The following is a 72,089-nucleotide window of genomic DNA, read 5'->3' on the forward strand; positions in this document are numbered from 1 at the left end:
TATATGAGCATAAAAGTACACTTTCTTCACAGTCACTTGGAGAGATTCACAGTTAATGTAGGCGACTATAGTGAGGAGCGACTATATATATATATATATATATATATATATATATATATATATATATATATATATATATGCAATAAGATCGCACTCCATACAAAAAATATTCAACCGCTGGGGTGACGTCCAGAACTTTCCTTACAAGAAACAAAGTCCATGTATATAAAGACCAAAAAGACACACTCTCCAGACTGTTTGATGCAAAATAAAAAGCTGTGTATTTGTATTCACATAAACATCAAATGTAAAAAGAAGGGTACTCAACGTTAGCGTTTCAGTCCATAAAGGACCTTCCTCAGGAGTTAGACAACAAGGGCATCCATTTGGGGTGAAGCACAGCGTGGACCACACAGCAGGTTCCTACAGCGTAGGAACCTGCTGTGTGGTCCACGCTGTGCTTCACCCCAAATGGATGCCCTTGTTGTCTAACTCCTGAGGAAGGTCCTTTATGGACTGAAACGCTAACGTTGAGTACCCTTCTTTTTACATTTGATGTTTATGTGAATACAAATACACAGCTTTTTATTTTGCATCAAACAGTCTGGAGAGTGTGTCTTTTTGGTCTTTATATATATATATATATATATAAATACAAGAGGTGAGAAGAGCGCCTCCTAGTGCAGTATCTCGAGTGTAGTGATGTCCCTTCACCACAAGTTGACAAACGGCACCCCACAGGTATATTAGTACCGTTTGCAGTGGTATCCCACCACTGTTAACTGAGCTTGATATGTTTATACAATGGCCACCAAGGTATAGTTTTTCATTCACAACGATTCTCCCCGAAAACTCTTCCTCAGGACCCCGCACCGGGGTAGTAGGATAGATGGGAAGAACAGAGAGCACAATAGTGTAATATTGCAAACACAGTTTATTGTCAATGCAAATAATGACAAATATAATGCGTACAATGTAATAAAATAAATGACGCTTATCTGATGCTGTTTCCACGGCAACTCAGGTGGGCGTCCAAGGCAGTTAGAGTGGTCCCTCAACGCGTTTCGTCCGTGCTTTTTGACAGCTTGGACTTCTTCAGGAGTGTAGCTATAATGGGCCTCTAATCCCCCTTATATACCACTGTCTATTAACTAAGCTTCCAGCTTTTTCCCGGAGTCACTTCCGGTTTCCGGACTATTGGAATGCAAAGTGACGTCACTTCCTGGAGTCCGTGACACGAACGAGACTCCCGGTATTGTATACCCTTATTTTCAAGAGTTAGAGGAGCGGGAGTCTTCCTTTGAAGATTCCCGTGCTAGTTACTTGCGGATCTAGCTTTGCCACTTGTAATCTAGCTGCGTTGTCCCTCTCGGGTGTCTGGTCTAATAACCGGCTGCCCGTGACATGCACAGGGCTTCCGCATCGCTCTGAGACCGGAATTTAAGATGACTACTTCCGGTCTCTGGCTCCATGTTTATCCGTATCACCATGGTAACCACTCACACTGGCTACCATTGTAGGATATCGTACAACAACGCACTGGGACTATATACACAGAATAAATAAAAGATAGAGATATGGAACAGAGTGGCCTTAAGGCACCGGGCGGGCATGCGGGATCCCAAGCTGCAGACTTTATTGGTCACAGTGCCAGTCCGCAGTTGGTATGCTCCACTGTCCCCCTATACCTATTGGCCTGTAGTAAAAAATATATATAAATACACATCATATGTTGTATCTAAAAACCGTATAAAACATTTAAAATTCATTTCTACAAGGAACATATTGTTATAATTGTGCAAGTTGGTTCTAAAATGGTACATCAATTTTAAAGTGCAACACATGCTTATTAAAGGTAAAGTGCTCAGTGAACGGTAGCAGCAGAAAGTATGAAAAAAAGGTTATAAAGGAATTTTAGCAGCCAGTCACATTTCTCATAGAAAAGGGGCCAACTCATAGTTGTCATTTAACCCTTTGGGTGTTATGGTACTTAATTCATATATCCAGAACATTTCACGTCTTGATAGAAGATTCTCCCTATCTCCTCCTCTCGGACCAAGTACCACATGTTCTAAAACTTTAAATTTCAGACCCTCCACATTACTGTCATGACAGTGCTTAAAATGTCTGGGAACTGTGTGGCTTTCAACTTTGTTTTTAATCCCTCTGACGTGCTCTTGTATCCTTAGCTTTAGATGCCGTTTGGTCTTCCCTATATATTTTAGGTTGCATGGGCATTCTAACATATAGATGACCCAACTTGTATTACAATTGACCAAACTCTTGAGCTTATAGTTCTTTGATCCGTCAGAATTACAAAAAATTTTAAAATCAGAATGTGCAAATCTACAAATATTGCACTTATTGCATTTAAAAAAGCCCTTAGCTTGGTCCCAGAAATTATTTGGTTTTGATGTCACTGTCTGTGGTAGCATACTTGGTGCTAGAGTGTCTTTGAGATTCCTGGCTTTCTTGAAGACTAGATCTGGCTTGTTTGGGAGTATCCTTTTCAAAACTGGATCGGTCTGTAGGATTCCCCAATGTTTTGTTAGAATTTGTTTTATATTGGGTTCCTGTGAGTTGTATGTTGTTATAAAGTTGACCCGGTCTTTCTTCACATTTCTATTTTTATATTGCAGGAGTTCTTTTCTCTATTTCTCTCTTGTTTTCTCCACTGCTGTTTTAAGGACTTCTTCTGGATATTCCCTTTCTAGAAATCTCTTTTTATAGATCTCCATTTATTTCTCGCATTCGGCTGGCTTGGTGCAATTTCTTTTGATCCTAAAAAATTGAGAGGCTGGGGTATTTGTTTTCCACTGTTGTTTGTGGTTGCTTCTAAAGTGGACATAGGAACTTGCGTCCACTGACTTTACAAAATTCTTGGTCACCACCTTCCCATCTTCACTTGTTAGGATCAAGTCCAAATACTCGACTTCCTTTTTGCTGGTTTTATATGTAAAAGAGAGATTGTACTCATTTTGCATCAGTGTGTTCATAAACAGTTTAAAATCATCTTCCGAACCGTCCCAAATTATTAAAATATCATCTATATAACGTTTAAAAAGTTTTATTTTGCTAAAAAAGGGGTTGTTGTTGTAAATTGTTTTCTTCTCCCAGCTCCCCATGTGCAAATTTGTGAAGCTGGGTGCGAACACCGTCCCCATTGCTGTTCCACATGTCTGTATGTAGAACAGCTCTAAAAATTTAAAATAATTATGGGACAAAATAAACTTCATTAATATGCAGATGAAATTCTTGTGTTCCCCGTCCAATTCATGATCCAAATCTAAAAACTCCATACATGATTCTATCCCTTTGTTATGGTCTCTAGATGTATACAGAGCTTGGACGTCAACAGTTGCCCATAAGAAACTTTCTTCCCACTCCATACCTTCTAAAGTTTGTAGTATTGCAGTGGTATCCTTTATATAAGACGTTAATTTGGGCACGTATTTTTTCAAGAAGATTTCCACATATTCCGATAGACTTGATGTTAGTGAGTCTATCCCCGAGACTATAGGTCGTCCCGGGGGGTTCTCCAAACGCTTGTGAATTTTCGGAAGAAAATAGAAGACCGGTATAACCGGTGAGTTCTTAATTAGGTACTGGTACTCTTCTTTTTCAATAATTTTCTTATGTAGTGCATTTACCAGAATTGGCCTTAGTTCCTCCAGGAAGTCAGAAGTTGGATCTTTCGTTAATAGACGATATGAGTCCTGGTCCCCCAGGAGCCTCATGGCTTCCTGCTCATAGTCCTGTCTATTCATTAAAACCAGCCCCCCCCCCTTATCTTCATTTTTCAATACTAGGTTCGGGTTGTTCTTCAGTGTCTTTAATGACTGTTTTTCGAAGTTTGTTAAATTACTTCCCTTTTTTGTTTTTTTTGGTAGTAGTACTTAGGTTTTCCAGGTCCTTTCTTACTAGTTCATAAAAGAGGTCTATTTGAGTACTTCTAGACTCTAGGGGATAAAACTTCGAAGACGGCTTCAAACCAGATTTCGAGGGGTGTGGTTCAGTTCCAACTTCCCCTATCTCTTTTTTTGTGAAGTGTCTCTTCAAGGTGAGTTTCCTCACAAATTTATTTAAGTCAGTGAAAGCCTCAAATTGGTTTATATCTGAGGTTGGGGCAAAAGACATGTCCTTATTCAGCAATGATATTTCTAGCCTCTCAATTTTTTAGGATCAAAAGAAATTGCACCAAGCCAGCCGAATGCGAGAAACAAATGGAGATCTATAAAAAGAGATTTCTAGAAAGGGAATATCCAGAAGAAGTCCTTGAAACAGTAGTGGAGAAAACAAGAGAGAAAGAGAGAAAAGAACTCCTGCAATATAAAAATAGAAATGTGAAGAAAGACCGGGTCAACTTTATAACAACGTACAACTCACAGGAACCCACTATAAAACGAATTCTAACAAAACATTGGGGAATCCTACAGACCGATCCAGTTTTGAAAAGGATACTCCCAAACAAGCCAGATCTAGTCTTCAAGAAAGCCAGGAATCTCAAAGACACTCTAGCACCAAGTATGCTACCACAGACAGTGACATCAAAACCAAATAATTTCTGGGACCAAGCTAAGGGCTTTTTTAAATGCAATAAGTGCAATATTTGTAGATTTGCACATTCTGATTTTAAAATTTTTTTGTAATTCTGACGGATCAAAGAACTATAAGCTCAAGAGTTTGGTCAATTGTAATACAAGTTGGGTCATCTATATGTTAGAATGCCCATGCAACCTAAAATATATAGGGAAGACCAAACGGCATCTAAAGCTAAGGATACAAGAGCACATTTTAAGCACTGTCATGACAGTAATGTGGAGGGTCTGAAATTTAAAGTTTTAGAACATGTGGTACTTGGTCCGAGATGAGGAGATAGGGAGAATCTTCTATCAAGACGTGAAATGTTCTGGATATATGAATTAAGTACCATAACACCCAAAGGGTTAAATGACAACTATGAGTTGGCCCCTTTTCTATGAGAAATTATGTGACTGGCTGCTAAAATTCCTTTATAACCTTTTTTCATACTTTCTGCTGCTACCGTTCACTGAGCATTTTACCTTTATTAAGCATGTGTTGCACTTTAAAATTGATGTACCATTTTAGAACCAACTTGCACAATTATAACAATATGTTCCTTGTAGAAATGAATTTTAAATGTTTTATACGGTTTTTAGATACAACATATGATGTGTATTTATATATATATTTTTACTATAGGCCAATAGGTATAGGGGGACAGCGGAGCAATCCAACTGCGGACTGGCACTGTGACCAATAAAGTCTGCAGCTTGGGATCCCGCATGCCCGCCCGGTGCCTTAAGGCCACTCTGTTCCATATCTCTATCTTTTATTTATTCTGTGTATATAGTCCCAGTGCGTTGTTGTACGATATCCTACAATGGTAGCCAGTGAGAGTGGTTACCATGGTGATACAGATAAACATGGAGCCAGAGACCGGAAGTAGTCATCTTAAATTCCGGTCTCAGAGCGATGCGGAAGCCCTGTGCGTGTCACGGGCAGCCGGTTATTAGACCAGACACCCGAGAGGGACAACGCAGCTAGATTACAAGCGGCAAAGCTAGATCCGCAAGTAACTAGCACGGGAATCTTCAAAGGAAGACTCCCGCTCCTCTAACTCTTGAAAATAAGGGTATACAATACCGGGAGTCTCATGCGTGTCACGGACTCCAGGAAGTGACGTCACTTTGCGTTCCAATAGTCCGGAAACCGGAAGTGACTCCGGGAAAAAGCGGGAAGCTTAGTTAATAGACAGTGGTATATAAGGGGGATTAGAGGCCCATTATAGCTACACTCCTGAAGAAGTCCAAGCTGTCAAAAAGCACGGATGAAACGCGTTGAGGGACCACTCTAACTGCCTTGGACGCCCACCTGAGTTGCCGTGGAAACAGCATCAGATAAGCGTCATTTATTTTATTACATTGTACGCATTATATTTGTCATTATTTGCGTTGACAATAAACTGCGTTTGCAATATTACACTATTGTGCTCTCTGTTCTTCCCATCTATCCTACTACCCCGGTGCGGGGTCCTGATGAAGAGTTTTCAGGGAGAATCGCTGTGAATGAAAAACTATACCTGGGTGGCCACTGTATAAACATATCAAGCTCAGTTAACAGTGGTGGGATACCACTGCAAACGGTACTAATATACCTGTGGGGTGCCGTTTGTCAACTTGTGGTGAAGGGACATCATTACACTCGAGATACTGCACTAGGAGGCGCTCTTCTCACCTCTTGTATTTTTAGATTTAAAAAAACGGTTTCCAAGAACAGGAACCAACAGGAGAGGAGTAGCCGCCCAAGAAGCGAGGGACTGTGCAAATTAAACACAGGACTGTGTTCTTTTGGAGACAGACTTTTAAGGATAAGCCAGCGCTAGTACCACCAAACATACAATATATATATATATATATATATATATATATATATATATATGCACAAAAGACCTGCACTCTCACCCTCATACAAGGTAGCCGCTGGGGTGCCATATATGTAGCTGAGTTCAGGAGGACAGAGCTATATGTATACAGGAAACTCCCCAAGTGGGGAAAACAGCACTCACCAGACTTTAGTATAGTGTTACTTAGGTTCAAAGTCCCGATGGTTTAATAATGTACAAGCTTACCGACGTTTCGGTCCCTCAGGACCATTCTCAAGGCAGCAGGTTACAGTCAGATATCAACAACAACAATAGATGTGGAACAGGGACAGGTGAGCGTTGCCCCGGGTCCTGCTTATATAGGGGAGTGTTACCTCCCACCACCTAATTGCGCCTAATTGCGCTCCAACTGCTGGAGCGCATGACGTCACTTCCGGGTAAACTGGAAGTGCGCGGCCGCGATGTATGCAGCGCTGATCGCTGTGTAAATTGCGATCAGCCAGTGGCCAGTGCTGTACTATGGTGCCCCGCCGATCCGCTCATATAGCGGTGACATAGTATCTCAAGGGGGGTAACGCTGTGACAACGATAGGGGCACAAATCATATGTGATACTCAGCCTCAGCCCCTGATTGTCTGGTGCGGGTCACAACGCTCATCTATTGCTGTTGTTGATATCTGACTGTAACCTGCTGCCTTGAGAATGGTCCTGAGGGACCGAAACATCGGTAAGCTTGTACATTATTAAACCATCGGGACTTTGAACCTAAGTAACACTAAACTAAAGTCTGGTGAGTGCTGTTTTCCCCACTTGGGGAGTTTCCTGTATATATATATATATATATATATATATATATATATATATATATATATATACAAACACAGGGGGCCCAGCACTCACTACAACAAACTAACTCACCTTAACATTCAAATAATCAATAAATAAATAATGGGGTTTTAGTTCATGAATTGATCAATGCATTTAAGCTTGCAGCCCATCGCCAAGACTATAGACTTCTGTGGGGTAATGACGCGGCACTCCAAACTTGTAAATTTCCAATTTCTTTATTGAGACAAACAGCAACGTTTCAATGCAGGTGCATTTTCATCAGGCTGATGAAAATGCACCTGCATTGAAACGTTGCTGTTTGTCTCAATAAAGAAATTGGAAATTTACAAGTTTGGAGTGCCGCGTCATTACTCCACAGAAGTCTACATTAAAAGCTATTAACAATGCTCTGCTATTAACAATGCTCTACGTTCCAAATCTGCTGATCAACCAATTGCCAGACATTGGCTTGAAACGGGCCACTCCATTAACGATATGAGGTTTATTCTAATTGACCATGTTCCCCCTCTTAAACGTGGGGGCGATCGGGACGGTATTCTGCTTAAACTAGAATCTAAATGGATTTACAGATTAAATACCACCAGACCCCATGGACTTAATGAACGGTTAAATTGGAATGTCTTCATGTAATTGACTACATCATTACACACCCACTCCGGTCGTTGGACTAATTGACGTTCTGCGTGGACTGCATATTTCATTCATGCATTTCATATGTGGCATGCCTTTGCAGTTTCTAAAGTATTTATCATTCAAATGTGCTGTTTTGGTTATAAGATTAACATTGCATTTCATTGCAGCGTTTGGTCCGGCGGCCGGGGACGGCATCTAGCGTCCCGAGCGTTTCCTAGCAACGGGCGCGGCTATGATAACGTCAGTATCAGGGCGACCGCCCACTACGTGGGGGGAGTCTGAATACACCCGGCTGCCGGGCGGACGCATATGTGGAGCTGTGAGTATATGTACCCCTCATCTTTCCCCATTACTTGTTAAATGTACCTGGTTACACGTTGTCTTGAGAAAAATGCTGTTGCATTGAAACGTCGACCTTGACGTGTCGACCATATGACAAAATAAATACTATTTGATTTAAGCCCTTTGGAGTGACGCTGCTTCTTCGCCTATCTACCTCAATTATTGCAGAAGGCACCCAAAGGCACATTGCATCTCAGTTTGGTTGAGTGCCGGCTCTTAGCCACATATATATATATATATATATATATATATATATATATATATATATATATATATAAATATATTTATTTAATGAAACTACATATAAACATGGTAAACATTTGGTTCAAGAGAAATCTGCCCTCAAAGAACATGAACAGCCATGAAATAACATTTTGGAAATAAAAAAAATCGGTTTACTCGCAATATCTCTTGAACCAATTAACCCATATGGACCAGCCTGGTATCAGGTTGAAGGCCTAGCGATTTGGGTTTGAAGATCAACCTCAAGCTTCTGTGATGCCGGGGGGAACTGGCAGCTGTCGGAACAATGTGATGGTTGAAATTAGTGGGTCTCATGTTATCCTATGCGGAAAATGTTCCAGTTTTGCCCGGCGGTATCTCCGGTTCCCATGGGGCTAGCGATGTGGGCCCAGGCTTGTTGGAAAGCCGTGGTCCTCAGCTACAAAATTTGCAGAGTGAGCCTGGAACTGCAGCTACAGCAGGCCCATGGTTAATCTGGCCCTGGCTCACACTCCTCTCCGTAACCATCCCCATGCAGGACATGAGTAATATAGAGGCCAATATAGTATAGTCATTTGAACAGTACATGCATTGCATATACTTATGGTTAGGGTTTGAGGTAACAATATATTAAAGAAGGTGCAGACTAGATGGGTGGCATGGTTGAAATCTGTCATCACATTCTATGTTTTTATGTCTAACCTGCACAGAGTATTGGGAATATATAATTCTTATGGAAACATTCATAGACTGGGTATTATACTCTGTATCAGTATCTGCTGCAGGATGATAGAGGTCTCCATGCTGCACATATGACTGGGTATTATACTCGGTATCAGTATCTGCTGCAGGGTGATAGAGGTCTCCATGCTGCACATGTGACTGGGTATTATACTCTGTATCAGTAACTGCTGCAGGATGATAGAGGTCTCCATGCTGCACATATGACTGGGTATTATACTCAGTATCAGTAACTGCTGCAGGATGATAAAGGTCTCCATGCTGCATATATGTCTGGGTATTATACTCGGTATCAGTATCTGCTGCAGGATGATAGAGGTCTCCATGCTGCACATATGACTGGGTATTATACTCAGTATCAGTTGCAGGATGATAGAGGTCTCCATGCTGCTCATATGACTGGGTATTATACTCGGTATCAGTAACTGCTGCAGGATGATAGAGGTCTCCATGCTGCACATATGGCTGGGTATTATACTCAGTATCAGTAACTGCTGCAGGATGATAGAGGTCTCCATGCTGCACATATGACTGGGTATTATACTCGGTATCAGTAACTGCTGCAGGATGATAGAGGTCTCCATGCTGCACATATGACTGGGTATTATACTCAGTATCAGTAACTGCTGCAGGATGATAGAGGTCTCCATGCTGCACATATGACTGGGTATTATACTCAGTATCAGTATTGCTGCAGGATGATAGAGGTCTCCATGCTGCACATATGACTGGGTATTATACTCAGTATCAGTAACTGCTGCAGGATGATAGAGGTCTCCATGCTGCACATATGACTGGGTGTTATACTCAGTATCAGTATCTGCTGCAGGGTGATATAGGTCTCCATGTTGCACATATGACTGGGTATTATACTCAGTATCAGTATCTGCTGCAGGATGATAGAGGTCTCCATGCTGCACATATGACTGGGTGTTATACTCAGTATCAGTATCGGCTGCAGGATGATAGAGGTCTCCATGCTGCACATATGACTGAGTATTATACTCAGTATCAGTAACCGCTGCAGGATGATATAGGTCTCCATGCTGCACATATGACTGGGTATTATACTCAGTATCAGTATCTGCTGCAGGATGATAGAGGTCTCCATGCTGCACATATGACTGGGTCTTATACTCCGTATCTGCTGCAGGATGATAGAGGTCTCCATGCTGCACATATGACTGGGTATTATACTCAGTATCAGTATCTGCTGCAGGATGATAGAGGTCTCCATGCTGCACATATGACTGGGTATTATACTCGGTATCAGTAACTGCTGCAGGATGATAGAGGTCTCCATGCTGCACATATGACTGGGTATTATACTCGGTATCAGTATCTGCTGCAGGATGATAGAGGTCTCCATGCTGCACATATGACTGGGTATTATACTCGGTATAAGTAACTGCTGCAGGATGATAGAGGTCTCCATGCTGCACATGTGACTGGGTATTATACTCAGAATCAGTATCTGCTGCAGGATGATAGAGGTCTCCATGCTGCACATATGACTGAGTATTATACTCAGTATCAGTAACCGCTGCAGGATGATATAGGTCTCCATGCTGCACATATGACTGGGTATTATACTCAGTATCAGTATCTGCTGCAGGATGATAGAGTTCTCCATGCTGCACATATGACTGGGTATTATACTCAGTATCAGTATCTGCTGCAGGATGATAGAGGTCTCCATGCTGCACATATGACTGGGTATTATACTCAGTATCAGTATCTGCTGCAGGATGATAGAGGTCTTCATGCTGCACATATGACTGGGTATTATACTCAGTATCAGTATCTGCTGCAGGATGATAGAGGTCTCCATGCTGCACATATGACTGGGTATTATACTCAGTATCAGTATCTGCTGCAGGATGATAGAGGTCTCCATGCTGCACATATGACTGGAAACAGGGATAAAGCAATTTGGTGACATACATAAAAATAAAAACACTGGTAAATGACCTTGTCATATTTGTTAATGTAAATAAATACACATTATGTTCCTTATATAAAGTAACACTATTAATGTAATAGAAATAATTATCTTCATCCTTTTAAAAAATAAACTTTCTATTTCAGGGCACATAAATAACATGACTTTCACTAGCAAGTCGTCATTTCTTCCTACTCCTCTTGAAGATTCTTGAAAGCTATTCTCCTTTTCTCGATAGGAGAAACTTTCAGAAGGTAATTTGTTTCTCAGTTAATACATGATGAGTCTGACAGGAGAGAGACCACATCTGTGCTCTGAGTGTGACAAACGTTTTACTTGTAAATCCCAGCTTCTCATCCATCAGAGGAGTCACACAGGAGAGCGACCATTTACATGTTCTGAATGTAGCAAGTGTTTTACCCAGAAGTCACATCTTGTCAGACATCAGAGGAGTCACACAGGAGAGAAACCATTTAATTGCTCTGAATGCAGCAAGTGTTTTATCCAGAAGTCCGACCTTGTTATACATCAGAGGATTCATACAGGAGAGAAACCATTTAATTGCTCTGAATGCAACAAGTGTTTTATCAGCAAGCACGACCTTGTTAGTCATCAGAGAATTCACACAGGAGAGAAACCTTATCAATGCTCTGAATGCAGCAAGTCTTTTTCCCGGAGGATAAATCTTCTTAGACATCAGAGGAGTCACACAGGAGAGAAACCATTTATATGTTCTGAATGTAACACATGTTTTTCCAATAAATCTAATCTTATTGTACATCAGAGGATTCACACAGGAGAGAAACCATTTAATTGCTCTGAATGTAGCAAGTGTTTTATCCAGAAGTCCGACCTTGCTAGTCATCAGAGGAGTCACACAGGAGAGAAACCATTTAATTGCTCTGAATGTAGCAAGTGTTTTACTAACAAGCATGAACTTGTTATACATCAGAGGAGTCACACAGGAGAGAAACCATATCAATGCGCTGAATGCAGCAAGTGTTTTTCCCAGAGGATATCTCTTCTTAGACATCAGAAGATTCACACAAGAGATTAATCATTTATTTGCTCTGAATGTAACAAGTGTTTTGCTAGAAATTTATCACTTATTAATCACATGAGGAGTCACACTAAGGCCCTGAGTGTATCAGGATATTGTTAAGTTAGATTACTTGTATCACATCAATATTTTTACAAGTAAGGACATTTTCATCTTCTGTATGTAACAAGTGTTTTATATAAATCAATCTATTTAAAGACTGGAGATGGGAAACATCGATAGCTGTTCATCTGCACCAGTGTAGTGTAATAAGCAATGTGTAAGGTGAACCCTCCCCTAAAGTAACAGAATTGATTATTTTTAAATATAATTTTCCTCTCTCAAAGCCACAAGGGGGCACTACTACTGACCCCTATTACACTAGTACAGTATATATCACACGCGGGAGAGAATATCAGTTTTTGGGTCACTGAAATGGATCCAAACATAACTTTTAATGTATTTTTATGAAAGGGATATATCAGTGAAATATAAAAAAAAATGTAATGATGTAAAGAAAATGACAAATAGATGCAATAAAGTGATACAAATATAAGCAAGGCACATAGATATAGCCTTCATACTTTTATAAGGGTATGGGTCATAAGCCAGGTTCCTTGCCCCAGTACTGCTACCACTTGGCACGCTTCTCTCCTCCCAAGCACAGTCCACTTGGATGGAAAAGTATGAAAAAGTTCCAAAAATGTGTTGTCATATTGCCTGTGTGGACCTAACGGCCCATACACACTAGATGACTTTCTGAGCGATATTGTAAATAATATTGCCTTGTTTATATGCTGTACACCGTTAACGATGCATGCTCACGTACATCGTTAACGACCCGCTCCCTCATCCAAATATGTCAGGACAAGGGAGACCTCATTAACAATGGTCTAGCTGCCTCCGCAGCATGACCACTGCTCCCCCCACCATTGGCCCCATCGTGTGCAGCATCAGCAGGTGTGTATGCACTTGCCCGGCTGCCCCATCTCCCCCGACAAATACTGGCCACCACCAATGTTGGCATCGGTGGGGAACTTCTAGCGTGTATGGGCCTTTAGGGTAATATTAATATATAAAAACAGTGAAATTGTGGTACTTGTTTCCTAGCACGTGTCGGTCGCGTCGGGTGCATACCAAAACGCACACGCGATGTACCCGATTTCTCCATAGGCTTCAATGTTAAATTATTTTAACATTGAAGCCTATGGAGAAATCGGGTCCATCGTGTCCATAGGCTTAAATGTTAAATTTTTTTAACATTGAAACTGAGTCCATTTAACATAGTAAAAAATGGTAAAAGGGCCAATATGGGCCATTTCTCATTGGGTATGGCCCCGTCATGTGTGTAAAAAATAATGGCCCCCCATTGTGGCCGCCACCCCCACGATTGACGCGAACCCGAACCGTGGTGAGCGCAGCGAGCCCGCGAGGGGCGGCGGTGCGCGTCCTCCGACCTTTTCATTCCCCTGCTATCCACGTCGGCGTGGAGTTGAGAATAGATTAGTGTGGCGAGCACAGCGAGCCACCGAGCCCGAAGCATGGCGAGCGGACGCTGATACCTTCACAGACCCTGCGTCCCCTCGCAGGCTTCACAGGTATCAGCGTGCGCTCGCCACGCTTCGGGATCGGTGGCTCGCTGCGCTCACGTAGTTTTTTACCATATACCTATTAAAAGTTACATTTTACTATTAATTTTCTTCTTAGTGCACCGCAAAAAAAGCACTCTGTTGTTTCTTGTATGTATCCCCTCTAGTGCTTGGCGGTAGCACACCTTACACCTAATTGTGATATTGAACTTTATGGTGATTTGAAGGTATCTATATCCATCTATATAAAAATTTCCTGTGCGATCGAAACACCCCCTTCTGTGTAACGTTATATTCCTATGGCCTTTACTGATTGGAGGTTTGCTACCACAAAGGATAGAAAGGAATGTCTCATCGTGGTGCACGTAAATGGACTTACACAAATAAAAATGAACTTTTATTGACATAATTAAGAATAGCGAAATATAAAAACACACAAAACAACATGAATGGGGTATGTTTAAAAAACGGCGGCTCACTAACTCAGAACAATTTATTGACTGTATTACTATACACTGTTTGACAGGTAGTACCCGTTGACACTGATTAAATAAATTGAACAAATGTCTGGTTTGTCTGTGTCTTAATAAGGTAAAGCCTTTAATATTGGGGTGTAGGGTATAACCACAATGGGTTTCTTATTGTATAGTGGAATCAATGAGTGGTATACATGCAGAAGGTCTAATAAATTCAGTGGATTGGGTACACCATGTGGCTTGAGAGGTCACATGTATCACACAGATTGTATCTGGCAGAGTGTTGCATTTGAGTGTTAATTTGCACTACACCGATGTACCTCCACAGAGATACTCTGCTTCCCAAATGTATTGTATCAATGTGGATACACCGTAATAAACAGTACTGGAGTGGTCTACATACATGTTGACTTATATGATTAATTTGTTAATGTATAATAACACAGTGAGTGATATACACATAAAAGATCCTATATGCTTAAATGGATTAAGTGTCACGTATAGCCTAAAAATCCAAATGAATCACACAGATTATATCTCCTAGTGTATAGCAATTTAGTGTTGTATTACACTGCACCGGTGTATCTCCACAAAGATTGTCTGCTCTAGCAGTTTTTTTGTGCAGATAGGGATACACTGTGGTAAAAAATGAGAGCAGTCAACATGTGTGTCGACCTAGGGGTTGTTATACTGCAGCAAAGTATCTCCACAAATGTTCTCTGTTTCACAGGTTTATTTAGAGATACACTGTGATCAATAGCGCTAGAGCAGTAAAACCGTGTGTCGACCTGTATGTATATTAGCACCAGTGCATAGTATACACATTGAAGGTCTTATAGCTTTAATGGGTAAGTACCACATATGACCAGAGGAATCAAATAAATCACATAAACTGTGTCTTCTAGTGTGTAACAGTTAAGTGTTATATTACACTGCAACAATGTATCTCTACAGAAAGCGTCTGCCTAACACGTCTATTATGCAGATAGGGACACACTGTGCAACGCAATACTAGAAAGGTCTACATATCTGTCGACCTAAATGATTATTTGTAAGTTCATAGAAAGTGGGGATAGCAGTATGAGTCTAGAGAAGAGTATCCTCCTAGTTATTATCTGCAAAGATCAATAACTCCTAAAGTGCATAATGTCAGGGCTCATCCTACATGGTAATTAGTATATTCATACTAAGTGATGGATTAATTGACATGAGCATATCATAGCATATGGAGGCTTAATTTTCAATAGTCTGGTTATATAACCAAGGCGTATGAATTCTCATGTATCCTATGATGTTATCCTTCCCACTATGTATAAATAATGACAAGTAGGAATTGTTTTGTGAATAACCCTGTTGGTGTCGCAAGGTAATATAACCCCCAACCCCAATATAACCCCAACACGTGGCAATAATGAATGAACTTGAAATGTGGCTTTCCTAGTCTGGGGCTCTCCCTAAGGGTATATGTGATATAAAAAGGTACAGATCAAAATGCAATCCTAGTCATATGAGCGAGTTCAGTGAGCGACACCGCTAGCCGGCGTGTGCTTCGCTACAGCTTTTTCCAGGCCAACTCGGGAGTTGCTTAAATACCTCACAGCCAGTGGGCGCGGCTAATCACTGTCAGTCCACAAAAAATATTGACAGTTGCTGCGTTCTATGAGCATCCCGCTATGCAGAAGATCTCGCAGCGGATTGGTGAGATGTTACCCTGACATCCTATAGGTGTGTACAACCTATTTGACACAGTATATGTTTTAATTAATCATTTGTGGCACATCTTAAAGGAAAAAAACTATAAATAACAAGAGAGCAAACCTAAGAATAGAGAAAGTCTATTTAATGTGCGGATGTAATCATCCGATTGATCGGAGAATTTATGCCTGCCTACACCTGAAAATAAGGGGAGAAAGATTCTCGTCCTAAAGAGTTGTTTGTCGTATTGAAGTACATTTATTTATATATGCAAAGTCTATCTAATTTATTTCATTTCGCACGCAACCAATAATTGAATGTCCAGATTTATAACCAATGAATATTATTTATGAATGTAAACTGATGAAACTGTATCATGGATTACAAAATATAACAATACAGGTATTATACATAATAACGATTATTGCTCCAGCATCCTTAAATAAAGCTAACCTCAGTGATGTATAATGTGTATGTGAATTACAGCGCGGGAGGGGGCGTGGCTATGAAGCAGCCATTTTGTGATACCAAGTCTTTGTGTCCGCCATTTTGTGTACTGCCGCATGGCACACAAAGGAACCTTATCAATCTACAGGCTCAAACAGCGGCCTGGCAATCACACATAAACTGCCTGTACTTTCATATAATTGCTTATTCACAACATTTATTCCAAATTACTCCTCTAACCTGCATTTACACGGTACTCACGATCCTGAATATAACTCGCATATTCAGCAAACACACTTTACCTGCAGCATACACAATTAATATCATTTAAACTACAATGTACTTCTCTGTACAGAACACCTAACAGGCGCTATACAATCTATGGCCTTGTTATATCATACTCACATCACATGCCGATACACACACACCATCCGAGCATCATGCTATCAACATTTGTATCATATACGTTGGATTTATCCGATAGTTTATCTAGATATTCTCACATGATATCACATAAAGCATTCACACTCTTTAATACACAGAGTCCATACAATGTTCACGCATAGCCTTACACATGCGTTCAGATTCCTGCGTCCCTTTGAGAACACCTCACTGCCTTTCATACAATATAGTCCATACAATATACTACAAAACTCCTTTGCAATCAAAACTAGGACACACAAGGGCCAGTCCACACATCAATGTTAACCGATTAACTACACAAAAGCCACACTGCAGGCCTGAGCCTGAGCACATGTCTACAATTGATTCTAGGCCTACACTTTGTCCACATGTAAACGTACACAGCTATCTCTACCAATTTAAACATATCCTTGCTCACAAATCATAACAGCTACACATACCCATATGTATATCAGATTCCAATCCTCACTTTATCTCTTACAGTCACGTTTCACATACCTTCCAATCATATCACCTTCTCATACCATCAACACTCCATACCAGACCCATACTCTCATGAATAGCTCTATCCCTTATCAATATTCCGAGCCCTGCCTGATACACAGTAAAATAAACATTTGGTACTCATTCCTCAATCATGTCCTGGCGAATTCAGTTCCATAGCTCCTTTCGTCTGCTGCTAAAATCACACACTGAACTTGCACATTTTCCCCTGCTTTTCAAGAGAACTCTCGGGGGGAGGGGAGAATCTTATTGTCTTCCCCTGGTATCACTTAGCTTATAGACACGCCCCCTGATACTGTTTTTCCTGGCTGACTTACTGGTGTAAGGGAATGCTAATGACTTCATTTCTAATGCTGGTTTTTTAATGTGATTAACTTATAATTTGTTATAACATGTGAGGGTGACATGATATGAAATTCTAATAACTATCATCTGACAGCTAGTGTAGTTTCGCACATTTAGAGACTAAGCATGACAATATATGTGAATCTAAAAATATCTAAATTAATATTCGATCTTTTCCTTACTTATGAGATATGAATAATATTTATCTCAGACTATATTAATTTAGTGGGCATGATTATAATTATAATTATGGAAATTATATGCTGGGAAAAATTAGGCATTGACAGTCGTCCCTTTGACAGTAAATAAAACTGTCACATTAATAATGCATAATTTCCGCATTAATTTTCATAATTCATAAAATTTCAATATTTTTCATAAAAATATTTTTCATTGATAAAAAAAAGATTTTTAAAGGGTGGAACTTATGTGTATGTGTAGAAAGAAAGGGGATGTATCATTTTTGCGCAATGGCTTAATCCGAGATTAATAATAAATGGGGGAGTGCATTTACTTAACGCCGGCATGTCCAGACTATGACCTCACAATAGTTGTAGGGCCACAGCCCAGACACACACGACTGAATGATACATTTGGGGAGTGTATGTGTAGTCTATGTGGGTGTAGTGTTCCTGCATAGGTGTTGTGTAACCTACCGCAGGGTGTACAGGGTTGTACAACCTTCATATGTCCTACAAAGGATGCTGGGAAAACATTTGATGAACAATCATAACAAACAATTTTTTTTACAGAGTATTATAAAGATTTTCCTGAAAGAGTGGAGAACAGTCATTTCTCCTTGGGCAGTAGGGGATTAAAAAACCTGAATAGGGTCCCAGGATAAAAAACCTTCTACGCCTTTTGGGTCATTCCTAGTGTCTCTTGACATTAAAACTAAGGGCCAAAAAAAAGTCTCTAGTGGGTCTTCTGTTCCTCACGACGTGGGGTCGTCTAGGGGTCATCATTCTCTTGGTTGGCTTGTGTATTTCGTCGGCTCTTGGGGCTTTCTAGCTGGGTTCCTGTCCAGTCATCTGTCGGTATCCAAGTCGTCATCTCGAGGACCATCGTCTGTCTACGGCTGGGCTCATCTCTCCTTCTCCATTGCATCTGTAGGAAAAAGAAGTATCAATATTTTTGCATTTCTACCTATTTTCCCTACCATCCTTGGCTTCTTGTATTCCATCCGATCCACTTGTAGACTTCCGATAGTTCTGTCGTCGACTTGTTTCCCTGCAGAGACATAAACAGAAAGAACTTCCCAAACGTTAAAAATATCCCGCCTCCCACATCAGTGAAGCTTCTACACTCTAGAGTGCTATAGTTTAACCCTCGCCTTACTGTCTTTCGACACTAGGTGGCGCTCTAATTTATTTAAGGGTATTTCCACCCTGTACTACCAAACCTCTTTCAATTTAACCTCTATACCACTCCATATATTACAAATACAGTTGTCTGAGCCAGATAATCTGTGTTCTTCTTCGGAAAAATGTGACTAGAGGAAATCTGAGATATTCAGAATATTCAATCTCTCATTTTCCTCTTCTCTGTCTAATCACTAGGGACTATCAGTTACTTGACATCTGGACCTAACACTATCAATATCTTGAGATTTATAAATCTCATTTAAAAACACTAATATATATCTCGTTGTCTAGGGGATGAAACTTTTTCAACGTTAGGTCCATACGCTCTCCAAGCAATTAGGAGCAACAGGGGTTTCCAAATTCAATGCGTCACATTTGACCGGGTCCAATCACAGCTCTTTCCGGCTTACTAAACAACACAAAGAAAAACAAATCATTAGACACCTTACATGACATATGTCTGATTCTGAGAACCATCAAAACAAACAATAACAATCAAACAAACAAAAAGAGAGTACGTATAAACTAACTTCCATTTCTCCTTATCTCCTTACCTGATTCCTAAGAACCTGGACTGACAATTACACCACATACAAGTCACCACTAGGTGGCTATTAACTTTTTAACCACTTCCCTATGCCTATGTGTTCACATACATATGTGTCATGGGAACTATATGTCATGTAATGAACAAGCATGTTTCAAAAACAAATTTCCTTACACGTCATTACCCTGGTACCAAGGGCAGATCGTATGCAGTACTCCTTTGAGTAGAACATGTTATCTTGTTCTCTACCTTTCCTCGTGTTCTATACCTGTATGTCTTACCATAGTCTAAACCTTCATGTGTTTGCTGTAATATTGTGTACTACGTTTAAATCTTTAATCTATTTGCTAAAGGGGAGAAAGAAAGTTTAGGAGTCTTGTTTGCTTCAGTTCTTCATGTGTGCGACATCTCTGCTTCTCTATACCTACAGCAGTTATTAACCTGGGGATGTAATTAACTTCAAATACAATTTGGCATTCTCAATTTATCTTGTTACCTTAATACTTATTACCTGAGTCAGTGTGAAACCAGTATACCTACTTCTCCAGCTGTCAATTTGGCGTCAACTGTACATTCTCTTACCACTTGGGAAAAACAAACATCCTCTCTGGCTGTTTGACTCCGCCTTACATTTGACTTCTCTCGTCTCGGAGATGACAGCGGTCTTGAATATTACGTCAACACTTACTAACCCTTCACAAGGAGTTGACACAGGGTATAGGTTAGTCAGTTTCACAATTACATCAGACACTTTAGAATAACTGGTCCCATTATATACGAATGGGGGGGGGGTATTGCTATTCTGCATCAACAGTCTAATTGCATCTTTGTCATCACTTTTCCTATTGCCATTTTCCTATACCACAGTTTTAAACAAACACTATGCCTCCTCTTACCTCGCGTTGATGAGAGCAGACATTATTTTTCAATTCTTATTGTGTAATTCATCCGGTTCGAAGCTGCCAGTACCTGGAAATTCTACTATTTATATACTTCATCTTGTGGTGAGTTACTGCATTACTCACCTGTATGTCTACCTGACATTTCCTTTGAACTCAGCGGTCCTTCTTGGGTCCGCTCGGTTCTTCCCTAAATATCACAGTATCCCTGTGTAGCCCGTATGGGCACAGCTAGCAGAAACCGGTGGGCCGTTTATCAGTGAGTCACTCCCAATTCACTCCTTCTCCACAAAATGGCACTATTCCGCACCTAAGCGTGAAGCCCACTATGCGAGGTAAAGTACTCAATCACCAAGTCTTTCAACTAGTAGCGAACTACTAGCCAACTTGCAAGGCGCGGCCAGATTTTTCCAGGACACAACAAAACTTATTTTTCCTGTATCCCCAAAAACTGGAGGAGCTCAGCGGAATTCGAAGTTCCGATTTTCGCTCCTATACCCTTCCGGTAGACCAAAATAGGTAGGTCTACGGAAGGGGCAGTAAAATGGGTACGTCGACTCGTACGTCGTCGCGTATCCCCCGTGTGTCCTATTTCAACACACAATCCTTAGCGCTAAGGGCAATCCTTTCACCTTCCAGGAATTTCTACATCTGGGTACCATTCACTTTAACATTACTATCTATATTTCTGTACAGAAATTTTCCTTGGTCGGCAGCTCTTATACTGGATGTCACACGAGTGTTCCCTTGACTATCAATGGGAATTTAATCAATACTATTTGAATTTCTTGAATTTTTGATCAATAATAAAAGAATCCTGTTTGTAACTCAACAGGAGTCTTACTCAATTTATGAATTGTAATTATCACACAATTAATTATCACTACCCATCCTTGGGCATTTACCTGTACAGCGTACCTAGGCAATCACATGTGCCCGCACATGTGTCCGTCACGCAAACAGTGTCTCACTGAGCGGCAGACGTTGACACCCATGTGTCCGAGTCCCGCCTTCTTTTGCATACTTCGCAACATATTTGCCTCCTTATATAGGCACTTCACTTCTACTTAACTTAACTATTCAAGAAATCCCAATAGCACACTCTTTCTATAACATTTGTGGTTTGCAAGGATATGGCACTATGAATTTAACACCTCTTACAACACTGTAGATATCTCACATTCACAGGGGAAAACAAATGCAATTTTACTCTTAACAGGTACAAACTCCACACAGTACAATACCTCTTACCAATTTTCGTGCACTTATGCATTTGGGGTAACAGATCATAACAGAAAAAAAAAACTTTTGTTTCTATTGTGAACTATTGAAACTGCAGTCTCTGGTGCTGAGAGAAAAAAAAAACAAATAAATCAATCCTATTCAAATGCCCCCTTTCTAAGAGAAGTTCCTTGTCTAAGTTTCCAGGTTCAATCTATTGTCTCAACACCTTAATTTACATCTAAATACCCTCTGGCTGGCCCTTTTTAAAAGTTAAGAATCTTTTTCTTTTCTGTATTATATGCTTAGGAGAAAATCTGTCTTTTAGCCTGAAATAAAAAAAAAAAAAAATGTTATATATCATAACTTGGTAATAATTACTTTCAGTTTCAGGTTTAATACTTTAGAGTAACATTCAAATTTCATACTGCTTGGAATTTGTTGATTTTAACTATACCTGAATTTTTTTTCTATTGACTGGTATTTTATCTCTCTCTGCTTTTATCTTTCTAAAGCAAAAAAATACTTATGACTCAATCCTATCAATTATGGGAATGAAAGTTTACCATTAAACACTCTTAACACTGTCCTATTATTCTCATTACCATATATTGAAGGATATACTAAAAATAAAATAAATTTATTTATTAGAAATAGCATTTTTACCCAGAATTCTTTGCAGCATACAATTATACATATGGCTTTCTCAGGTTGAGATGGTCTGCAGTAAAATACCTGCAATTTATGGCTATACATTATTCCCTTATAATCCGCTTCTGCTGCAATTATAAAAGATGTGCATTTATTTAAAATTTGCACTGCTTATAAAACAATTCAAATTTAAAAAAAAAACAATTCAACCTGAAACAGCCCTTGCCAATCATATCTGGCTATTATTTAAAAGATAAACATCAAAAGGAGATAACATTGCGTGTGAGAAAACAAACTATTATAACAAATATATACTTATAGAATTGCATCTTGATATTTAAATATAAATAAATGTTTTTCCTTTTGTCCCAAAGTTCAAATTAGAGCTTTGTAATACTACAGATCCAACACAGGCCCCTAACCGGCAGTAACATGGAAACACACAAAAACGCACCAGAAAAAAATAAAAAAAAAACTTTTTCTTCCTTTCTGGTAGATGATCCCACACCTGCCGATATTCGCAACCCTGCGCATATCTGCACATCGTCAAATGCTTAATCCCCGGACTGAGACCCCATCTATTGAAGTACATTTATTTATATATGCAAAGTCTATCTAATTTATTTCATTTCGCACGCAACCAATAATTGAATGTCCAGATTTATAACCAATGAATATTATTTATGAATGTAAACTGATGAAACTGTATCATGGATTACAAAATATAACAATACAGGTATTATACATAATAACGATTATTGCTCCAGCATCCTTAAATAAAGCTAACCTCAGTGATGTATAATGTGTATGTGAATTACAGCGCGGGAGGGGGCGTGGCTATGAAGCAGCCATTTTGTGATACCAAGTCTTTGTGTCCGCCATTTTGTGTACTGCCGCATGGCACACAAAGGAACCTTATCAATCTACAGGCTCAAACAGCGGCCTGGCAATCACACATAAACTGCCTGTACTTTCATATAATTGCTTATTCACAACATTTATTCCAAATTACTCCTCTAACCTGCATTTACACGGTACTCACGATCCTGAATATAACTCGCATATTCAGCAAACACACTTTACCTGCAGCATACACAATTAATATCATTTAAACTACAATGTACTTCTCTGTACAGAACACCTAACAGGCGCTATACAATCTATGGCCTTGTTATATCATACTCACATCACATGCCGATACACACACACCATCCGAGCATCATGCTATCAACATTTGTATCATATACGTTGGATTTATCCGATAGTTTATCTAGATATTCTCACATGATATCACATAAAGCATTCACACTCTTTAATACACAGAGTCCATACAATGTTCACGCATAGCCTTACACATGCGTTCAGATTCCTGCGTCCCTTTGAGAACACCTCACTGCCTTTCATACAATATAGTCCATACAATATACTACAAAACTCCTTTGCAATCAAAACTAGGACACACAAGGGCCAGTCCACACATCAATGTTAACCGATTAACTACACAAAAGCCACACTGCAGGCCTGAGCCTGAGCACATGTCTACAATTGATTCTAGGCCTACACTTTGTCCACATGTAAACGTACACAGCTATCTCTACCAATTTAAACATATCCTTGCTCACAAATCATAACAGCTACACATACCCATATGTATATCAGATTCCAATCCTCACTTTATCTCTTACAGTCACGTTTCACATACCTTCCAATCATATCACCTTCTCATACCATCAACACTCCATACCAGACCCATACTCTCATGAATAGCTCTATCCCTTATCAATATTCCGAGCCCTGCCTGATACACAGTAAAATAAACATTTGGTACTCATTCCTCAATCATGTCCTGGCGAATTCAGTTCCATAGCTCCTTTCGTCTGCTGCTAAAATCACACACTGAACTTGCACATTTTCCCCTGCTTTTCAAGAGAACTCTCGGGGGGAGGGGAGAATCTTATTGTCTTCCCCTGGTATCACTAAGCTTATAGACACGCCCCCTGATACTGTATTTCCTGGCTGACTTACTGGTGTGAGGGAATGCTAATGACTTCATTTCTAATGCTGGTTTTTTAATGTGATTAACTTATAATTTGTTATAACATGTGAGGGTGACATGATATGAAATTCTAATAACTATCATCTGACAGCTAGTGTAGTTTGGCACATTTAGAGACTAAGCATGACAATATATGTGAATCTAAAAATATCTAAATTAATATTCGATCTTTTCCTTACTTATGAGATATGAATAATATTTATCTCAGACTATATTAATTTAGTGGGCATGATTATAATTATAATTATGGAAATTATATGCTGGGAAAAATTAGGCATTGACAGTCGCATACCATAAGTATCAATATAGCCAATTCTAACAGTATCCATGTCACCTTCATCAAGATTATGACTATTGATTTATCATACTTTTGGAATGTCATCATCAGGATTATGCCAGCAATGAGAAGAACAGAATCCATTTATGATAGTGACCCCAATAGATACTACATGTCCTGTTGCTGCATAGTCTAGGGTTCAAGACATGTATATAAGTCAAAAGAAAGTGAGGGAAAATAACATTGCTTCTATCTGGACTCCTGGGGTTGAAGGAACATGTTTGTGGAACCTGTCTATCACCTTATTGTAGTGATCTTCTGAATTGGACTGATGCGGTGATACATAGTATAATTTATTGATTACCTGTCACGTAAAAAAAAAAAAAAATGATAAATAGTGAATGACTCCGTGTGTAACTTAATGTGTAATTCCTTATAAGTAACCAGCCCATTAATACTGGCTGTACATTGAATACTCATTTTATCTAATAATAATTTTAAGAGTGCTGATATCTTGATCTTTTATTAATTCTAATTGGTGCATATAAGATACAGTGACATCATGTTTCCTGTTATCAAATACTGAGTGCCTAAAGTGATTGAAATATTAATCCAAAATGAGGGAAACTATTTCATAAGAAATAGAATGGTGTGCTTATGAGTTGAGTGAAGGGTGAGAAAAGAAAAAGGAATATTGGTACAAATAAGGTATAATATTGGTAATGACAAGTGTATATAATTCAAAAACGTGAATCTGAAGAATAATGGTGTAAAACAGACATGGTGAAAATAAGTGACTAGTGATAAGAAAAACATTTAAAAGGTAATAAATTATAAAATGAATTGATAGCCAACTAGTAGTGTTGGCATAGTAAATTCATGGTAGGTAATTGCATATGTTATATAGGGCCTTATTCTGGTTGAAGCGGCCGGGCCGTACGTGTACGTCCCGGGATTTTTTATGATCTGCGCATGCGTACATGCGCTAATGCGCAGGCGCGACCACTCACCAACGCTTACGGACGGGTCTCTACGTGCGAAAAAACCTGTACGCGAGTGTACGGGTATTGGGGGCGGCATAGGGGCGTGAAGAGGGGAGCGGCCGAAATAATGAGGGAAAATGGGCGTAAATATGGGCGTACACGGGGGTGTGCACCAAAAATGAGCGGTGCTACTACCGCACGATCGACTAAGGCACCGTTCATTTCGGACACAAAACAGGCGGCCGCCAACCGCCATCTCAAACCACCCCTACAGATACCGCATGCCAGCGTGCGCCTGAGTTTGCTAATTAACGCTGATTCCTACTCAAACACATACACCTGAATGTAATAAGCAATGCTGCAGTCTATTAAGTCCAAACCATGATTTCACTACCTGCAAGCCACACACAGCACTCAAACACATTGGAAGCTTATCTTTCTATACTTCTCGACATTTAAAGGTTTGTTTAATTTAAGGTAAGAATCTTTTGAAGACCTGCTTATATATGCTAAGGTAGCTATTTGCTAAACAGTTAGACACATTCACTACGTGCTTTCATAGACTTTACACAGTAGCACACTCAATCTACACAAGTCGACAGTTGTCAACGTGTTCACTCTAATACAAACATAGGTTTTGTATTTAGGATACAATAACATAAACCACATCTAACACCTACAAAGGATGTTTCAGCAATGTTTTAAGCCCATGACCACTATTTTGCACACAATCTTTGTATAGTACCCAAAATACAGAACTGTACCACTATCTCATCTGCTATGAATTGTATTTGACTACACTCTGGATGTAAGATGCCACCAATAACATTATTGCACTCACATCTCTCTAACAAAGGATTCCTACATCTGCTTATGATACTGTAAAATCATATATATTTAAAAACTTATACATGTTTGTTCACAAGCAATTTTATCATGTTTGGCCCATTCACACATCTTTTTTTAGGGAGGACACATATGCATTCCTACACAAATTTACCTTTTCACCCTTGTTTGTCTGCCTCACCCACTCCATGAGGAAAGCATTGTTCTGGACCTGCTTTTACCTACTACTGTAGGAGCTACCTCACCTGCACACAAACTGCTTTCTCACCTATTAAGTTGCTCTGCACATGTGCTGACACAAACTAATTAGCAGGGAAAAGTTGGATAGGAACATGGGAATGGCCATGGAGAGGGTTACACATGGGAAACTTCGACCACACTTCAGCAAATGTTCAAAAATACCCTGGTCAGTAAGTACACATAAATCTAGTATTTGTTTCACACAAGAAATTACACATACAACAATTTTGATTTAATTGGTAAAATAAATTTATTTGCTGTTCAGCATCACAGCTTATTTCACACTTTAATGTCAGAAATCAAATAAACAAATAAAATAGACACAAAAATAAAAAACAGCATATCTCCAAACATGTGTTACCCTGCAAATGCAATGGTGAAAGAAATGGGGACACCAGAATACGTACTGCAACAACCAGGGTGAATACTAAGCAAGATACACACCACCAAAAATTTATCCTGCATTTGTAGAGGTCAAAATAAGAACTTTAATGCCCATGGCACGCAAATGGATAGATGGCCAACTCAGGAAGTGGATGTCCAGTGCAATTTAAACATTTGGGGTCCAACCACAGAGGAAGTGAACCAGGTCTCATTATTTGGGCCCTTTTTTCCCCCTTTTAGATGGGGCCTTGGGGACAGGGGCCTTTGGCTCAGCTGGCTTGCGGCGTCTTCCCCTAGTGGACACAGGAGGGTCAGCAGAGGTGGAAGGGTGGGGAGCAGCTTGGGGTGGGCCAGCAGATGGGGGATTGTCCCTTAGGGACCTGGCGGTGGTCAGCTGCTCCGCAAGAAGTTCATTCTGGCGGCTGAGGTGTTGGCCAATGCTTAGCATGCCAGCCGCCAGAGTGTCATTAATGCGGTTCAAGGCCTCACAATGCAGCCTGTTTGTGGCCTTCCACTCCGCCAGAAATTCCGCCACCTGCTGTTGACGGATCGCAGCATCCACCCCTTGCTGCTCAATCCTCTCCAGCATCACCAACACGCTCTCATCCCATGTCTCCTGTGGCTGGGGCTGGGGGCGACGTCTTGGTGGAGGCTGGACCACTTGCTCCACCTGTGGCTCTGCAGAGGAAGATGCTGCCGGTACATCCTGGCTTTCTGCTTCTGCTAGGATAATAATTGAAAACAATGTCACCATCACATACGCACAAAAAAATCTCTTTCAAAATACAATGCATTACTGTGACTTACCATCAAAAGCAGCATCAAAGACCTCCGCCGGGAGCTCACTGTCCATATTGGAGATCCCCCTGACCTCGCCCACATCAATGACGTCCAAGGCGTCCTGCTCCAGGGGGGTATACTCCAAAGTATCGGGCATAGGACCTCTCCCGGTGGACATGCTGTGGTTGTACTGGTCAGTCATCTTCCTCTTCAGTGTACTTTTGAAGTCGGTCCACCTACAAGTTTAAAAATACAAATATCACCATGAGATATGTGCACCACTGTGCTACGTGACATTTCCTAGTGTGGGTGATCTTATGTTTTTTATCCATATGTGTCCCACACACACATTAATGTCTCCATTAGGAGGCATTTCAGTGTCTAATCTCATTCATTAGGCCACTAAATGCACATACATAGATCACTATGCAGAAATGACATCATCCCTGGCCAAATTAGGCACCTCCACCTGTTGTGAAACTACACATTCCACCATAGCTTGACAGTGTGGTTATTATGGAGTCATTTAACTATGGGATGGCATACTGGGATGTGTAGTTTCTCACCAGCTACATGTGCACAGTTTGCTCATTCTTGTTTAAGTTGCATCATATGGAACATGTAAAGGTGGCCATACACGTTACAATTATTGTATACAATATTGTATACAATAATTGTAACGTGTATGGGCACCTTTACAACAACTCTTTCCAAAACACACTTTCTCTTGTCCTATCACATACTTCACATGAGCAGAACTGTGCCCATAACCTCACATCACACCAATGGTGCATGTTTCATATATCAATGTGGGTTATTAGACATGGTTGTGTTCACATGTGACATTGAAGTGTAGCACTATCTACAAACACACCTTTCTATTATTCTCAAAACATACATGTAACATATGTACACACATATGACATTATCAGGGGGACAAACACACTTGCCTTTTCTTTACCGCTTGCCAATCTCTGACCACTGGTGACACCTGGTTCACTTCCTCTGTTATCTTGTCCCAAAGGTTTCTCCTTGCACTGGCACCCGGCTTCCTGATTGGCAATTCTATCCATTTGCGTGCTCTGGGCACTAAAATTCTTAATTCGGCCTCTACAAATGCAGGGTTTCTCTTTCTGGTGGTGGTATCCTGCTCAGTCCTCACCCTCGATGTTGCAGCTTGTTTTCTGGTGGCCCCAGTTCTCTCACCATGCACCTGCTGGGTCACACCTGTTTGGAGAGATGCAACCTCTTGTTCTGGCTGGTTGCTTGGCCCTTGTGGAGCTGGTGGAGGTTGAACAGGGCCTGTTACTGAGGGGCCCGCTTGGTCTTGGGTCCTCCTTGTCCTCTCCTGCTCCCTCTGCCTCAACCTTTCAAGCAAGGATTCTGCTCTTGCTCTCTGGAGAGCGTCCTCAGCTGCGGAATCGTCTGAACTAGACATGTTTGCAGCAATTGTGGCCTGCATCTGACTGAATATTTATATGTTAATCTCCCGCCATGAACAAGGGGGCGTATATTTTTCCCCGCAATGTACTTGCTCATTTACGCCGATATTTCCCGCCGATAATTGCCGCTTAAATTACGCAGGTCTCCACGCACCTGATCAATCACCTGAATATGCACATACACAGGTTGTGGAGCATTGTGTTCTGCAGCGTGAAATGTGTGCACCTGTCATTCCAATGATGAGTGTTGTCAGCTGGTATCTGTTGGAGTTCGTGTATGCTTTGTGAGTCACATTTCAAAACATCACGTTATAATGCTTTCCTTACATATGTAATGAGTATGAAATTGTCATACACCAACATGTTGCATTGTGCCCCTTTAAGCAGCGTATTTATAAGTAGACGGTTGCGTGTATTATTTTCCGCACACTGTATATACAGTACGGCTCTCCATGGAAATCGGTGTATTGTGCCCCCTTTAAGCAGCGTATTTATAAGTAGACGGTTGCGTGTATTATTTTTCGCACACTGTATATACAGTTCCTCTCTATACATTGAATGCTTGCTGTTGGTTTTGGTCTGTGTATATCGGAACGGTCCGCGTAAGTTTCTATTCGCATCCAGTTTGTTAATGTAAGAAGGATTAATAAAGTTAATACCAAACAAACAATTTTTTAGACCAATCAGCAAGCACCAAAAGTGATATATGTACCTGCAATTATTAACTGCGCCATTGGCACTATGACTTCAACCAGGGCTAGGCCGTTTTCGACCCAGGAGTTGTTGGCCTTGGTTGAGGTCATGGACCGTCACCTGGGGCCCAGGGGCCCATATGTCAGCAATATGGACAAGCGGCGGGCGTATACTGCTGCCCGCCGCCTAATATACTCCATGACCGGCGTCCGCAGAAGCCTGGGGCAAGTTGAGCGGCGCTGGTCTGACCTGCGCCGGCGGCAGCCAGTTTTGCTCTGCACACTTCGCCGCCATATTGCCCGATGTAAGTTTTTATTACTAGTATGTCTGCGTTTTTTTGCAAATGTTTTCTGTACTTTTTATAAATATGTTCCTGAGTATGTGGGTGTATATGGGGTGTATATGGGGTGTATAGGGGGTGTATATGGGGTGTATAGGGGGTGTATATGGGGTGTATAGGGGGTGTATATGGGGTGTATAGGGGGTGTATATGGGTGTATATGGGGTGTATATGGGGTGTATATGGGTGTATAGGGGGTGTATAGGGGGTGTATAGGGGGTGTATATGGGGTGTATAGGGGGTGTATAGGGGGTGTATAGGGGGTGTATATGGGGTGTATAGGGGGTGTATATGGGGTGTATATGGGTGTATATGGGGTGTATATGGGGTGTATATGGGTGTATATGGGTGTATAGGGGGTGTATAGGGGGTGTATAGGGGGTGTATATGGGTGTATAGGGGGTGTATAGGGGGTGTATAGGGGGTGTATAGGGGGGGGGTTAAGTAGTTGCTCAGTTTTTGGGTGTAGCATATCAATTAGTTTGCATGATAAATGTCTGAAATATAACAGCAATGATAATTTGGAAGGTTATGAGCATGACTAATGTGAATTTTTCTTTCCCCCTTTTTTATGAAACCCAATCTTCGATTTCTATGCCATCAACATGAACATTTCAGCACGGGCAAGGGCACGCATGGAAGCCCGGGAGCAGGCAGCCCGGGACCAGGCAGCCCAGGAGCAGGCAGCCCTGGAGCAGCCAGACGAGGAGGAGGAAGAGGAGGAGGAGGAGGAGGAGGAAGAAGAGGAGGAGGAAGAAGAGGAGGAGGAAGAGGAGAAGGAGGAAGAGGAGGAGGAAGAAGAGGAGGAAGAAGAGGAGGAGGAAGAGGAGGCCGAGACAATGGGTCAAGCTGGGGCCCACACAATTTCCCCATCCCCTTCCCCCACCCCCTCCCCAACCCCCACCCCCACCCCCTCCCCAACCCCCTCCCCTACCCCCACCCACACCCCTACCCCCACCCCCACCCACACCCCTACCCCCACCCACACCCCTACCCCCACCCCCTCCCCACCCCATTTCCAACCCCCCTACACCTCTCCACCACCCACCCCCAAACCTCTCCAATCCCCACTCACACCCACTACCTCTATCCAAATTCCCATCCCATCCCCCTTGCTCCTGACCCCCCCAACCACCGCACAGCCAACCAGCGGCGACCAGGATGGCTCAAGTAGCCGTAAGTAAATAATGTGTCTAATGTTTACCTACACATTTCTACACATAAACAATCACAACAACCACATATGTGTATCCAACATCAACATTAGTTGCAACATATCACTGCAGGGCGACCATGAGGTGTGTCCTGTCCTTCTCCAGGAACAAGGGTCCCCTTGGTGGTTTTTTTGAGTGTGGCCATGCCTCACCCCTTGAATAATTGACATAACAGTACATCCAATGAGATATCCGACATTAGTGGTGTGGTAGTTATGTGGCTCCAGGTGTTGGGTAACTCCAGTTCCCAGCATGATGTGCAACATAAATGTAGAGATTGTTTTGTTAATAGTGTGTGAGGCCATGCGGATGCATGCTTTACAAACATAGCTGTAGGCCTATAATTTGTACAGCAATGTCCTAAATTTAAAATAGTAAGGAGTGCTTAAGCCACAACAATGTCATAACCCTTAAATAGCACAGCCTAATTGTGAGGTTAGAGGACAGTCCCCCAAAACCAAACTACCAATTGGGATACAGCATACATTCATCCAAGAAGGAGTAATTGAATTAATGTTATTTACTATGTACAGTATGTGTGTGTTAACATATTATTTTTTAGTACTGTGTTTACAGCAGACCCATCTTCAATGTAGTTTAAAAATGTATGTGGCCTTCACACATAACTCTGAACTTTTTATTATGTACAAATACAACAAACATTTGTGTATGTTATATATTAATTTTTTTTTTTATCCCTTCACTACAGACACTGAACAGCAGCAGGAGGAGGTGGCAGCCCTCATGCGGGAGATCGTCCTGACCCTCCTGTATTTACTAATTCTTTTTGGCCTTCTGGAGGCCCGCATTTAATTTATTTTGATCCCCCCCCCCTTATTATTTTTGTTCTAAATAAACGTTTCTATTGTCTTATTAATTGCCTGTGTTTTTAATAATAAATATGTTAGAGGGCTTGTAAGGGTAGGTACATACAGATGTGTAATGTAAGTTATATTTGTAATTTGAGGTGAGGGGTAATGATTGATGTGTGAATGTGTGTGTTTTTGAGTAAAATAACACATAGTGAAAATGCATGAATGTTTAATGTTGTTCGATTAAAACATCACACATAACATCAGGGTAGGTATACATGTTACACATTGTGGACAAAGTAATTATGGACATAATTTAGTACATATACAGAAACACCAACATAACTTGATTTAAAAGTAACAGCAATATGGGGACACATAGATAGTGATTAAAATGCCACATTAGAACATAACAAATATACATGTAATGAGGGTTAAAATGTTGTTTTATTAGGTCTTTATTAAGGTAGACAATTGAGTTAATAGAAAACAATAATTGAATAACAAATAGATTAATTAATCAATTGTCAGAATTCTAGTTGAAAGGCAAGATTTGCAGGTCCATATATGTGAAGGGTATGCCAGCGTACACGGACGTACGCTCACTCTCACGAGCGGTGACATAAGCTGAGTTTTCCATTGAAAACAATAGGGACCCGTCCGTGCAAGCTGGCGTACGCTCAGATCTCCGCAAGAAGTCGGTGGGAAGACGGACGAAAGACGTCCGTAAACGGCGCCGTACGCTCAGTTGTACGCCAGTTGTCGGAGTGTAAGGGCTGGCCCGACCGCGTACGTTGCCGTACGCTCATTTGTACGCCACTCCCCTTCTACGTTGTTTCTGCCCGTACGTAAGCGGCTGATTTGTGGGTGGACTTAACCCCAACGGCCGCGTACGGCTAGCGTACGTTAATAGTGAACGTACGCACGTTTGGCCGCACCGATCAGAATAACCTCCATAGTGTACTAAGGTATCAGATGCTACAATAAATAATTGATATGAATTTAAAGAAAAGCTGTATATTTGTTTTCACACTGTAATGTGACTATGGTTCATGATGTGCTGTGTAATGTGAATATGGGCCACTACTCATTGTGTAATGTGTCTATGGTTCACAATGTGCTGTGTAATGTGAATATAGGTCACTACACACTGTGCAATGTGAATATGGGTCACTATATGCTGTGTAATGGGACTATGGGTCACTATATGCTGTGTAATGGGACTATGGGTCACTACACACTGTGTAATGTGAATATGGGTCACTATATGCTGTGTAATGGGACTATGGGTCACTATGCACTGTGTAATGTGACTATGGTTCATGATGTGCTGTGTAATGTGAATATGGGCCACTACTCATTGTGTAATGTGTCTATGGTTCACAATGTGCTGTGTAATGTGAATATAGGTCACTACACCCACACTGTGTAATGTGACTATGGGTCATGATGTGCTGTGTAATGTGACTATGGGTCACTATGGGCTGTGTAATGTGACTATGGGTCATGATGTGCTGTGTAATGTGAATATGGGTCACTATGTGCTGTGTAATGTGAATATGGGTCACTATGCACTGTGTAATGTGAACATGGGCCACTATGTGCTGTGTAATATGAATATGGGTCACTATGTGCTGTGTAATGTGAATATGGGTCACTATGCACTGTGTAATGTGAATATGGGCCACTATGTGCTGTGTAATGGGAATACGGGCCACTACTCACTGTGTAATGTGACTGGTTCATGATGTGCTGTGTAATGTGAATATGGGTCACTATATGCTGTGTAATGTGACCATGGGTCACTATCCACTGTGTAATGTGACTATGGTTCACGATGTGCTGTGTAATGTGACTATGGGTCACTATGTGCTGTGTAATGTGAATATGGGCCACTACTCACACTGTAATGAGACTGATTCATGATGTGCTGTATAATGTGGATATGGGTCACTATGTGCTGTGTAATGTGAATATAGGTCACTACACACTGTGCAATGTGAATATGGGTCACTATATGCTGTGTAATGGGACTATGGGTCACTATATGCTGTGTAATGGGACTATGGGTCACTACACACTGTGTAATGTGAATATGGGTCACTATATGCTGTGTAATATGACTATGGTTCATGATGTGCTGTGTAATGTGAATATGGGCCACTACTCATTGTGTAATGTGTCTATGGTTCACAATGTGCTGTGTAATGTGAATATAGGTCACTACACCCACACTGTGTAATGTGACTATGGGTCATGATGTGCTGTGTAATGTGACTATGGGTCACTATGGGCTGTGTAATGTGACTATGGGTCATGATGTGCTGTGTAATGTGAATATGGGTCACTATGTGCTGTGTAATGTGAATATGGGTCACTATGCACTGTGTAATGTGAACATGGGCCACTATGTGCTGTGTAATGTGAATATGGGTCACTATGTGCTGTGTAATGTGAATATGGGTCACTATGCACTGTGTAATGTGAATATGGGCCACTATGTGCTGTGTAATGGGAATACGGGCCACTACTCACTGTGTAATGTGACTGGTTCATGATGTGCTGTGTAATGTGAATATGGGTCACTATATGCTGTGTAATGTGACCATGGGTCACTTTGCACTGTGCAATGTGAATATGGGTCGCTATATGCTGTGTAATGTGACTATGGGTCACTATCCACTGTGTAATGTGACTATGGTTCACGATGTGCTGTGTAATGTGACTATGGGTCACTATGTGCTGTGTAATGTGAATATGGGCCACTACTCACACTGTAATGAGACTGATTCATGATGTGCTGTATAATGTGCATATGGGTCACTATGTGCTGTGTAATGTGACTATGGGTCACTATGCACTGTGTAATGTGACTATGGTTCACGATGTGTTGTGTAATGTGAATATGGGCTACTATGTGCTGTGTAATGTGAATATGGGCCACTACTCACTGTGTAATATGACTATGGTTCACGATGTGTTGTGTAATGTGAATATGGGCCACTATGTGCTGTGTAATGTGAATATGGGCCACTATGTGCTGTGTAATGTGAAAATGGGCCACTACTCACTGTGTTATGTGAATATGGGCCACTATGCACTGTGTAATGTGAATATGGGTCACAGCATGTAGTGACCCATAATGATATTGCACAGCACGTAGTGACCCATATTTACATTGCTCAGCTCGTAGTTACGTATATTTACATTAAAAATCACATAGTGGCCCATATTCATATTACCAATATTCATATTTCATTTTTTGGGAGTTCCTGTCTTCAGAAACATGGCGCCCGCGCTGTTTGAGGACACCTCTAGCACCCATGTGTGAATCACAAGAAAATGGCCACAGCAGACATTTTCCCAGTGATCTTTACAATTGTGCTGCTGGGTCGACAGAGAGGTGAGTAGAATGAAATGGGTGTAGGATGTACAGTGTGTGGGGCACCCTGGACCCAGGGGCCTGTGTGCATCACAAACCTTACACCTATTATAGGGGGCACCAGCCAAAATTTTGCCTAGGGCATAAAATTGGCTAGGGCCGGCTCTGCTTCTGCCCGGCGCACAGCTGTCCTCCAGTTTCCGCAAGCATGTATTCCCCCATGGCAATGAGCATGCAATCCAACATGGTAACGAGCATGAAACCCCTGGTAATGAGAATGGAGCCCCTGTCAATGAGCATGTAGGTTAGCAGCACTTATGTAGGATATGGGAGGGGGTGGAGTCAGTAAAAAAGAGAGAAGAAGGAAAAAGAAAAACAGACTGTGGTGGTTGTACTAATAAGTGTCTTTATTGAAAACACAGTGTATCTGGGGGTGGTGAAGGGGTTTCAAACAAGGGCGGTGGTGGGGTGGTCCTGGTCGTGGGTGTCTGGGATGACCCCGGTTAGTCACTGGTAGGATCTCACTCTGTATTCCATTAGATGGGGGGAGTGGGGGTGCATGAGGGTGTGTGGAGGGGGTCCTGGACTTGTGAGGCCGGGGCAGTCAGCCTAGATGAGTCCCAAATGAGACAGTTCTACTTGTGGGGTAGGAGAGCCCTTGCGGTAATGGGGGAATCAACAGATACCCATAGTACCATAAATCCTAAGTGCACTTGTGTCTCTACCAATGACCACAGGGTTAATGTCTAGCTGCAACATTGCACTGTTGCCACCAAATTGGTGTATAACAGTGTGGAGTGTTCACTTGGTGAGTTGTCCTTAGCTGTCCGGTAGAGCCCTTGTGGGAATGGGGGTATCAACAGATCCCCTTGTGACCATAAATCCCTGTTGGGGACTTATGTCTCTGCCTGGTGTCGGCTATGTTAGATGGTGTCTATGCTGCACGTGAGATGGTACATGGATGGTGTCTCTGCTGCACGTGAGATGGTACATGGATGGTGTCTCTGCTGCACGTGAGATGGTACATGGATGGTGTCTCTGCTGCACGTGAGATGGTACATGGAGGGTGTGCTGATAAGCAAAAATGTACGCACGTTTTTTTGCTTATTAGCAAAATTAGACAGCCTGCTACACTTGCCCTAAAGTGCTGGCCACCTTCAGTCACTGGAGCGCACCCCTTCTCCCCCCTGTCCCCCCATTATTTCTTTCTTGCTATTTCTGGGTGCCTGCACTTGGACGCCTTGTTGCACCAGCACTTAGCCTCCGGTCTAATTTAATATGCAGCATGGCTCATAGCACAAACCAAATGGGCTCAGCAGGTCCCAGCCAATCCTTTTCTCCAAGATTAGGAATACAAGCCCCACAGCCACCCTGCTACACTTGCCCTAAACCATCACACCCATGAGTGCTCCCCTCCCCCTGCCCCACTACTTCTTGCCACCTTGACCTGTACACATCACTCAGCCACTTGTCTACGTTAAGACCGGCATTGCTCATGGCGCACACCCTTCCACTACCTATAGTCATGGAACTACAGGTCCCAGACAACCCTTTATCCCAGACTAGGCCTACCAGGGAAGCAAGCCCCACAGCCACAATTCTCACACCCGAAAGCACACCCCATCTACTCCTTCACCCCTTCCCCCACTATTTCACCCCTCCTCTCCCCCCCACTATATTTGGGTACCTGGACACCTCTTCGCCACAGCAAGAGACTTCAAATTTTTTCATATACACCCCTTAATTAATTGGTGCATTGAACTATGCACAAGGTCATCATTACCCACCAAGCAAACCCCCCCCCAATCACACACACACACACTGCTTGTACAATATCAGATTTTTTTTTGTGCCTTGAACTAGACTCTACTACACAGGCACATTCGGTCCCCAGAAACACATTGCTGTCAAACTATTATTGCAGGTCAAACTATTATTTTTCAGGATTCAATTACAGCTAATCCAATTAACTATCATCATAACAAAACCATTGTTGACAACTTGTCTCTAGATTCCTTTTGCCTCCTTTCTAAACCCCTGACTCATGAAACATTTCTGGCATCAGTATGTCTCACATAAATCATTAGTTTTATTTCTTAACCAAATGTAAGCAGATTTCTTAACCCACTGAGACAAATCACATCTGATTCTCCATGAAAAAATGTGGATCCATCCCACAAAAACAAGTTGTAGGGCCGACATAGGAGGTGCAATATATTCCTTGAAGAGAAAAATGAGTCATCAACATCTTTATTTTGGGTCTGCACAAGCAGCAACCAGTGACAATTAACATTAAACAAAACACTTCTGATTTTTTGAAGATCCCCAAAGTGTGAAAATTAAGCTCTCGACGAAGCCCTCATCAACTTGGTACCATGTATGCAATGGAGAATATACTGGCCTTAGCCTTCCATCTCCAGTTTTAATAAAACATTGTTCACCTGTTAATTTTCCATTTTTTGTATCCATTCTTAAACCTGTTTATATGTTATTTATATTTATTTTTCCTTTCATTTAAATTTATTTGGTTGTATAACACAATTTGTGCATCACATCAATACTGGTACGTCACAAAGCAAATACAATATGTTCACTATTTCAATTTTATTTTGTACATTTTCTATTGCTAAAACCTACAGAGTCATATATTGTAAACATGTATTTATTTATTTGCAGTTTCTTATATAGTAAACATAGAATCTTCCCTTTTCTAAGACTTAGTCCATAGTTGTGTCTTTTCTTATTTGTTTTTTTTTCAGTCATTGTTCAACATCCAAGACTGCATTCCTCAACATGTTCTATATTATCCTTGTTTATTTCTCCGCAAGGATTGTATTCTTTTGGTGGGTATTCTTTAGCAGCCTCTTCTGTTCTTTCCTTGCAGGCTGTTTCATAGTTCCTCCTTGTAGCCACCTTCTTCTGTGGTAAGGCTTTCAGATGTTCCTGGCTACCAAAAAGGAGGAAGAAGTAGTCTTAAGTGCAACTAATACCCAACACTAAAACACCGTCACTGTCTCACCATTCCTCTTACCAGCTTTTGGTGGGCTTTAAAGCTCTATGCCAGCCTCTTCTGTTCTTTCTTTGCAGGCTGGACCCATGTCTTCCTCATAGCTGCCTTCTTCTGTGGTGAGACTTCCTGATGTTCTTGGCTGCTAAAAAGGAGGAAGAAGTAGTCTTAAGTTCAGCTAATACCCAACACTAAAACACTGTCACTGTCTGACCATTCTGCTTACCAGCTTTTGGTGGGCTTTAAAGCCTCTTCTGTTATTTCCTTGCAGGCTGGACCCTTGCATGTCCCCCTCGCAGCCGGCTTCTTCCATTCAAAAATTTCCATAGAACAGCAAAGAAATAAAAAATTGACTATTCTGCACAGCTGCTCTTGTTATTCTATTGTTCGCCTACTTGATTTCTTCCTGATAGAGTTATTTTCTGCACCCATTATTTGCTTCTTCCCCTCTTGTATTTCCTGCTACTGCTGGGATCCCTGCTGCTCCTCTTCTGTATGTCTTCTGAGCTGCCAATTAGCATACTAAAGTCTAACACGCAGGTCTAGGATCTCATTGTAGGAACTTGAATGTTGCTCTTCTGAACTTGGTCTTGATTGTTGTTGTGCTCTTTGCATATTGTATACCTCATGTGGATGTTGGGTGCTGGTTGTGGATGGTGGAGATCCTGCATATATTAGTCTACCTTCTGTCAGCAGCTGCAGGCTGGTTGCTATCATTCTTTTGTTGGTCACTGACTCATACTGCATAGCCATCATCTGTTGTATACATTGCTGCATTTGTTGACCCTGCAAAGTGGTCACTGCCTGATTTTCAGACATTCGGTCAAAGAACGACCCAACAGTAGCCAATGCAATACCGTGGGCTACCTGTGTTGCCCTTATCTGTTCCAAGGTTGTCTGCATTTGGGTCAAATGATTGTCCAACCTCAGGACATCCTCTCTCCTTCGCTGCTCCATGTGCTGCAAGTTTTCAAGCAAGAGTTGCTGCATCTGGTCCAAACGATTGTCCAACCTCTGGACATCTTCTCTCCTTTGGTGATCCATGCGGTGAAATGTCCCATGGATGAGATTGAGGCTTGGCATAATATTCAAAAATCCATCTTGACCTTAGAGACAATTAGAAGTAATTATAAAGAAGTATTGGCAAAAATAAAACAATGATTATGTGTGAAAATTAAAATCAAAAATACCAATTTCAGGCCCACTGGCTCCAGTGTCCGGTACAGTGGCTCTGGCCTCCTGTAAAGTGGCTTCAGACTCTTGTATAGTGGATGCCATCTCCTGCACAGTGGCTCCGTTCTCCTGCACACTGACTCTGTTCTCCTGCACACTGACTCCGTTCTCCTGCACAGTGGCTCCGTTCTCCTGCACACTGACTCCGTTCTCCTGCACACTGACTCTGTTCTCCTGCACACTGACTCCATTCTCCTGCACAGTGGCTGCCATCTCCTGCACACTGGCTCCGTTCTCCTGCAGAGTGGCTGCCATCCCCTGCACAGTTTTTTCACCTGACATCCATCTGTCTTTAGAAGAAACTCTTCTCTTTCTCTTTCTTCCAGGTTCTGAAACACAACCACAAAGTAAAATAAAAATGACATAAAGGTTTCAAAGAACTTTATATTAAAATAAAACAAGAAAAATGAACACACTACAACAACAAAAACCACCCCTCACCTTCTGACTCTGGCAGTGTTGATGCAGATCTCTTCGGTGTTGCTTGTTTCTTCATCATAGCATCCCTATTTGGTGTTGATCCTTTTGTCCTGTTTTTCTGCAGTGTTGCTGTTTATTTAAAAAAAAAAGAGCATTTAATTTGTTTAAAGTTTTACAAACACAGAAAAAAAAATATAGATTTACCTGTACCACTAGGTCCAGCCATGTCTTCATTTCTGGCCAGCTGGAAGTACTCCTTGAACTTTTTCTCCCAATCCTTATGAAGCTTTTGCCCTGCCTGGATTTTCTGGCGTGTAACCCGCCTGCAGTCACGGAGCTTTTTCTTGCAGCTTGAAACATTCCGCTCTGTAGTTCCAGCTGAGGAAACAGCATTTGTAATCTTCTCCCATGTTTTCTTGTCGAATTGGTGATGTGCATTCTTGGCCTGTGAACCAAAAAGCTGATGGGTTTCGGCACTTATCTGGTCGATGAGAGCTTCCATCTCTTCATCACTGAAATTTGGTGCCCTTGTACTGCTTCCTTCTTCTGGGGATTCTTGGCCATTCTCACATTGTGTCCTTTGTGGATGTGAAGTTTCTCCATCCTCGGTCAAAGAGAGAGATCGTCGTCTTCTGCTCTCCTCAGACATTCCTAAAACTAGGTAATGATAACATAATATTAATATTTATCACTATACAATATATAACATTGTCATACATTAATTGATTTTTAAACACTCTAAATGTGTGTCTTACTTTCATATATATATATATATATATATATATATATATATATATATATATATATATACACAAATATTATCATAAAGGTGGCCCCTGTTTTGCCACCTTAAGGCTATGGCCAGAGCTCTGTGAGCTGCTGGCTATACCATCTATCCCCATGCCTGTCATAAATATTCCAATGTATTGGAGAGGGGACTCCAACCACCCCTCAGGGGGATCCTGCTGGCCCCAGGTGGGGTGCAGGACTGTCCCAAAAAATTGGATAATTGGGACAGTTGTGAGGAATGCTACTAGAGAAAGTTATTGTTTGGTACTTCCATGATGGTTAGTGTAATACCCAAGAGCAGAAAGTTATAGTTAGACCAATAATCAGACAGTTGGAGATGTTGCCAATAGCAACCAACAGGAGTCTATCTAGCGTCAGGTAGAATGAACTCTTAAGCTGGCCATACACCTACAGATTTACTGTCAGATCTGGCTGGTTGGAACAAAAACCTGGTCAAATGACAGGTGACCATTTGTTTGGAAATGCTGGAAAACTAACAGTCATTCAAATTACCAGATTTTTGTTCCAACCAGCCAGATCAGACAATAAATCTGCAGGTGTATGGACTATTGTCTATGGGCAATATGGGCACTTTTACAAAATGAACAGCTTTGATATACCCATTTCTGTGGTACATTTACTAAGCAAGCAGTAGTGATAAAGTGCAATGTGTGGACAACCCACAAGCCAATCAGCTGTCATATTACATCCTGTGGTGACAGTGCTTATTGTTGTATTTATATGGAACGCAAAAACAATAAATTTATATTAAAATAAATATGACTAAATGATTTGTAATGTGACATTAATATATCCCATGTCTGTCACTTTATGTGTGAGAGGTGGTCTCAGTCCGAAAGCTCGCCCTCGCTACTCGCCATTTTGCCCCATTAGGGTTTTGCATAAACGTCCATTTGCAGCCTTGCGTGGGTGCCCAAAATCATTCGCTGGTTGACAACAATCAAATTATTTCTGTAGCGCTCACTAATCTATGTAACTTTCTAGTGGAGACTTTTTACTCCATAGTTTTGTCTATAAAAATGATTAGAATAATTAAAAATAAGAATAATTTATATATTATTTGTATTTTTGATATACTTTATAAGTTCAAAACTCTGGCATATACCTTAGTATGACAGGAAAGGCTGTGCCTCAACCCACTGCATGCCACTGGTGGCTTCCTATTGGAAGCTGCTACTGTCCATTATACAGAGGACTGAAAACTCCTCCCCCGCTTGGGCTGCCAGTACATGGAGCAATGACAGCAATAGCTTTCCAGCAGGAAGCCATTCTGTGCACATCACTAGAGCTACAGTGCTTCCATGGGCTGCTACCTGTGCAGCCCAGCAGAAGCAAGTCCTCTGCAGTGAGCATGCCCAGACTTCAGTGAGTCACTCAGTGTGATGTAGCTGAAGGAAGGTATGCATTGGGGCACCAGACAGGTGCATGGGGATTTTTTTATTTTTATAATATTTGAGCCTATGTGAATAATATTTATTTAAACTATTATTTGTGGCTAGATCTAACCTGATGCACAGAGTAATATGTAATACATTATGAAAGAGCCATTTGCTCCAGGTAAATCTTATGATGTATCGATAACAAGAAAATGTCTGCCTAATTATATCTACAAAGGTTTGTTCATGTATCAGTATATTCTTATATATAATATAATTACCTTACTCTGGGGATCCTTCCTCTGTCTCTCTCTTACTCCTCCGTCCTCCCAGCTATCCAACCAGTAACTGATCCAGCAGCTCCTCCATCAGCTCCCAGTGGCCTGATACAGCCTATTTATAGTCACTGCTCCCCATCTCTCCCCAGTAGTTCCCAGGATGCCCTGCAGGAATTCTTACACTGAGAAGTGACATGTAAATTAGGGTCACATAATATTAGTATAAAGTCATTCATCACAGCAGCTTCTCCTGCCCAGCTCCTTGTCTTGTAAATGAGGTGTAAATATTCCTAAAGCCACTTACTACAATGGGAAATGCTAATTACACCCTGGCAGGGTAACACCTTATATAGTAATTAGATCACAGCAGCATCTGGCCTCCTGTTATGTCACCAAAGGGACCTTTTGTTTAGGAGTCACCTATTGTCCAGGCAGATAGTCAGCAGAAAGTCCTGTCCTGCATATCAGCAATAGGAACCTCACAATGATTCAATGCTAAACTATACCAGAAATAGACATATATACAAAACCTGATAAAAAATAATTTTTAATAAAGACACTGCTGCTTGTAATGTTGCTTGTGATACTCTTTATATTATACTTTTACTAATAACTTATGTTACACTTATATCACATTTACTTTTAATCACTAAGGATTCTGGAACATAACAAAAATATTCTGAATGCCCAATTTTTATTTTCAATTATTTATGGATTGGTGGAAGCAAAGAAAATGACAAGTGTTTGACATGGTATAACTGGTTGTGGATTCTCACTAATACATAAATAATGGCAAGTAACAAATGTGTAACAGATAAATACTAATCACACAATATGACATTTATCATTTTATTCATCACAGTGTGACATTGGGTATTGTCATATTTTAGCAATTAAAATAAAACCATAAAAATAAGAATAATAGTTGAAATAGGCAATTGGAAGGAATGAAACCCATATGGAAAGAACAGCTTATGTTTGTCCAAGGGATGAATGAAGAGATAGGCTAGAAGAGCTGTCAATCAATCAAATGCGGTGTCAAGATGGAGTACACAGTACTCAGACTTGAACATGTAAGAAAGGAAAAAAACACGAAAAACACAAACCCGTTTTTCGTGTCAACCTTCAATGTAGAAGCAGGAAAAATAACTAGTATCATCAAGAGGAACTATAAACTTCTCGGCACCGACCCAATCCTTAGGACCACTTTAGAAACAAAACCCTATATAATATTAAAGAAGGCGTGAAATTTAAAAAATATGGTGGCACCTAGCTTCTTTAACCCCTTGAGTGCCGCAGCGGACTGTCCCGTAAAATTTCCGGGCATACCACAAATATGAAATAGGTGCGCGCCAGTGGTGTCCAGTTGTGCACCACTGGCGCAGCACCTCTAGAGCCCCTTCCTCAGCCATTCGCCCAACCCTCCCATCACCTAAGCTCCGCCGATTGCACGCCGGAGCTCTTCTAACCCCGCTTCCCCTGCCGCTTCCGCCTGCCGCCATACTGTTACTAGCAATGATGTCGGCGGCAGGCTCGGGGATGTTCAGGGCGGCTCGGGGGGACTCGGGAGCACTCAGGCACCCGAGTCCATCCGAGCCGCCGCTAACATCCCCCAGCCTGCCGCCGACATCACTGCTCAATGTGACAGAGGCAGCAGGGACAGCAGCGGCAGGGAAGCTCCGGCGTACTAATGCCGGAGCAGAGGTGAGGGAGGGGGATTCCAACTGTGGTGGGTTTTGCTGGGGCAGGACAAACCTGCCCTGGTAGGTTTGTCCTGCCTCAGCAAAACCTACCACTCAAGGGGTTAAAGGTGGCCAGCCAGGCAATAATACAAAATTAACACAAAGAACAATGATAGGACCTGAAGTACACATTTTTTTTAGATGTAACCACTCAAAATACACAACTTTCAATAAATGTGAGCAATAAAAGACGTACAGTGGAAGCATCAGTCTCTAGAAAATCATATGATATAGAATCCTTCATTAATTGTACGAGTAGGATACTGGAGCATAGAAGGGATATTCTAAATCACTGCACTAACCACAGTGTCCCAAGACACTACCTAGAGGCACACAATGGTGACCCCAAAGGAATGGTAGTGGTTGGGGTAGAACATGTTCCTGCTACTAGCGAAGGGAGAGACAGGTTCAGGAGGCTATGCAGACAGGAAGCTGCATGGATCCTGAAACTGCAATCCCTAAAACCACAGGGTCTAAATGAGAATATTGACCTTGAATTTATTTAGAAATTCTGTCTGTGAGATTTTTTAAAGGTCAACCTGTATAATGCATGTGTGACTCTGCTCCGTTTCCGTTTATCTCCTATATGATCTAGATGTTTTTAGCATGTGAAATCCCTTTTTGTCATCTAAGCCTCTCTAATAATACTCTTTTCCCTCCCGTCTCATATCATACTGACTGTCAGGTAATAGTTTTATATGTAATCTGTTATTATATTCTGCTAGAAATTTAGTGGGGAATAGGGTTCCATTGGATATTAGTATCTAATCCCACAATTTACAGTAATATGTCTGACTATGTGTGGATTAAATACATAGATATATTATATATATATATATATATATATATATATATATATATATAGATGCTGTAGATCCCTTTGGCTCTTGAATTTGAGCGTAAGGGAATAAAGGCGGCACTCCAAGGGTTTTTGTAAACTTGAAAAAACTTTTATAAATATTTACATAGTGAAGAAGTTGGACATCAACAGCGACGTTTCAAGGCCTGTCGGCCTTTTCATCAGGATGTCGTCCAAAGTGCGATCTGTGCTGTGCAAAAACAAGTAACTGAGCTGCAGCTCTCTTACCTGCATATATGGCTTGTGCGTGTCCGTGTCTGTCTGCTTCCCCAGCGTATGACGGAGCCGTGCTTCCGGGTGCATCAGCTACTCCCCCTCCGTGCGGTTGTTGCTTAGCAACCCTGGACGCTGCTGGCTCCGTTGTGCTTGAAGGAGAAAACAGAGCAAGTGAATAAATAAGACCAACGTAAACAAGTTGGATGTGTGTGACCAAAACTTAAATATCTGTGATAAAAAATGTGAAGCTTACCAAGCCATATGTTAGTGTAGATGTGTATAAGTTTATATAAAGAACGCACGCTATTAATGCCAGAAATTGATCTATGCATATAACTTAATAGAAATTTTTATGACACCGTTTTTCAGCATCACCTATCGCACTTTGTACTACACAATATATGTAATTCATCATTCTTTATGCATGCGTATACGGAAGAAGAAGTATATATAATTCTAATAAAGAGAAAAAAGAGAAAGCAAATTTATGATATAATAGAAGACATGAAGCCCTGAAACAGAGCTGGAACCAGAGCTAAAAAATCATGAAAAACCGTCATGGAAAAATCATGAAAAATAGTCCTAGAGCCTTCTAGAGCTACTCAATGAATGGGACCATATCTTTGTTTTATAGTCCCGTTAGATGAAAGTGTTCCAGGTTATCATTTCATTAAGTCCCGCTGGTGCCATTGTATTCAGCCTGTATATCCACTGTGCCTCTTTTCTTGTTAATATTTTTTGTCTGTTGCCGCCTCTGCTGAGTGTGGGGAGATGGTCAATGATTTTACATTTGAGATCTGCCAATGTATGTCCTTGTTCTTTGAAATGTCGGGCGACCGGTTGGTTGATGGTTTTGCCGGGCGGGACTTAATGAAATGATAACCTGGAACACTTTCATCTAACGGGACTATAAAACAAAGATATGGTCCCATTCATTGAGTAGCTCTAGAAGGCTCTAGGACTATTTTTCATGATTTTTCCATGACGGTTTTTCATGATTTTTTAGCTCTGGTTCCAGCTCTGTTTAGTACTGTGTAGTATTGTGTAGTACAAAGTGCGATAGGTGATGCTGAAAAACGGTGTCATAAAAATTTCTATTAAGTTACTATGGGCTGTGTAATGTGACTATGGGTCATGATGTGCTGTGTAATGTGAATATGGGTCACTATGTGCTGTGTAATGTGAATATGGGTCACTATGCACTGTGTAATGTGAACATGGGCCACTATGTGCTGTGTAATGTGAATATGGGTCACTATGTGCTGTGTAATGTGAATATGGGTCACTATGCACTGTGTAATGTGAATATGGGCCACTATGTGCTGTGTAATGGGAATACGGGCCACTACTCACTGTGTAATGTGACTGGTTCATGATGTGCTGTGTAATGTGAATATGGGTCACTATATGCTGTGTAATGTGACCATGGGTCACTTTGCACTGTGCAATGTGAATATGGGTCGCTATATGCTGTGTAATGTGACTATGGGTCACTATCCACTGTGTAATGTGACTATGGTTCACGATGTGCTGTGTAATGTGACTATGGGTCACTATGTGCTGTGTAATGTGAATATGGGCCACTACTCACACTGTAATGAGACTGATTCATGATGTGCTGTATAATGTGCATATGGGTCACTATGTGCTGTGTAATGTGACTATGGGTCACTATGCACTGTGTAATGTGACTATGGTTCACGATGTGTTGTGTAATGTGAATATGGGCTACTATGTGCTGTGTAATGTGAATATGGGCCACTACTCACTGTGTAATATGACTATGGTTCACGATGTGTTGTGTAATGTGAATATGGGCCACTATGTGCTGTGTAATGTGAATATGGGCCACTATGTGCTGTGTAATGTGAAAATGGGCCACTACTCACTGTGTTATGTGAATATGGGCCACTATGCACTGTGTAATGTGAATATGGGTCACAGCATGTAGTGACCCATAATGATATTGCACAGCACGTAGTGACCCATATTTACATTGCTCAGCTCGTAGTTACGTATATTTACATTAAAAATCACATAGTGGCCCATATTCATATTACCAATATTCATATTTCATTTTTTGGGAGTTCCTGTCTTCAGAAACATGGCGCCCGCGCTGTTTGAGGACACCTCTAGCACCCATGTGTGAATCACAAGAAAATGGCCACAGCAGACATTTTCCCAGTGATCTTTACAATTGTGCTGCTGGGTCGACAGAGAGGTGAGTAGAATGAAATGGGTGTAGGATGTACAGTGTGTGGGGCACCCTGGACCCAGGGGCCTGTGTGCATCACAAACCTTACACCTATTATAGGGGGCACCAGCCAAAATTTTGCCTAGGGCATAAAATTGGCTAGGGCCGGCTCTGCTTCTGCCCGGCGCACAGCTGTCCTCCAGTTTCCGCAAGCATGTATTCCCCCATGGCAATGAGCATGCAATCCAACATGGTAACGAGCATGAAACCCCTGGTAATGAGAATGGAGCCCCTGTCAATGAGCATGTAGGTTAGCAGCACTTATGTAGGATATGGGAGGGGGTGGAGTCAGTAAAAAAGAGAGAAGAAGGAAAAAGAAAAACAGACTGTGGTGGTTGTACTAATAAGTGTCTTTATTGAAAACACAGTGTATCTGGGGGTGGTGAAGGGGTTTCAAACAAGGGCGGTGGTGGGGTGGTCCTGGTCGTGGGTGTCTGGGATGACCCCGGTTAGTCACTGGTAGGATCTCACTCTGTATTCCATTAGATGGGGGGAGTGGGGGTGCATGAGGGTGTGTGGAGGGGGTCCTGGACTTGTGAGGCCGGGGCAGTCAGCCTAGATAAGTCCCAAATGAGACAGTTCTACTTGTGGGGTAGGAGAGCCCTTGCGGTAATGGGGGAATCAACAGATACCCATAGTACCATAAATCCTAAGTGCACTTGTGTCTCTACCAATGACCACAGGGTTAATGTCTAGCTGCAACATTGCACTGTTGCCACCAAATTGGTGTATAACAGTGTGGAGTGTTCACTTGGTGAGTTGTCCTTAGCTGTCCGGTAGAGCCCTTGTGGGAATGGGGGTATCAACAGATCCCCTTGTGACCATAAATCCCTGTTGGGGACTTATGTCTCTGCCTGGTGTCGGCTATGTTAGATGGTGTCTATGCTGCACGTGAGATGGTACATGGATGGTGTCTCTGCTGCACGTGAGATGGTACATGGATGGTGTCTCTGCTGCACGTGAGATGGTACATGGATGGTGTCTCTGCTGCACGTGAGATGGTACATGGAGGGTGTGCTGATAAGCAAAAATGTACGCACGTTTTTTTGCTTATTAGCAAAATTAGACAGCCTGCTACACTTGCCCTAAAGTGCTGGCCACCTTCAGTCACTGGAGCGCACCCCTTCTCCCCCCTGTCCCCCCATTATTTCTTTCTTGCTATTTCTGGGTGCCTGCACTTGGACGCCTTGTTGCACCAGCACTTAGCCTCCGGTCTAATTTAATATGCAGCATGGCTCATAGCACAAACCAAATGGGCTCAGCAGGTCCCAGCCAATCCTTTTCTCCAAGATTAGGAATACAAGCCCCACAGCCACCCTGCTACACTTGCCCTAAACCATCACACCCATGAGTGCTCCCCTCCCCCTGCCCCACTACTTCTTGCCACCTTGACCTGTACACATCACTCAGCCACTTGTCTACGTTAAGACCGGCATTGCTCATGGCGCACACCCTTCCACTACCTATAGTCATGGAACTACAGGTCCCAGACAACCCTTTATCCCAGACTAGGCCTACCAGGGAAGCAAGCCCCACAGCCACAATTCTCACACCCGAAAGCACACCCCATCTACTCCTTCACCCCTTCCCCCACTATTTCACCCCTCCTCTCCCCCCCACTATATTTGGGTACCTGGACACCTCTTCGCCACAGCAAGAGACTTCAAATTTTTTCATATACACCCCTTAATTAATTGGTGCATTGAACTATGCACAAGGTCATCATTACCCACCAAGCAAACCCCCCCCCAATCACACACACACACACTGCTTGTACAATATCAGATTTTTTTTTGTGCCTTGAACTAGACTCTACTACACAGGCACATTCGGTCCCCAGAAACACATTGCTGTCAAACTATTATTGCAGGTCAAACTATTATTTTTCAGGATTCAATTACAGCTAATCCAATTAACTATCATCATAACAAAACCATTGTTGACAACTTGTCTCTAGATTCCTTTTGCCTCCTTTCTAAACCCCTGACTCATGAAACATTTCTGGCATCAGTATGTCTCACATAAATCATTAGTTTTATTTCTTAACCAAATGTAAGCAGATTTCTTAACCCACTGAGACAAATCACATCTGATTCTCCATGAAAAAATGTGGATCCATCCCACAAAAACAAGTTGTAGGGCCGACATAGGAGGTGCAATATATTCCTTGAAGAGAAAAATGAGTCATCAACATCTTTATTTTGGGTCTGCACAAGCAGCAACCAGTGACAATTAACATTAAACAAAACACTTCTGATTTTTTGAAGATCCCCAAAGTGTGAAAATTAAGCTCTCGACGAAGCCCTCATCAACTTGGTACCATGTATGCAATGGAGAATATACTGGCCTTAGCCTTCCATCTCCAGTTTTAATAAAACATTGTTCACCTGTTAATTTTCCATTTTTTGTATCCATTCTTAAACCTGTTTATATGTTATTTATATTTATTTTTCCTTTCATTTAAATTTATTTGGTTGTATAACACAATTTGTGCATCACATCAATACTGGTACGTCACAAAGCAAATACAATATGTTCACTATTTCAATTTTATTTTGTACATTTTCTATTGCTAAAACCTACAGAGTCATATATTGTAAACATGTATTTATTTATTTGCAGTTTCTTATATAGTAAACATAGAATCTTCCCTTTTCTAAGACTTAGTCCATAGTTGTGTCTTTTCTTATTTGTTTTTTTTTCAGTCATTGTTCAACATCCAAGACTGCATTCCTCAACATGTTCTATATTATCCTTGTTTATTTCTCCGCAAGGATTGTATTCTTTTGGTGGGTATTCTTTAGCAGCCTCTTCTGTTCTTTCCTTGCAGGCTGTTTCATAGTTCCTCCTTGTAGCCACCTTCTTCTGTGGTAAGGCTTTCAGATGTTCCTGGCTACCAAAAAGGAGGAAGAAGTAGTCTTAAGTGCAACTAATACCCAACACTAAAACACCGTCACTGTCTCACCATTCCTCTTACCAGCTTTTGGTGGGCTTTAAAGCTCTATGCCAGCCTCTTCTGTTCTTTCTTTGCAGGCTGGACCCATGTCTTCCTCATAGCTGCCTTCTTCTGTGGTGAGACTTCCTGATGTTCTTGGCTGCTAAAAAGGAGGAAGAAGTAGTCTTAAGTTCAGCTAATACCCAACACTAAAACACTGTCACTGTCTGACCATTCTGCTTACCAGCTTTTGGTGGGCTTTAAAGCCTCTTCTGTTATTTCCTTGCAGGCTGGACCCTTGCATGTCCCCCTCGCAGCCGGCTTCTTCCATTCAAAAATTTCCATAGAACAGCAAAGAAATAAAAAATTGACTATTCTGCACAGCTGCTCTTGTTATTCTATTGTTCGCCTACTTGATTTCTTCCTGATAGAGTTATTTTCTGCACCCATTATTTGCTTCTTCCCCTCTTGTATTTCCTGCTACTGCTGGGATCCCTGCTGCTCCTCTTCTGTATGTCTTCTGAGCTGCCAATTAGCATACTAAAGTCTAACACGCAGGTCTAGGATCTCATTGTAGGAACTTGAATGTTGCTCTTCTGAACTTGGTCTTGATTGTTGTTGTGCTCTTTGCATATTGTATACCTCATGTGGATGTTGGGTGCTGGTTGTGGATGGTGGAGATCCTGCATATATTAGTCTACCTTCTGTCAGCAGCTGCAGGCTGGTTGCTATCATTCTTTTGTTGGTCACTGACTCATACTGCATAGCCATCATCTGTTGTATACATTGCTGCATTTGTTGACCCTGCAAAGTGGTCACTGCCTGATTTTCAGACATTCGGTCAAAGAACGACCCAACAGTAGCCAATGCAATACCGTGGGCTACCTGTGTTGCCCTTATCTGTTCCAAGGTTGTCTGCATTTGGGTCAAATGATTGTCCAACCTCAGGACATCCTCTCTCCTTCGCTGCTCCATGTGCTGCAAGTTTTCAAGCAAGAGTTGCTGCATCTGGTCCAAACGATTGTCCAACCTCTGGACATCTTCTCTCCTTTGGTGATCCATGCGGTGAAATGTCCCATGGATGAGATTGAGGCTTGGCATAATATTCAAAAATCCATCTTGACCTTAGAGACAATTAGAAGTAATTATAAAGAAGTATTGGCAAAAATAAAACAATGATTATGTGTGAAAATTAAAATCAAAAATACCAATTTCAGGCCCACTGGCTCCAGTGTCCGGTACAGTGGCTCTGGCCTCCTGTAAAGTGGCTTCAGACTCTTGTATAGTGGATGCCATCTCCTGCACAGTGGCTCCGTTCTCCTGCACACTGACTCTGTTCTCCTGCACACTGACTCCGTTCTCCTGCACAGTGGCTCCGTTCTCCTGCACACTGACTCCGTTCTCCTGCACACTGACTCTGTTCTCCTGCACACTGACTCCATTCTCCTGCACAGTGGCTGCCATCTCCTGCACACTGGCTCCGTTCTCCTGCAGAGTGGCTGCCATCCCCTGCACAGTTTTTTCACCTGACATCCATCTGTCTTTAGAAGAAACTCTTCTCTTTCTCTTTCTTCCAGGTTCTGAAACACAACCACAAAGTAAAATAAAAATGACATAAAGGTTTCAAAGAACTTTATATTAAAATAAAACAAGAAAAATGAACACACTACAACAACAAAAACCACCCCTCACCTTCTGACTCTGGCAGTGTTGATGCAGATCTCTTCGGTGTTGCTTGTTTCTTCATCATAGCATCCCTATTTGGTGTTGATCCTTTTGTCCTGTTTTTCTGCAGTGTTGCTGTTTATTTAAAAAAAAAAGAGCATTTAATTTGTTTAAAGTTTTACAAACACAGAAAAAAAAATATAGATTTACCTGTACCACTAGGTCCAGCCATGTCTTCATTTCTGGCCAGCTGGAAGTACTCCTTGAACTTTTTCTCCCAATCCTTATGAAGCTTTTGCCCTGCCTGGATTTTCTGGCGTGTAACCCGCCTGCAGTCACGGAGCTTTTTCTTGCAGCTTGAAACATTCCGCTCTGTAGTTCCAGCTGAGGAAACAGCATTTGTAATCTTCTCCCATGTTTTCTTGTCGAATTGGTGATGTGCATTCTTGGCCTGTGAACCAAAAAGCTGATGGGTTTCGGCACTTATCTGGTCGATGAGAGCTTCCATCTCTTCATCACTGAAATTTGGTGCCCTTGTACTGCTTCCTTCTTCTGGGGATTCTTGGCCATTCTCACATTGTGTCCTTTGTGGATGTGAAGTTTCTCCATCCTCGGTCAAAGAGAGAGATCGTCGTCTTCTGCTCTCCTCAGACATTCCTAAAACTAGGTAATGATAACATAATATTAATATTTATCACTATACAATATATAACATTGTCATACATTAATTGATTTTTAAACACTCTAAATGTGTGTCTTACTTTCATATATATATATATATATATATATATATATATATATATATATATATATATATATATATACACAAATATTATCATAAAGGTGGCCCCTGTTTTGCCACCTTAAGGCTATGGCCAGAGCTCTGTGAGCTGCTGGCTATACCATCTATCCCCATGCCTGTCATAAATATTCCAATGTATTGGAGAGGGGACTCCAACCACCCCTCAGGGGGATCCTGCTGGCCCCAGGTGGGGTGCAGGACTGTCCCAAAAAATTGGATAATTGGGACAGTTGTGAGGAATGCTACTAGAGAAAGTTATTGTTTGGTACTTCCATGATGGTTAGTGTAATACCCAAGAGCAGAAAGTTATAGTTAGACCAATAATCAGACAGTTGGAGATGTTGCCAATAGCAACCAACAGGAGTCTATCTAGCGTCAGGTAGAATGAACTCTTAAGCTGGCCATACACCTACAGATTTACTGTCAGATCTGGCTGGTTGGAACAAAAACCTGGTCAAATGACAGGTGACCATTTGTTTGGAAATGCTGGAAAACTAACAGTCATTCAAATTACCAGATTTTTGTTCCAACCAGCCAGATCAGACAATAAATCTGCAGGTGTATGGACTATTGTCTATGGGCAATATGGGCACTTTTACAAAATGAACAGCTTTGATATACCCATTTCTGTGGTACATTTACTAAGCAAGCAGTAGTGATAAAGTGCAATGTGTGGACAACCCACAAGCCAATCAGCTGTCATATTACATCCTGTGGTGACAGTGCTTATTGTTGTATTTATATGGAACGCAAAAACAATAAATTTATATTAAAATAAATATGACTAAATGATTTGTAATGTGACATTAATATATCCCATGTCTGTCACTTTATGTGTGAGAGGTGGTCTCAGTCCGAAAGCCTGCCCTCGCTACTCGCCATTTTGCCCCATTAGGGTTTTGCATAAACGTCCATTTGCAGCCTTGCGTGGGTGCCCAAAATCATTCGCTGGTTGACAACAATCAAATGATTTCTGTAGCGCTCACTAATCTATGTAACTTTCTAGTGGAGACTTTTTACTCCATAGTTTTGTCTATAAAAATGATTAGAATAATTAAAAATAAGAATAATTTATATATTATTTGTATTTTTGATATACTTTATAAGTTCAAAACTCTGGCATATACCTTAGTATGACAGGAAAGGCTGTGCCTCAACCCACTGCATGCCACTGGTGGCTTCCTATTGGAAGCTGCTACTGTCCATTATACAGAGGACTGAAAACTCCTCCCCCGCTTGGGCTGCCAGTACATGGAGCAATGACAGCAATAGCTTTCCAGCAGGAAGCCATTCTGTGCACATCACTAGAGCTACAGTGCTTCCATGGGCTGCTACCTGTGCAGCCCAGCAGAAGCAAGTCCTCTGCAGTGAGCATGCCCAGACTTCAGTGAGTCACTCAGTGTGATGTAGCTGAAGGAAGGTATGCATTGGGGCACCAGACAGGTGCATGGGGATTTTTTTATTTTTATAATATTTGAGCCTATGTGAATAATATTTATTTAAACTATTATTTGTGGCTAGATCTAACCTGATGCACAGAGTAATATGTAATACATTATGAAAGAGCCATTTGCTCCAGGTAAATCTTATGATGTATCGATAACAAGAAAATGTCTGCCTAATTATATCTACAAAGGTTTGTTCATGTATCAGTATATTCTTATATATAATATAATTACCTTACTCTGGGGATCCTTCCTCTGTCTCTCTCTTACTCCTCCGTCCTCCCAGCTCTCCAACCAGTAACTGATCCAGCAGCTCCTCCATCAGCTCCCAGTGGCCTGATACAGCCTATTTATAGTCACTGCTCCCCATCTCTCCCCAGTAGTTCCCAGGATGCCCTGCAGGAATTCTTACACTGAGAGGTGACATGTAAATTAGGGTCACATAATATTAGTATAAAGTCATTCATCACAGCAGCTTCTCCTGCCCAGCTCCTTGTCTTGTAAATGAGGTGTAAATATTCCTAAAGCCACTTACTACAATGGGAAATGCTAATTACACCCTGGCAGGGTAACACCTTATATAGTAATTAGATCACAGCAGCATCTGGCCTCCTGTTATGTCACCAAAGGGACCTTTTGTTTAGGAGTCACCTATTGTCCAGGCAGATAGTCAGCAGAAAGTCCTGTCCTGCATATCAGCAATAGGAACCTCACAATGATTCAATGCTAAACTATACCAGAAATAGACATATATACAAAACCTGATAAAAAATAATTTTTAATAAAGACACTGCTGCTTGTAATGTTGCTTGTGATACTCTTTATATTATACTTTTACTAATAACTTATGTTACACTTATATCACATTTACTTTTAATCACTAAGGATTCTGGAACATAACAAAAATATTCTGAATGCCCAATTTTTATTTTCAATTATTTATGGATTGGTGGAAGCAAAGAAAATGACAAGTGTTTGACATGGTATAACTGGTTGTGGATTCTCACTAATACATAAATAATGGCAAGTAACAAATGTGTAACAGATAAATACTAATCACACAATATGACATTTATCATTTTATTCATCACAGTGTGACATTGGGTATTGTCATATTTTAGCAATTAAAATAAAACCATAAAAATAAGAATAATAGTTGAAATAGGCAATTGGAAGGAATGAAACCCATATGGAAAGAACAGCTTATGTTTGTCCAAGGGATGAATGAAGAGATAGGCTAGAAGAGCTGTCAATCAATCAAATGCGGTGTCAAGATGGAGTACACAGTACTCAGACTTGAACATGTAAGAAAGGAAAAAAACACGAAAAACACAAACCCGTTTTTCGTGTCAACCTTCAATGTAGAAGCAGGAAAAATAACTAGTATCATCAAGAGGAACTATAAACTTCTCGGCACCGACCCAATCCTTAGGACCACTTTAGAAACAAAACCCTATATAATATTTAAGAAGGCGTGAAATTTAAAAAATATGGTGGCACCTAGCTTCTTTAACCCCTTGAGTGCCGCAGCGGACTGTCCCGTAAAATTTCCGGGCATACCACAAATATGAAATAGGTGCGCGCCAGTGGTGTCCAGTTGTGCACCACTGGCGCAGCACCTCTAGAGCCCCTTCCTCAGCCATTCGCCCAACCCTCCCATCACCTAAGCTCCGCCGATTGCACGCCGGAGCTCTTCTAACCCCGCTTCCCCTGCCGCTTCCGCCTGCCGCCATACTGTTACTAGCAATGATGTCGGCGGCAGGCTCGGGGATGTTCAGGGCGGCTCGGGGGGACTCGGGAGCACTCAGGCACCCGAGTCCATCCGAGCCGCCGCTAACATCCCCCAGCCTGCCGCCGACATCACTGCTCAATGTGACAGAGGCAGCAGGGACAGCAGCGGCAGGGAAGCTCCGGCGTACTAATGCCGGAGCAGAGGTGAGGGAGGGGGATTCCAACTGTGGTGGGTTTTGCTGGGGCAGGACAAACCTGCCCTGGTAGGTTTGTCCTGCCTCAGCAAAACCTACCACTCAAGGGGTTAAAGGTGGCCAGCCAGGCAATAATACAAAATTAACACAAAGAACAATGATAGGACCTGAAGTACACATTTTTTTTAGATGTAACCACTCAAAATACACAACTTTCAATAAATGTGAGCAATAAAAGACGTACAGTGGAAGCATCAGTCTCTAGAAAATCATATGATATAGAATCCTTCATTAATTGTACGAGTAGGATACTGGAGCATAGAAGGGATATTCTAAATCACTGCACTAACCACAGTGTCCCAAGACACTACCTAGAGGCACACAATGGTGACCCCAAAGGAATGGTAGTGGTTGGGGTAGAACATGTTCCTGCTACTAGCGGAGGGAGAGACAGGTTCAGGAGGCTATGCAGACAGGAAGCTGCATGGATCCTGAAACTGCAATCCCTAAAACCACAGGGTCTAAATGAGAATATTGACCTTGAATTTATTTAGAAATTCTGTCTGTGAGATTTTTTAAAGGTCAACCTGTATAATGCATGTGTGACTCTGCTCCGTTTCCGTTTATCTCCTATATGATCTAGATGTTTTTAGCATGTGAAATCCCTTTTTGTCATCTAAGCCTCTCTAATAATACTCTTTTCCCTCCCGTCTCATATCATACTGACTGTCAGGTAATAGTTTTATATGTAATCTGTTATTATATTCTGCTAGAAATTTAGTGGGGAATAGGGTTCCATTGGATATTAGTATCTAATCCCACAATTTACAGTAATATGTCTGACTATGTGTGGATTAAATACATAGATATATTATATATATATATATATATATATATATATATATATAGATGCTGTAGATCCCTTTGGCTCTTGAATTTGAGCGTAAGGGAATAAAGGCGGCACTCCAAGGGTTTTTGTAAACTTGAAAAAACTTTTATAAATATTTACATAGTGAAGAAGTTGGACATCAACAGCGACGTTTCAAGGCCTGTCGGCCTTTTCATCAGGATGTCGTCCAAAGTGCGATCTGTGCTGTGCAAAAACAAGTAACTGAGCTGCAGCTCTCTTACCTGCATATATGGCTTGTGCGTGTCCGTGTCTGTCTGCTTCCCCAGCGTATGACGGAGCCGTGCTTCCGGGTGCATCAGCTACTCCCCCTCCGTGCGGTTGTTGCTTAGCAACCCTGGACGCTGCTGGCTCCGTTGTGCTTGAAGGAGAAAACAGAGCAAGTGAATAAATAAGACCAACGTAAACAAGTTGGATGTGTGTGACCAAAACTTAAATATCTGTGATAAAAAATGTGAAGCTTACCAAGCCATATGTTAGTGTAGATGTGTATAAGTTTATATAAAGAACGCACGCTATTAATGCCAGAAATTGATCTATGCATATAACTTAATAGAAATTTTTATGACACCGTTTTTCAGCATCACCTATCGCACTTTGTACTACACAATATATGTAATTCATCATTCTTTATGCATGCGTATACGGAAGAAGAAGTATATATAATTCTAATAAAGAGAAAAAAGAGAAAGCAAATTTATGATATAATAGAAGACATGAAGCCCTGAAACAGAGCTGGAACCAGAGCTAAAAAATCATGAAAAACCGTCATGGAAAAATCATGAAAAATAGTCCTAGAGCCTTCTAGAGCTACTCAATGAATGGGACCATATCTTTGTTTTATAGTCCCGTTAGATGAAAGTGTTCCAGGTTATCATTTCATTAAGTCCCGCTGGTGCCATTGTATTCAGCCTGTATATCCACTGTGCCTCTTTTCTTGTTAATATTTTTTGTCTGTTGCCGCCTCTGCTGAGTGTGGGGAGATGGTCAATGATTTTACATTTGAGATCTGCCAATGTATGTCCTTGTTCTTTGAAATGTCGGGCGACCGGTTGGTTGATGGTTTTGCCGGGCGGGACTTAATGAAATGATAACCTGGAACACTTTCATCTAACGGGACTATAAAACAAAGATATGGTCCCATTCATTGAGTAGCTCTAGAAGGCTCTAGGACTATTTTTCATGATTTTTCCATGACGGTTTTTCATGATTTTTTAGCTCTGGTTCCAGCTCTGTTTAGTACTGTGTAGTATTGTGTAGTACAAAGTGCGATAGGTGATGCTGAAAAACGGTGTCATAAAAATTTCTATTAAGTTATATGCATAGATCAATTTCTGGCATTAATAGCGTGCGTTCTTTATATAAACTTATACACATCTACACTAACATATGGCTTGGTAAGCTTCACATTTTTTATCACAGATATTTAAGTTTTGGTCACACACATCCAACTTGTTTACGTTGGTCTTATTTATTCACTTGCTCTGTTTTCTCCTTCAAGCACAACGGAGCCAGCAGCGTCCAGGGTTGCTAAGCAACAACCGCACGGAGGGGGAGTAGCTGATGCACCCGGAAGCACGGCTCCGTCATACGCTGGGGAAGCAGACAGACACGGACACGCACAAGCCATATATGCAGGTAAGAGAGCTGCAGCTCAGTTACTTGTTTTTGCACAGCACAGATCGCACTTTGGACGACATCCTGATGAAAAGGCCGACAGGCCTTGAAACGTCGCTGTTGATGTCCAACTTCTTCACTATGTAAATATTTATAAAAGTTTTTTCAAGTTTACAAAAACCCTTGGAGTGCCGCCTTTATTCCCTTACGCTCAAATTCAAGAGCCAAAGGGATCTACAGCATCTATTATTATATTATATATATATATATATGTGGATTAATTGCATCAAAGTAACACCTGTGGATTAAATGCATTGAAGTAACAACTTTTGTAGATTACTTTGCATCAAAGTAATCTCTGTGAACTGTCGGTATAATTTCAACATGATACAATATATAATAATAATATATGATATAATTTATTATTTATTTAGTCTTTATTTATTTATGCATCTATGAGTGTTCATGCCTCTTCTGCAATAAATGGATTAAAGTGAAATAAAATATTCCATCGGCAAGATGGCTTGCCGATGGACTGTATATTTATATTTACAATTATTATTTATTACTATATATTTTTTATTTTTAACATGCTTTTTGTTTTTTTCTTTCATTTATTTTATTTTATTCGATTTAACTTTTTATTTTATTTTTAGCTATATTTATACAGTATATGTTTATCTATATAAGACAGATTAGGGGGGAATCGGGGGGAGAGGGGATCAGAACAGTCGCACAGGTTCAGGTATAACAATGTTTTATAGAGATTACCCTCATATATTTATTTTATTACTAGCTGACCCGCCCGGCGTTGCCCGGGAAACCCTTGGGGTTTCTTTATTTCCAAAATTGCTGAAAAATGTAATCTTACAATATGCTGTGCCAAAAACCTAAGATTGTAATTTGTTATAGATTCCACCATAATGTTAGAATGTGTTTGCATTGATACTCAATGACGGCAATGAAATCAGGTGTGGTGTTGTTGTTTGAAACACAACGCTCCTGAGTTGATAACTTGTATGTGTTGATGAATTCTACATCCACTCCTGAGATTTAGCACCTATGACATACCCTCCAACATCTGAGGGTCAGAAATCGGTACAAAATCAGAAAGGGACGTGGCCATACCTCCATTTCTATACTTTCAAATTGTACAGTTTCTAGGGTGTGTAATTACAGGCGCTGAGTGCGAAGGGACCGGGGTGGGCGTTACTTACCCCGCCATAATTAATTAAAAATTCACTGCTCCCTGCCACTGCCACTCCCCTCACCGAACCTGCAGCAGTCTCTGAGGTCTGGGGATCTGTAAAGCACATGCACTGGGCATCTCTACCAAACAGTGGGGCAGCCCCTGAGTGTGGGAGCAGGTCCACGGGCCTGGCCACATGATGTCATGATGCGACGCACGCTACCCGCACCACTGTAATGCCCCACTGGGAATGGGTGCAATGGGACAAATTCTTCCCTACACCCGCTGAGCCAATCCACTGATCCAGCCATCACAATCATCAATGGGTGCATTGATAAGGTTTGAGTGTAAGAAGTTGAAGAATAAGACTGAGAAAAAGAATTGCCATGTTACAAAGTGTACAATTTACTCAATAAATCGTGAAATAAATGTAAGTGTACATAGAAGTACAATGAAGAAATGAAAGTAGGATTAAAAAATAAGTTCTGATTCAAACTGATAATTGTTTGGATGGGGTGGGTTGTGAAACAAATCTATAGGTGGGGGTATGGATATTGTGGGCATAATTGGTGTTTGTTACACCTACATGGGGCCCTCAATTGATGGGATTTTCACTACAGTGTCACGGTCCCATTGTCACCATAGGAGGATTCCCAATTGGGGTCCAGGTGGTCTTTTAGGGACCCTTTAAAATCCTGTAGGTCTCTTCTCCTTGAGCTTACGGTCTCCCTTAATGATAGTCAATCACTGAGGGAGACCATAGGCTCCAGGAGAAGAGACCAACGGGATTGTAAAGGAGTCCCTAAAAGACCACCTGAACCCCAATTGGAAATCCCCCTACGGTGACACTGTATTGGTAACACCAATTATGCCCACAATATCCATACCCCCTCCACCTATAGATTTGTTTCGCAACCCACCGCCATCCAAACAATTATCAGTTTTAATCATAATTTATTTTTTAATCCTACTTTCATTTCTTGATTGTACTTCTATGTACACATATTTTTTCATCTCATTCTTATTCTTCAACTTCTTACACTCATAACATTCAAACAAATGCATGCAGCGCTCATGCCCATCGACCAAACATTATCTATGAACCAAGAGAGTCTGGGAAACCCTTAAGGCAGAGCAGTGCCTGATATCCAACTGACTAACAGGGTGAGTGCAGTGTACCCACTTTGTATTGATCAATGGGTGCATTGGCCAGGACAAAGATTTCTCAGTGCAACTGGAGGACTGGAAATACGGATATGGGGAACAAAGTAGAAATGGTACATTAGGTACAGTTTTTATATGCCGGTACAGACTTTTAAATAAACGGCAAATTATTTTTTATGTGTTTTGTGTGTTTGTGTGTGTTGTACTGTTTTTGTGTGTGTGTGTTGTAATGTTTGTGGTTTTGTGTGTTATATTGTATGTATCTGTCCAATGCGTAAGTGTGTGAGGTGTGCTATGTATATACAGTGTGTGTGTTTTGTGTCTTTGTGTATCTGTGCAATGTTTAAATGTGTGTTTTGTGTGTGTTGTACTGTTTTTTGGGTGTGTGTGGTGAATGTGAGTGTGTGTTGTGCTGTTAGAGGTATGTTATGTGTGTGTAGCTGTGCAATGTTTAAGTGTGTGTTCTGTGTATTGTACTATTTTTGGGTGTGTGTTGTAGTGAATGTTGGTGTGTGTTGTACTGTGAGTTGTGTGTTATGTGTGTGTGTGTGTGTTGTGTTGTGTGTATATCTGCCGAATGTGTAAGTTTGTGAGGTGCTCTATGTATATATGTGTGTGTAGTGTGCTGTCCATATCCTGGCAATGTTTAAGTGTGTGTGTTCTCAGTGGCGTAGCTTGGTTTGGGGCGCCCCCCCCACCCCGGCCGCCGGTGCCACCCCCCCCCATCGCCGCAGGCTTACCTGTCTGCGCGTCCCTGTTCCCCTCCTGGCTTCAATTAATAATTCTATGCAGACGGACCACGATAAAATGGCCGCCCCCATACCGCAAACAGTTTCAGAGAACTGTCTGCTTTATGGGGACGGCCATTTTATCGTGGTCCGTCTCCATAGAATTGATTGAAGCCAGGAGTTGTGTGTTTGTTGTACTGTTTTTGGGTGTGTGTTGTAGTGTGTATGGATTTGTATTGTACTGTATTTCAGCCCCTATCTCCCCCATGTGTACACAGCTTAAGTGTGTGAGGTGCTCTACGTATAAATGTGTGTGTTGTGTGCTATGTGTGAATATGTGGTGTACTGTGTGTGTGTGCGCGTGTACAATGTATACGTGTGTGTGTTATGTGTTGTCTATTTGTATCCTCAATTATTTCCTAATTGTTTAAAGCCTTCACCATAATGTTAGAATGTGTCTGTCATACTCAATGACAGCAATGAAATCAGGTGTGGAGTTGTTCCTTCGTCCACCGTTTCCCAGATCGTCGATCTTTTCCCCAGATCATCAATGAAGGAAAATTAAAACTTGGTGTTTTTTTTTAATTCTAAGTGAAATTTCCCAAAAACGGCTTCGAGGTGCACACCACCGGGTCCAGAGGTATCTTGTTGCAGAATTTGGTGTCTCTGAGTGCCTCGGTGTGTCCGCAATGCGACGGACACGCACACACACGCACACGCACACAGACTCTTCAACTTATTATATAGATTTTAGATATTAAAAAAAACCAGTCTAATAAGGGGAGAATAGTATTGCAGTCACACCTATTAGGATATATTATCCTTTTTAAAGTCACTCTATGTTTCATGTTCTGTGATGTTTGTGTCTCATACTTCGCTACTATTTTAGAAAATCCTAATAAAAGTTAGATTTTAGATTAAGTCAACCTCTTTGTGCACCACATAGTGACATTCTTTCCTTTCCCTGTTGCTACTATGTTTATCTATACTGTATTACCATTTTTATTTACTGTATATGCATATACATTACAGACAAAAATGTTTCTGGCTGAACTTATGCTGCCGACGTAAAATATCAAATAAAATGGATTACAAATAGAGCTATGATTGGATCATATACCGTCTCTGAAAACGAAACCATGATGAGCAAATTGAGATCCAAAACACCCGACCTAAATAAGAAGGCAGGTATGCCTGCTAAATGACCAGACTTCTTCTCTGGAATTGAGAAAGCCGCCCTGTGAGCGGAGAAATGCATTTTACAAGGAATCTGTGATCTGGAAGATGGCCGCGCGGTACATCAGCACCGCAAGTGACCCCGTGAGGCACCAATATTGCAGCACGACTGGAGCTGTGGCAGAGTCTCCTACAGTATCGCCACACCACGAGGGTCCAGTGAGAGAAAACGGCAACCAGCCGCCGGGACGCATCGAGGCCAGATACCCCAGACGCGAACACCGGAGGGAAGCTCACATGCTAGGTGCAACATTCACTGTAGCCGCACCACATCACACCTTAAGCGGCGCAAGCCCCTGGGTGTTAAGGTCCACTTCAAATCCCCCACAAAGCGGTGATCATCTAGCCGAGTGGTGACCCACCGAGGACCGGTAATATACAATCTATTGCTCACTTTGACATTATATACAACAGTTTGCCGGGCTCATTGGCTCAAATTGCTAAGCGCTGGATGCGCTTGTCACATCAAAGTCAGAGTTTCATCATTTATAAGGATATCCTTAGCTCAAATACGTGCATAAGGACATATCATTAAAACGAGGGTGATTGCACTGAATTTCTATGGGCACTGATATGTGCCTATCACAAGGCTGACATTTTAAGTGTCGCTCATTGGTTATGTTTATGCTTATTTCCATTTTTTTCCTTTATTTTTATTTTTATTTTTTCATTTTATATTTATTTTTATTTTGTATTTTATTTTATTTAATTTTCCAATTTAATTTCATCAAAATCACATTGTGCATTTGTACAGTAATATTAGACTTTGTGATTTGTGTACTTAATAAACTCCATTGATTTTATTGGTTGTCATAGTGTATCACTTCAGCGCCCCGTGCTATTTGTTTATGTGTGGTAATATTGTGGCGGTTGGCAATCCTCCAGCACGGTGGCTGCAGAAGTAACACTGCCCAGTACACACTACGCTATTCCCTAGCGCCGCAGACACTTGTTGTTGTTTTCTATTACAGCTGACATGGAGACTGAAACGTAGCACCGTGTCCCCTCGCATCACCTCGCTGCTGGTCACCGACCATCTGATGATGTGACGCGTGCACGCATATATAAAGTGACTCTAAGGTCCCTTATATATGTATATACATTCAGGAGGAAGTGGATGGGCAGCTGACATCCGATATGTCAGCTGCCCGCACCCTGCGCCCACGTCACTGGGCAATTACCATGGGAACACCCAGCATTTTCATGCCCATGAAATGCTGGGCACTCCTATTGGCGAGTACCTCGGCCTGCCTCCCCATGCTCCACTCGCCATTCAACCACAATTTTGGGTGCAGGAACCCGATGATCAGTCTGTCCGTCTTGGCCGCACACACCAGATGTATGCACAAAATGTGGCTGTGCGTACACATACACAAAACATCGGTCCCCAAGTAATCGGCCCTATGAGCAGACCAGAATAAGGTCCCGAGTGTAGCAGTGTTAAGCAGCTAAACCCATCTAACATTATGGGTATGACATAAAAACCATGCGGGTCACCTGTCACACATTTCTGCCACCACCTCAGGAGGCTGCAGGCTGAAGTATCGGGCCAGAAGAGTTTTGTGCCCTAATGCAATAACAATTGAATTACTCCCTCAGGTGAGCAGCACTGAAAGCTGCCACCACAACCATGTGAGTAATACAGCTCAGTGATACAAGGGAGCTTGAGAAACACATTATACATTTATAAACTCCACACAGACATAGGCATTCATCCACACTCGCACCACTTATCTAATAAATAAAGACGCGTACAACTGAATTGGGCTTAAGGGGACGGCTTATTTATTTTGAGCAGGGGCGGCCTATTTGAATCTAACTGAAATTTACGTCCCTGCTCTAACTAAGGTGGCAGGCAAATAACGGTATGCAATAAATCACATAGCTAGTAAAAATAACAAAGTAAGGAAAATAATAAACTCCGGATCCAAGGGCCTCCTGCCCTTTTTTGCCCAGGACCGTCCTCTTGCCAGCGTCCATGGCAACAACACAATTTATATGCAGACTTTTCCCAAAGGGCCACGTGCCCTTAAGGTCAGGGGGTGGCCCCTGACCTCGCATATCACTAAGGCAGAGCTCACCACTCTGCCCGAGCCAGAAAAAATTGGGCCACATGCCCTAACACACAAAATGTCCGCAACAATTTAGCCTATCCGAAGTAAATGATTGTTAAGGTCCAGATGCGGGCCCACCTGGATCGGTGATGCCCTTATCTCGACATCAACCACCAGCTAAATGTAAATACCACTCTAATTTAAACTACCGTTCTTTCCGCCACATCAGTTCGACCAGAACTGACCCGCCACCAACCTAACCACAAAATTAACCTCAACTAACTCTCTAGACTTCTCAAGGCGTCCATCATATCCTTAAAGAAAAGGTCCATGCCAACTACTGAGAGATGTACCCCATCCGGCCTATACAGGGTCTCATTTCTAAAAGATATGGCCTCATGCCTGACGACCAATCCCCCCTCAGCTACTATAGCCCTGCCAACAACCGAGTTAATCCGCCTCCGTACCAAATCAATGGCCCCTGGATTAAGTGCATCTCTCCAAACCCTTCTTGGAATGATTTCTGACCAAAAGAACCTGCAAAAACACCATTCTCTGATCAAATCGAGCATTAATCGTATATTGAGACCGGAATTATGTGTGAGGTCGTTGCCCCCCAGGTGGATAATGACAAAGAGAGGGTAACCAAACAACCTAACAGACTCTTCAAGCATACCCCTCAACGCAGACCACCTCATACCCCTACGCCCAAGTCAGCGGATAAATCGCGTTTCGGGGAAACGCTCAGCATCCGTAGTTACTTGGGACAAGGACAACCAATAAATGAATGAATGCCCTACCATCCAAATCAGATTGGTGTCCAAACGATGATCTGTAATTCAAAATAATAAATACCATTAGAAAGATTGTATATAAGCAGACATTGGGAAAGAACGTACCCGGGGATTCCCTTAAAGGTGATTTTAAACTTCTATATTAAATTGGTAATAAGTAATATGACTGTGATATGGGTGACCTATTTGAAACTAGTTTTGAATCCACTTAAATTAGTGAGATGCTATTCTAATTCACCACTAATTATTTGGTGGGAAGAGGGGGACGGGGGGGACGGGTAACCCGATTTGACTTGAGGCAAAAAACACAAATCTTCCACCAGCTGGCTAGAGCCAAATTTAAGACTGGTGGTAACACAAAAAATTCCTCAAGGCCCCCCAAACACTAAAGCGCGTTTGGGCGAGCGGCTACTCCTCAAATGGGCTCACTGGACGATGTTGGCCTGATGTAACGTTTAAACGCACCAGACCGCCATCTCCCAAGTGCTCGTATGTCGACCTGGGACCAACCCGCCGCAGCAGCAGCCGAAGCGGCGCCGATACGGAAAGAGTGTGTCCCGAAGTCGGCCGGAGAAAGACCCAGATGCAAGATACAGCGCCGGAAAACCGACCGAAACTGAAAATTAGTAAAGGGCGACCCATCGATGTGCATCAACCAGGCCCCTGGCAATTGAGGTCGCAAATCCAAATAAGCCGAAGCCGCCACCACCGGACAGATCCGGCGGTCGCCACTCCGACCCAAATGGACCCACTGACCCCTGCCTGCTACATCAGTCTTTGAGTGCTGTATCTTGCACCACAAACCGTCGGGGTGCACGTCGACATGGCTGAACATCATGGGCGAAGCCGATGACACCAGTTCACCCACTCTGAAAGCCCCATGGAAAGCCATGGAAAAAGCCAGTCTAAAAAGCCGAACCTCATAATCGGTTGAGCAAATTACTCTTAAGGACTTAGAGATTCGACGCAATAAACCGGCATTAATCGTCCGTCGCCTATCCGGCAAAACCGGCCATGTTCGGGCCCACCCTTTAGCATCCTGGAAAGGATGAAAGACTTTGTAACGTCTCTCCTCCCGCCAAGACGCAAAAAGAATGAGATGCCTGCTAAGGAGCGCCCAACAAAACTTCGGGACTTACCCTCCAAATACAGGCTCCATACAAAGGCAATAATAAGATGCTTAGTGCTCTTACCTGCACCACCCCGTTCGAGAATGAACTCGTTCCAGCGCTCCCATGAGGCTAGATACGCCCTGATCGTTGCCGGCGCTAAAGATCGTAGAACCAGTTCCTCTACCCCTCCAGTGGCACTTGCCATAAAAGAGATGGACACTGCTCACCATATTTCTGGGCTAAAGGCACAAGTTGCCTAAACCGTACCCATTCAAAACGAGACAGTGCATCTGCTACTTCGTTAAGCACGCCTGGCAAGTGCTTGGCTCGCAACGTAATGTTGTTTGCCAAGCACAGCATCACTATCCGAGCTAAAATGCGCAAAACCGGCAGGGATGTTGACTTTAGGCGACTAATGGCGTGTACAACCCCTAGGTTATCGCACCAAAAGACAACCTCCCTGTTACTCAATTCTTTGGCCCAAAGTTCTAGGGTGACCATTATTGGGAATATCTCCAATAATAGCATGTTTTTAATTAAACCGTCTTGTGCCCAAGACTCAGGCCAAGCATCCGTGCACCAACGCCCTGCATAGAATGCACCGAATCCGGTAGATCCCGCAGCATCCGTATATAATTCCAACTCCGCATTTGCAACGGCTGGAGCTTGCCAGATGCAAATGCCGTTAAAATTATCCAGAAACATTTCCCACACTTTCAAATCCCTCTTCATTTCTGAAGATAGACGGAGAAAATGGTGTGGCTTACGAATGCCCACAGTTGCTCGCTGAAGTTTCCTACAAAATATTTTGCCCATGGGTATCACTCTACATGCAAAATTAAACAGGCCCAATAAGGATTGCGCCTGTCTAAGCGTTAACTTAGCCGCCGCCATGGCATTAAGTATTTCATCATGTAGGCGACGTACCTTATCCAGAGGAAGTTTACACAAGCCAAACTCAGAATCAATTTCTATTCCGAGGTATACAAGCCGTGTAGTAGGGCCCTCAGTTTTTTCCTCTGCCACAGGAACACCGAAATCTCTAAACAAATTAAGAGCTGCCTCGAGCAACTTAAAGCATAAGTCAGAATCCGAAGGACCTACCAACAGGAAGTCATCCAAATAATGAGTAATGCTGTCAGCTCCAGTCACCTCCTGTAAGCACCACTGCAGGAAGGTGCTAAAACGCTCAAAATACGCGCATGAAATAGAGCAACCCATGGGCAAACATTTATCAATATAAAAACCTCCCTCCAATTTGAAACCCATAACTTTAAACGCAGCCCTGTTCAATGGCAGAAGTCTAAAAGCCGACTCAACATCCAACTTGCACATGAGGGCACTAGGACCCAGCCTTCGAATTATCGCTATGGCATCTTCAAATAAAATGTAATTAACTGTGCAAAGGTCGTCATTAATGGCATCATTAACTGACGACCCTCTAGGGCATGAAAGATGCTGAATCAGCCTAAACCTCCCCTGAACCTTCTTACGGACCACCCCAATGGGGGAAAAAATTAGTCCCTCAACTGGTGGTGCTGAAAATGGGCCAGCCATACGACCTAATTTAACTTCAGCCTCAACTTTTTGCCTTACTATAACAGGATGCTCCATGGCTGAACGTAAATTCCCCCTAGAACCTGTATTAATGGGGGCAGAAACAGGTAAGTGAAAACCCGCCGAAAACCCGGCCTCCAAAAATGTAGCTGCGCCCTTATCCGGGTAACGTTCGAGCCATAGTAACATACTGCCTAACGATATCGGGGTTGGGGCTCTATCCAAAGACAGGTGCCGCTGGACCGCGGCTTTGCTTTGCAGTGGACTGAGCCCCACCCCCCTCCCGTTGGTGGTTTTGAGCAATCCTTGATTGCATGTGCAGCTCCGCATCTGAGACAAAGGTGCCGAAAACGACACCGGTTTCCTAGATTGCACTGGCCATTATTAAATGCAAAGCATTTCCCATGGCCCGGCTTACTATTACCACCCCTATTATTATTGTTGTAAGGTCTATTCCCGTACTGCCTAAACCATCCCTTTCCCTCAGCAGCCTTAAGAGGCGTGGCTGACTCAGTAACCTCGACATACAATTCTACGTCCTTCTTACCGAAATCAAACACCTCTCGGCCTTGCTGCTTCCTCATAAACTCCTCGTCGTAGGTACGCCAGCCCGAACCCACGTACGAGGTGTATAACTTATGAATCAGAAACTGGTATCTCACCAGGTTCATGTATTCCTCTGGATGGCTTTCTAAATAACAGGCAGCTAAAATAAGCATGCCTCTTACCCAGTTATTGTAGGTACGAAAGGCCTCCTTATTAGAGGATCCTTTCTTCCTAGCCGCCAGGAGGGCACGCCTATCTTTGCTTGTTAAAGCAAAAATGTCGACATAACGCCCCTTCCTGATCCTGTCCCTGGCCCTAGGGTGCAAACCCCGCTTCACAGCGGTGTTTGCACATTGTACGGTGTCTGATTCCACCGATACGTTAGATGAGCCTGAGCTATGGGACCTGTACGCCCGACGCCTCTTTCGTTTTCGCCATCGCACGCCGCCGTCCGAAGATGAAGCACCCTCGGAAGACGTTGATGCCAACGACGAATCCGAAGTGTCATGTCTGCACCGCCTCTTACGAGACTTCGCAGGCCTCTTATGCTTATATGCCTCACCTGAAGAGGACCCCCCCGACCCCTCACTATTAGAAACGGCATTACCCTCACTAGTTCAGTCTGGATCATTGGAGGACTCACCCGCTTCAGATGCTGCAGCTCCTCCTCCCGCTCCTTCAACGCTGCCACGGCTCGTCGACGGTCTGTCCATAACTTGCTGCGATAATCCCCGACCTGCCAATATAGGATCATTAACGACCTTTATAACAGGCACATTAACAGGCCATGGATTTTCCATTGAGGAAATTGCTCTTTCGCCCCTCGCCGCAGTAATGGTAGGCGGTATGGCTCGGGCTATGATGTCAGACACCGAAGCCACTGTAGCTGTAGGAGCAGCACTCCCTTGTCCACCTGGACCGGTGGTCAGCAAAGGAGCCACTGCGGATACCACCGCCGCGCAAATGGATGTCAGAGCCGATGAATTTAAAGTCACCGTATCTCCGGCCCGATTGGACCCCCTCATGCATCTGCATAGGAGTGACCAGGAATTATCCCGGCTCCTTGTATACCTACAACACTCTGCCTGCCTGGTTCTGCTGCTAGCCTCCGGCGTTCCCTACGCCTTGATCTTGCGTTACCTACCAGAACTCTATCCTGCAAGTGTCCCTGTTGCTCCCTCTCACGCCCTCCTTCCGATGACCCCCTCTGGTGGCTGGATACTTCCTGTCGCGTTTGTGAACCACTGCCATTACTGCTACAAACTGTCGTCCCTGTACTCCTATCAGGTGACCTTGAATCATCAGATGAGTCACTGTTGGACTGCCACTCCCCCATAACCTACTCAAGCATCTGAAATTCCCTGTCAGACAATTTATGCTTAAATTGCTGAATAAACTGATGCCTATCCCTGTTATTTTGTGCCACGCCACTAGATGGCGTTGCAGGCTCATTTCTTTGATCCCTGCCTAATTCAGCCACATTAACCCTGCGGCGGCCTCCTCTAACAGCAGCCGCCGCAGTATTGCTCCCAGTGCCATCCGGCACTGCACCCTTCCTCCTACTCCGCTTATTCTGCGGTGTTCTGGTGCTACTAGGGGCAACGGGGCGACTACCCCGTCCCCTAGTGCGCCCGCCACCATTACTCAACAGAGGGCGAGAGGGAGCCGGGCCGGGCTGAATCCCGGCATCCCTCCCACCCACAACTTCATCGGCGGCCTGCGCTGCGGTATCCGCAGCAGGCCGCGACACCTGGCGTCCGCTGCTTACGCGGCCGCGGGGAGGAGAGACCAGCGACGGTGCCTGGGGCTGACCACCGCGCAATCTCCCTCGCCGCCCGCCGCCATTGGGACCAGATGAAAGCGTCGTCGCAGACTTTGCTCCGCGACGCCTGTCACCAGAACCCGGTGATGGGGATAATACCAGGGAGGGGGGAAGCTCCCTGGCGCCCCCGGCTCTCCGACACGGTGAAGGGGATAAGCCCCGCACATCGCCGCGTACAGGAGGCCTGGCCCTGGCCCTGACATCAGCCCCCCCCCATCAAGGCTGGCATATCTAGTGGGAGCCCCCACAGAACGCCTTGGCCTAGACCCAGACATTAGGAGAAAAAAGGGACAGAAACAGACAGAAACAAAAGAAAGGGTGACAGAATAAGAAGTTTATTATCTAGAGAATGATAGATGGATGAAAGAAGGTTTTTCAAAAGAAAATTACAACAATACAATCAGTGTCTAGCTTAATCAAATGAATAAAAATATTTAAGAAAAACCAGCGCTAGAATGTGCAATGGTAATGCAGTTCTTTTATAGGAAGGGAGGATAATTTCCCATATATACTTTTTTGGACGAAAGTGATTTGCAGGGACCTGATGGAACGGAGTGTTATTCGGCAAAGCCCCTTTGAGACCAACACTTACTTCAGTGTTCTGTCTCGTGT

At 42.2% G+C, this 72,089-nt stretch overlaps 1 pseudogene; it reads left to right on the plus strand.

Moving 5' to 3' along the window:
• The first annotated feature begins 11,318 nt into the window (after window positions 1-11,318).
• On the plus strand, window positions 11,319-12,297 carry LOC146073321 (uncharacterized; annotated as a pseudogene).
• The last annotated feature ends 59,792 nt before the right edge of the window (window positions 12,298-72,089 follow it).

The sequence above is a fragment of the Crinia signifera genome, chromosome 4 (genome assembly GCF_055691185.1).
Source record: "Crinia signifera chromosome 4, ASM5569118v1, whole genome shotgun sequence".
Classification (NCBI taxonomy): Eukaryota; Metazoa; Chordata; class Amphibia; order Anura; family Myobatrachidae; genus Crinia; species Crinia signifera.